The sequence below is a fragment of the Ruditapes philippinarum genome, unplaced genomic scaffold (assembly GCF_026571515.1).
Source record: "Ruditapes philippinarum isolate M1 unplaced genomic scaffold, ASM2657151v2 ctg3417_1_1_1_1, whole genome shotgun sequence".
Lineage (NCBI taxonomy): Eukaryota > Metazoa > Mollusca > Bivalvia > Venerida > Veneridae > Ruditapes > Ruditapes philippinarum.
Genome location: NW_026855256.1, coordinates 57,185 through 129,273, shown reverse-complemented (window position 1 = coordinate 129,273; position 72,089 = coordinate 57,185). Strand labels below are relative to the sequence as shown.

Below are 72,089 nucleotides of genomic sequence, written 5' to 3'. Positions count from 1 at the left end.
CAATGATAAAAAAACAACAGGTGCCCGTTTCAATTATTCAAACAATATTTTATATCACGAAAACTTTACAATTAAATAATTAAAAAATATCGTGTTCACCATTTTGGAAATTGTCGACTTGCAGTGCAAACCAATAGAAATTAAGACAAAGAGCTTGCATAAATAGTTCAACGCATTCTAAATAACTTTATGATATCCAGAAACAATGCATCTTTGTCAAATAATGTGAAAAGGGAAGAACTTTTAATAATTTAAAATAGGTTCACAAAAAATAAATTTGCAGAAAACGACATTGGCATGATGCAATAGTATCTCACAAACGAACATTTACTTTAATAGACCAGACAATATACATCTAAAGTATTCTAAACAAAAGATATGGTAGGAGTGCATGCTTTTATCTAGAATTAAGTCTTTGTATCTGGCTTGCTCTTAGTAATATTATGATGCGATACAATGACAAATACATGTAGAACAAAAATCCTTCTTAACTGTTTATTTCACTTGCATTATTTTATACGGCTTTTCTCCAAATATGAAGCCAGTTAATTCACATTGTAAATTATTCATCTGCAAATTGTGTTCTTTTATTTTGTTTTATTTCATGTGAAGCAGAATTATATCGTATATGAATGTGAAAGTTCTACTGAGACAATAAAATAATTCTACTTTACGTCATCAATGAGATATATATTTTTAGAACATCAATAAATATTATTTCTGTTAAACAAGTATTTCAAATAAAATTATTTTGTCCGTTTTTCAGATTCTTAAACACGGTGAAAATTATTTTAATAATCGGAAATCACTTTTGATGGCAAACTAAATAATTATTACTTTATTTAACATAAGGCGCACGTTAAAAGAAGTTTTATCTAGTTTAATAAAATAGTGATAAGACTATCTAAGCTTCGTTTCATCATTTATGTAACTAAAACTTTTAATGCAATAATTTATGTTCAGAACATTCGAAAAGGAAGCCAAATATCGTTTTTAGATATTTTTATAGCAACGGTTTTGATGCAAACTATTTATAAACAATGCATGTAACACAAAAAGGTAACAATTGATCATGTCTCGCATGCTGTATTATTCCATTCTTTTTAAATTATCATTTGGAAGATGAGACGTTTAATAATGCTATTGCATGGTTCTACGTTTAAAATTTTCAAATTTGTTAAATACAATTAACGCATAATTGGGTTACATATGTGTTTGTGTTTCTTTCAATATTACAGCAAATCATTTTTATTTTATTTTTCTTGAATAAAGTGCACACCTTGGATAAATATTTGTTATTTGTATATTTTAGTACATTCAAATTGAGTTGATAGATATTCTTTTGGCTTAAAACTATTCAATGTAATTATCCATGGCTATTACTGAAGCAAAGGCCAATTTCCATTTTCGTTAAAGCCGATAATTTCCAAGACGACATACATGTATTACCATCACCACTGTAAACACAAAGTAGTAAGAATGATCTTCCATGCCATAATTCAAATACTTTTTGATAACGTATGTAAAATTGAAAACACAAACGGAAGAAAACTTCATGAAAACATTTACAATGATCTAAACTGCGGATTGCAAAATATGCCAAAAAAGAAACCATCTTTATCATGTAAATTTCAAATTGAGATAACATTTCAGTTAAATCTGAGTCCAGGGACATGCAACTATCACCATTGTATACACAAAATAGCTAAAATGATATTTCATGTTATAATAGAAATATACAAGCAGGTGTTATAATAGAAATATAAAAGCAGGTGAAAACCTTAACAATTATCAAAACTGCGGTTTGCAAAACATGTTAAGAAAGAAACCTTATTTATTATGTAAAAGACGTGACATTACACGCAGATTGTTAAAGCTGATTACGGTTCTTCACGTAATTAAAATGGCACCCCTGTATATGCGAAGTGAAAGGAAAGACAGAACACTTTATCTCAAACCTACGTAGCTGATTAAAATAACGTTGCATCCTTATGTAACGTTAGGTTTATGATTTATTCATTGTTGTCGTTAGTTTTTAAAGTCTTCTTATAAAAATTAATAAACATTTAAATGCATAAATGGCACTATAATGAAAATGTGTATAAAATACATTAAATATGTCTTTCTTATTTTGTATTCCAAGCAGATAAAAAAATCTCCATCGCCTTTTTCCTTTTCTAGCTTAAAACTATACCAATAATATTGTTTCAAACTCTCCTGGGGGTAAAGAATGTTTTCTATGAACAAAATATCACAATAAAGCTTTACCATTTACAGCTTTTAATCCTATAGGGGATCTACTTAATATGACTGGAATACAAGAATAAGTATAGCTACAAAATTGTTCAGTTATGCCCTTAAAAGGAACAATGGAACTGATATCTAAAAATCATACAATAAAAGAATTTAAAAACTGACAGAAAAGTAAATGAAAACTAACAAAAAATATATATCTAAATGCAAAATGATCTGGTAATATTTGTCAATATGCATGTCTATATCCATTCCTAAATGAACTCAAATTCAAAACAGAGACTTACCATTTCCCAGGACATGATTAATGAAAATAAATCATTTAATTTTTCTGATTTTGGCTTTATTTTCCTAGCACGAGGGAATACTGTAATACTATATGTACAATTCAATAAAATTATTGTGAATTTATTTTGTTCCAATTGAATAACTTTGATTTGTAATAAGTGATTTTGGCTTTATTTTCCTAGCACGAGGGAATACTGTAATACTATATGTACAATTCAATAAAATTATTGTGAATTTATTTTGTTCAAATTGAATAACTTTGATTTGTAATAAGTGATAAAGTATATTTTGTGTCAATAACACTTGTTGTCCTTGATTTTGTAATGTCTGGTAAATGTACAAACGTATCTGCTTATGATTTATCTTAAAGAATCTCATTATAATGTTTTGTTGATAGATAAACACTATATCAAAAGAGCATTAATACAACTTTAGGTTATGTTTTGACAGTCTACCTATTTAAACGTTTTAAGAAGAACATGTTAGCAAACGTCTTAACGTAAGTATATTTAAGTACCAGTAAAGACCTTTTACGCAACGTGATTTGACAAGTGAATCGTGCTAAGAGAAATTGACATAAATGATGATAAATGATACAAACATGCCGTAAGATTTTAAATGATAGACGACTAGATAATGGTCAGAATAAGATGTGCTTATCAATTTTCCTCTCTGGTGCATAACAAACTGTCAATTCAACACAAGGCCAAAATTAAAATGAACAAATATTTATAAAATCAAGTTGTGTATCAATACTTTGATGTATAACTTGAGCATTATATTACCCAGACTTCTTTTATCTGTATTAACGCTAGTGGAAAACATACTACACATTTCAGTTGAACATAACACTTATTTTTAATTATCAAATCATAGTGTTTCATATATACTTGAACTTAAGAAAACTGCATTTACTTGTCAGTGATTTTTCTTCCTTTACTTTTGATTGAAAAAATGGAGGCAATTATTATTGTGCATATCCAATTTGAAATCTGTCAATTCCTGTTTAATATATTTAGGGTATTAAGTTCATTGTAAAATAATGTAACATTTACTGAGGTAAAGGTAGCATAACATTTGGAAATGTTGACGCATGATATCCTGTAATTCACCGATAATTTTGGTATTTGTACGTGCCTAAAAACAATAACGCATGAACTCTCCACTAGTAAAGCTGACAGGTCAATCTTTTACCAATGTTATTATATCCAGACAAATATGTCTTTGTTAGATAATGTGAAAATCAAATAAGCGTGTAAGTCCATGGTATAATGTGTGTATATCATTGTGTTCATGTATATAAAATGTCATATTCCAAATCACGACAATTTCATTCTACGGACGTCTGATAATTTCAGAAGCGATCTATTGGATATTTGCATGCAAAAAAAGAATGCTAAAGCATTAACATTTCTGGAAAAAAACTACATTTTATTTTTAGTTCTTTGATAGATAAACATGATATAAGCCGCAAACTGTCCAGTAGGTAAAATATTGAATTCACTTCGGCGTTATGGTCTCATGAAGAACTCCCATATTAATTCTGACACATCGGACAGTTTTTCATCTTATATATACTACATATATGTCTTTATCTGAAAAAAAAAGTAACGGGTCTGTCAAACATATTTAATGGTAACGCGATAGCGGCACAGCCCATAAAAACGGGACATTTGTTGGAAAATTAATGATACATCAAAATAAATGATACAAACATGGATCTTTTCTTAAATTCGCCGAAACTAGTTCTAAAACCTGAAAAACATCGAATTTAAATTCACGTCATTTGAACAATAGGAAATAAGATTGAACATAAAAACATTTCAGTTGTTTTATCAGACATTTGTAGCAAATATTTTAGTTAAAGAATATATAAAATTCCAGACCATATCGATAATATCGATAGAGCCCCATTTAGTCGGAATTTCTCATTAAAAACAAGAAGTCTTGAGCTGAAAAATAAGTCCGACAATCAACGTTAAATAACAGTGATAGTATTTATTTTGTTAAAAAAATATGAATGATCGCTTGTTTTAATAATAAAAACAAACAATTCTTGTAGGAGAAAATTCCAACCATCCATCCATATTTCTGTTACTTACTGCGAATTTATATTAGACCTGGCTTTGTTAAATGTAAGCGGCAGCCATTTTTAAAGTTGTGTATTTCACTGGAGGAAAATAATTGTGTTTGATTCAGAGGGATATCATTTGGATTAATTAGTCATATACCTTTTAAAAAGAAAGAAAACATATTTGAGGATTGAAACAGACATAAAATAAGTGTTGAAAGATGTGAAAACATGAAAAAAGCAGCTATGAAAATGGAAATCGGAACGCTGGGTGGTTTACTTGTTCTACGAGCTGATAGCTGTCTATGCTTTTCAATTTTTCATAAAGCATACGGCAGTTATTGCTCGTAGGATACTTTAATATGCCCATATGTCATCAAGAGCAGTTTGCATGTGGAAGGAATGTATTTTCAGACTGTAAAAATGAAACAAAAAAATTAGAGACGAAATTTGGTGATTGGAATTTGAATGAATAGAAGTAAGTTTTCTTCTTTTTATTACTTTTGACATTTAAGTTATTTATCAATTTCAGCTTTGAGTTTTCTTTAAACAGCCTGACATTGTCAGAATTGTTTGCAAAAATAAAATTGAGGTACCACATGGGAAAAATCTTAAAAAAGTAGTTTCGTCATTGAAAAGTGTGAAATTATATTTTGATAATTTTCACTGTGAAACTACCAAATATAATTTTCACGGATAAATCAGTAATCCACTGAAAAGCATAAAATAAATCTTTATCATGTAAATTTCAGATTGAGACAACATTTCAGTTAAAGCTGAGTCCAGGGACATGTAACCATCACCACTGTATACACAAAATAACCTAAAAGATATTTCATATTATAATAGAAATATAAAAGCAACGTTTGTAAAATAAAAAAATAAAAAAATAATAAAAAACACGAAAGAAAACACAATGAAAACCTATAACAATTATCAAAACTGCGGTTTGCCAAACATGTTAAGATAGAAACCTTATTTATTATGTAAATGATCTAAGTGATAAATGTTAAAATGAGAAGACGCGTTTTGTGACATTACACGCAGATTGTTAAAGCTGATTACGTTACTTCACTTGATTAAAATGGCATCCCTGTATATGCGAAGTGCAATGAAAGAAAGAACATTTAATCTCAAACCTACGTTGCTGGTTTAAATAACGTTGCATCCTTAAATAACGTTATGTTTATGATTTATTCATCGTTTTCTTTAGTTTTTAAATCTTCTTATTAAATTTAATAAATGACAAAATGCACAAATGGCACTATAATGAAAATGTGTATAAAATACGTTAAAAATGTCTTTCTAATTTTGTATTCTAAGCAGATAAACAAATCTTCATCGCCTTTTCCTTTTCCAGCTAAAAACTACACCAGTGACATTGTTTCATACTCTCCTGGGGGTAGAGAATGTTTTCTGCGAGCAATCTATCACAATAACTCGTTACCATTAATAGCTTTTAATCTTATAGGGGATCTTTTTAATATAGCTTGAATACAAGAACATCTAAGTATTGCCACAATATTATTTAGTAATGCTTAAAAGGAACAATGGAATTTGGAATATATAAAAACAAAATTACAATAAAAAATGTATAAATGTGTCAAAAAAGTAAATAAAAACATAAATATTAATTTGAAAAACGATAAGGTAAAATTTAACCAATATTCATGTAAATATCCATACCTAAATGAACTCAAACTCAAAGCAGAGCCTTACCATTTCCTAGAACATGATTAATGACAATAAACCATTTGATTTTGCTGATTATGACTTTATTTTCCTAGGACGAGGGAATATAGGTCTGTACTACTACTACTAGTATATGTTTATTTAATTCAATAAATGATAGGATTACTATAAATATGTTTTTGCCAATTACACAATTATTGTCCATACTGTAGTAATGTGTGGCAAATGAGGTACAATCTCTTGAAATAGCACAATTTAATGCTTCATATACTACTTCCCTAATGCGGGGACGTTGGTAACTCTGTTACAAATTCTTGATCAAAATAATCATTATCACTAAGACGTTTATTATATGATATTTAACGTTTATTGAAAATTGTCTGTTTGTTTAATAAGGTTTTACATCACACCGACACAGTATATGTCATATGGCGACGTTCCAGCTTTACTGGTGGAGGAAAACCTCAGATGCCCTTCCGTGCATTATTTCAGGCACGAACGGGCACCTGAGTAGAACCACCGACGTTCGTCCCGCAAGCAAGCTGGATAGTTTCCTCATTATTGAAAATACGTATACCAAACGTGTATTCTAAAGTAACGTTAACTAAGTTTTATTGCCGCAATATAAACAAATAACATAATAGTTAATTAACACTAAAATCATTTCACTAAACGACAATTTTAATTAAAAACTAGCATACATGTTTAACAAAAAATATCTAAAAGTAATAAGTGTTTAACAAAAATCATGTACGACTTAAGTTATTAATATAGAGGTAAACAATGCTAAAGACTTTATTACTTAATTAAATTCGGAAGATGATTTTAGAAAACAAGTCCAAGACTTATATAAATTCATTTCCTCAGATTAAGAGCATTGGTTATCAGGTGAGCGATATAAGGGCCATTATTTTTTATTTTCATCATCAAAAATTTAAGCCAAACAAGAAATGAATTTCACTTGACAGAAATATCTTTACAAAACATTGAAAATACCCCAGTGTTTCAATATCTGCATATCTGGTTACTCTAAATGACAACTTAAACGGGTGCTCCACCGGTATCGCTCCATAATATGTATGTGTTTTTAAGTGCAAAAGCATTATATATGTCCACGTTTTGATCACTCATTATATACACTGTTCTGATGTCCTCTTCAGCTTCAAATACGTCATAGAGAATTAAAGCTTGATATGTACTCCGTCTTAATCGGTGCTTTTTTGCTCCTTGTCGGTGGGCCTGTCTATGGGGGATGCGTTCATTGAGTGCCGCCTTTCCTTGTTGTTCATGTGCTTTTTTATATTTGTTACTTAATATATGAATTTGACCCGAGTTTAAAAGTCACCAAGTGTTTTGTTTATAGATTATATCTGAAATAAAAGCAAAACAAGTCTGTAGTCACCATGGAATTCTACCTGATTTTATACCAGTTATATAGATAAGGACGGACAAAAGCTTGGTAATTATAAAAACATTTTAAAACTAAACTCTCTACGGAACTTGCTACATAAAGTGCATACATCATACCTAAGATAACATGCCAATGGAAGGTCGTGTGAAAATATTCTGCATTGCAAACACACGAATCTTTATTCCAGAGATAAGTTTTAATACATCGGGATTGGCGTTCAACATTGATAGATACAGTTACTTTGGGAACGAGTTCTGAGGGGGGATTTTAAAATTAATTTAAAAAAATCATGTAAAGTAAAAAAAATCTTTTGCATATCAGAAGTTTCTGAACTTTCAATGTTCAAACTGTATCAGACGACATGATGTTAGATGTTATTCAGATACATTTCAATAAGAAAATCTGCTCCTACATAAAATACAAAAATATACAATGAAAGAAAGAAAGTAAAATGTTTAAAGATACACGTGTCATAAAGTTGATGATAATATTGTTATTTTGTAATGTTAGCAATTTACGTAAAATTTTCTTCTTTCCCGACAAATTCATCCTCTCATATTACTGTCCTGTCTAAATTATACAATGCCGTTATAGTTCGTACTAAAGGCATGGTATTTAGAAACGGTATTTCCTTACTTTTGTATTCCTTTTAACACAAGGTTTCCTTCTTTTGGTAATGTGTATGGTTCTTGAACGAAGTTTATGTTATGTTGATTATAAGATATTTATAATCAACTTTGTCTTTAATGTCATCATTAAAATCGAATGTTATAAAAGAAACTCTTTATAAAGTATACTATAAATATAAAATGATTTGCTGTTAAATTCTCTTTTTATAGTATGAGTTTATTTAAAATATCTTCCTATTTCGATTTTATATTACGTATTGAAAGAGAGAAATATATAACAGGTGATAAATCATTGACAAGAAAACATTTTTAACAAATTTAACATCTCAAAAGTAGATTTTGAAAAGTATATTATACAAATATGGACTTTTTAGCTGTTGAATATGATGTGATATGTACTGAAAAAATTAATATATCGCCTCGGTCAATATTAATTTTTCAGTACATATCACATCATATTCAACAGCTAAAAAGTACATATCTGTTTTATTATATAATCTATAAATAGCTTTTATCACATCTGCCATTGCATACGACGGAAATCATTATTTTTCAGCTCGTCTACTGTTTCCATAATTTGGCCCTTTCCATTGGCAAGCTAATCCCTATTTTTCTTAAAAATGGAAAACGGTAACTTGACTCTGATGTAACAACAAACTTGGCGTGACGTCACGTTAACGGACTCACATACGATCCTGATACCGAGGCATGGTTTGATACACGACCCCCTAAACCAAAAGAAGCCAGCATCACTCAATCATCCTGCTCGAACCCCCGTTTGCAGGCTAGGAATACAAATTTAGATACCATATCCTCCAGAAAATGGTTCCCCAAAATCGAATCCAATAAACGATAGAAAGGTTTATCGTGCTCAAAATTCTAGATCGTATACGTCTGCCAAGCAAAATTTAAACTTTGTGACTACTACCAGCAATCGTTTTGATCCTCTGCGTCAACACGAGCAGCAGAATAAACATAAAGCAAACTCGCCATTAGAAGACACGGAATTAAAACGTTTTTGCGATAATGAACCAAACTTGAGTTTTATCGCCGACAATTCCATTTCAAATAATACCAGTGAAAGTGTAGCTATAAACATGATTAGTTTGCCAGGGCCTCAATTAACCGGCGCGACAGTCAGTCACGTGACCACCAGTGGCAAAATCTAGGACAGGTCGGGAGATTTAACCGTGCAAATTGACACTTCGGTTACCGATACTTATTGTGAATGTGTATTACAAAATGATTTATGTAGTTGTGATAAGAACGTTTTGGATGAACAGTCATTACACAATAACAATATAAGCTATTTGAAAATACTTAATTTGAATGTATGCGGTTTATTATGTAAACAAAATTGTCCTGATTTTTGTGAATTTATTGATAAATATGACATTGTATGTTTTGAGGAAACCAAACTTGATTCTTTATGTAGTGTGAATTTTGAAAACTTTAAATTGCATTTTAAAAATCGCAAGGATGTAATGAAAAGACGGTCAGGCGGCCTTTGTCTAGGGATTAAAAATTACCTAACACCGTTTGTGCGCATTATTGAATCAGAAAGTAAACTTATTCTATGGTTTGTACTGTCCAAACAAGTAACAAAAAGTAATGATATTTTATATGGTGTCGTGTATGTGCCACCTGAATCGTCTGATTTTTCTACTGGCGACCCTTTTGCAGAAATTCAAGGTGAACTTGATTCATTCAGTAATAAATATTCTTCTGTCTGTCTGTTAGGAGATTGGAACTCAAGAATAAGAAATATGAAAGATTATATAGAACCAGATTTTGACCTCTTTCATGAAAATGGTTTAGAAGATTTGTATTATGAATTTCAATCAGACATGGAATGTTTTAAAGATATAAATATTAATCTTGAACGAGTCAGTCAAGATAAAAGCTGTAATAATTTTGGTTATAAATTCATAGAATTCCTGCAATTCAATAATTTTTTAATACTAAATGGCAGGACGAAAGGTGATTTAATGGGGAAAAATACCTGTAAGTCGAGTAGTACCGTGGATTATGCTGTTTGTTCCAAAAACTTACTTAAACGCGTTGAATCTTTAGAAGTTTTAGAATTTTGTCCTCTTTTGTCTGATGTCCATAACCCTATATGCCTAACGTTTAATTGGACTATTTGCCCAGTAAATGATAAAAGTAACAAAACTTCAGGTATTAAACTATGGAAACAAGAAAATCAAGGTGCGTTTATAGCAAATCTAGATACAGAAAATGTAGATTATATTTATCAGCGTCTCTGTTTGATGGAATCAAATAATAACATCGTTGAATCAGAATTGCAAAATATTGTAAATGATATATCTACTGTCTTTATTGAAAGTGCTAAAGAAAGTTTTGGCTATACAACAAGAAATAAAACATATCCCTACGAAAATAAAAAATAATACACCGAAATGGTTTAATTCAGAATGTAAAAATGCCGAAAAAATTTTCATAGATCAAAATTTACATATAAGATACATAAAACAGAAAGAAATAGACAAACTTTAAACGAAAACAGTAAATATTATAAGAAAATTCTAAACAAATCAAATAAAGCATTTAAAAGACGAAATATTGCAGAAATTAAAAATCTAAAAAATAAACATCCCAAGCAATACTGAAGGCACTATCAGAGGGTAAGAAAATAAACGTTAAAGCGGAACTAGATACGCTCTATAACCATTTTAAAAATGTAAACTCGCAAAATACTGATGAAGAATTTTTTGAAATTCCAAACGATATGACAGAAAACTTAAATAGGGATCTAAATGGAGATATCACAGCCGAAGAAATAGAATTAGCGGTAAAACATTTAAAAAATAATAAAGCTGGGGATTTGACCAAATCTTAAATGAACACATTAAAGCCTCGATGCCCATTATGAAAGATATTTACGTCAAGCTTTTTAATATTGTTTTTAAAAGTGGAATTATTCCCAATTCTTGGACAGTGGGTGTCATTCAACCAATTTTTAAAAATAAAGGGTCTCCAATGGATGCTTCAAATTACCGTCCTATTACTTTGTTAAGCTGTATAGGCAAACTTTTTACTGCTATCTTAAATTCGCGATTACAAAAGTTTTCTGACAAAAATGACTTAATCAACCAGTTTCAGGCTGGATTTAGGAAGAATTTTTCAACAGTCGATAATATGTTTGTTCTTTCTTGTCTTATCGAGTATCTTCAAAGCTGTAAAAAAAACTCTATATTGTGCTTTTGTCGATCTTAAGGCCGCCTTTGATACGGTATGGCGAAATGGCCTTTGGGCAAAGTTACTGATGAATAATATTAAAGGCAACTTTCTTAATGTCATTAAAAGAATGTATGACAATGCAAAGTCGTGCGTCTCTGTAAATGGTATGAAATCCGACTTTTTTATATGCAATATACGCGTTAGACAAGGGGAAAATTTATCTCCCTTGCTGTTCTCATTCTATTTAAATGACCTACATGATTTTTTCAACTCTAGCAACTTTGTTAATGGTGTAACCTGCAATAAACATGGTCAGGATGATTCATTTCTTAACTATTTAAAACTGTTTGTAATTTTATACGCTGATGATACTGTTATACTTGCTGAATCAGCACTGGATTTACAAAATTCTTTGCACCAATATGAGCAATATTGTGATATTTGGAAATTGCAAGTTAATATTTCAAAAACAAATATTGTTATTTTTTCTAAAGGAAGACCAAGACAATTTACATTTACTTTTAAAGGAGAAAACATTGAAGTTACAAACGATTACAAATATTTGGGTATTTTATTTAGTAGAAGTGGTTCTTTTTTAAATGCAAAGCGTGCTATAGCACAACAAGCTACACGAGCAATTTATTCCCTAATAAAGAAAGCAAGAGATTTGTTAATGCCAATAGAACTTTTCATGAAAACTGTTAAGCCAATTTTGTTATATGGATGCGAAATATGGGGATATGGAAATGTTGACATAATCGAAAAAGTACAATTAAAATTTTTGAAATTTGTTTTAAATGTTAAAGCAAGTACACCTAATAGTATTATATATGGTGAAACTGGAGTTCAACCATTGATTATTGATATTAAAACAAGAATGATTTCTTTTTGGTCAAATTTGATTTACCCCAAATCTAACAAATTGTCAACTACATTGTATTGTTTATTACTTAGTCAATTTAACAATTCAAATACTGTACAAAAGAATAAATTTTTATGGTTAACTAATATCAAAAACATTTTAATTACATGCGGCTTAAGTGGTATTTGGACGCACCACGAGTTTCCAAACACCAAATGGTTAACAACTACTGTAAAACAGAAACTTTCTGATCTTTTCTTGAATGATTGGTACTCAAATATTGAAAATTCGAGCAAATGTGCAAATTATAAACTTTTTAAAACAAAATTTGAATTTGAGAAATACTTAATAAATACACCACCTAAATACTTAAGATATATGATTAACTTCCGAACAAGAAGCCATAGACTCCCTGTAGAAACTGGATCTTGGCATAGAATCCCATTAAATCTTAGAATTTGTACGAAATGCAACAATGGTATTGGCGATGAATTCCACTATCTTTTCGAATGTTCTTTTTTGTTAGGCACTCGTAAGCGCTTGTTAAAAGCAACATATTACAACAGACCGAATATCATTATTTATAAAGAATTAATGGAAAACAAGTGTTTTAAAAAAGTGGAATATAGAAAATTTTGTGAATTGGTCAAAGAAATAATTTGTTTATATAGTAACTGAAAAAAAAATATTGGGTTAAACAATTTTGGTTATTCTCCCGTTGTTACTATTGGTGAGAAATATCCTGAGAAATATCATGTATTTTTTTTTTCTCTCTCTTCTTCTTCTTTTTTTATTTTCCTTATTTATATTGAAATTACACACAGATTTAGCAGGTTTAAAATATATCATGCTATATGTACAATTATGTATGATTGTATTTGTTTTTTTTTTTTTTTTTTGTTTGTTTTCTTTTTCATTCACTGTTTTCGAGAATGACGCTATAAATTAGTATAGACAAAATTATTTATTTCATAGAATTTCGATCTTTCCAAGTGGATTTATGATTGATCGGTGCCTCGATTTATATCTATTGTATTATTTACCTCATGTTGTCATGTATATATTGTGCATGTCTTGAGTGAAATAAAGATATTGTATTGTATTGTATTGTCACGTCAAAGTATCTTTGAGGGATTTCGAGAAAATCTATTTTTAGGAAAAAATAGTGAATATACTCTGATATTGACCTGTTATTTTTTACAAAAAGTTGCTTGTTAGCCAATCAGGGAAAGGCATTTCAAAGCTATTTATAGATTATTTAATAAAAATCTATATGCTTTATCAAAACCAAATTTCAAGAGTTTCGGTTATATTCTATATATCAACTCAGCATACTTAAGACCAAAATTATGGTTATTCTTGCTGATGGCCTGTGCATTATTTTCCTAATCATCTTATAAAACAAGGAATTCTCTGTGAATAAACATTCGTGAAATACGTGTTGTCATGCTCTGAGACTCTGTTAATCCTGACTGAAGAGAATACAGATTATTGATAAGGAAATCACGTGATTGTGCATCTGCAGGTGATATTTTTAAGTCATATTGTAATAAAGATTATAAAGAATAAACAAACTATCAAAACATGTTATTTCTACCGATAACACTAGAACTCAATAATTAATAATTAAAGAGTATGCTGTAAAAAATATATTCAAGTTTTATTGTTGTTTTTAATTACTCTTGAATATTTGAATAAAATTGTCAAGGGGTTCCGAAAATATTTCGATTATTAAATAGTTACTTCCTTTAATTAGTTACTACACGGGGAACAATAAAATATCTTGTCAACTGGTATTTATCTAGCCTTTAAATTGTGAAGTATGTGTTTTCAAAACGGGGTTGTTCCAGTATGATATATTAATGAGGTTGTAACGAATTCAACGCAATGAGATTCACATTAATTCAGTTTCAGATATCATAGCTGTTTTTTTCTTTTCCGTCAACGTCGTTTTAGCGGGACGGACAAAAACCAACCTGTAAAAACTCCACAACTATAAATTGTATAGAGTGGAGATATGATATTTATTTCCCAGTTTTGTACAATTATTTAAATCCATGCATGCATGTGCATAAATATATATAATAAAGCAATATGGTAAACAAAGGTCGTTGTCCATCAAGATATACATGTATCTGTGTTGCATCAGCGTAGGCTGTTATACCACAAGGTGTGTATCCCGTCGTCTTGCGAGAGTAAAAAAAGTTAAAATGGCCACGCCCTAGTACTTACTCCCGTATAATAAAAGTTGACTTAAAACTTCTCTGTTATACGACTGATTTCCACAGGAAAACTGTCATGGCACATATCATAGAAGGACAAATATTATAATAAACTGGACATCAAAATAAATATGTTTCCTTTAAAGGCACATTATGTCTCAGTAACGAATTTTTTTCTTTCTTTCAAAAAGGCAAAAATGACTTTTATAATATTTAAAAGATGGGTTTAGAGGATGTCAAATGTTTATTACTTGCGGAAATTAGCGCAGGAAGTGAATTAATTTGAGCCGCGTCACGACAAAACCAACATATTGGGTTTGCGACCAGCATGGATCCAGACCAGCCTGCGCAGACGCGTAGTCTGATCAAGATCCATGCTGTTCTTTATCAGTTTCTCTACGTGTTATAGGGTTTGTAAGCGAACAGCATGGATCCTGATCAGACTGCGCGGATGAGCAGGCTGGTCTTGATCCATGCTGGTCGCCAATTCATTATGTTGGTTATGTCATGACGCGGCTCATTTGTCATAAAAGTAGCAAAATATAAATATAGTGGTATTTTGACTTCCAATCACAGTTATTGACAACGGCAAAACATAGTTCAGGTAAATGGCCAATTAGTAATGTTGCGGAAACCATCAACAAAAAAAAAATAAACACAACAAAACACTAAAAGTAAAGGGCTTATGAGAAATAAACATAAAATAATTTCTTAGTCATAATGGGCCTTTAAGTTACAAAGTACTTTTGCAAAATGACACAGACTGTTTTGCAATAATGTTAAATGACGGGATAAGAGAATTTATACCGATAAAATTATATCTTATACACTTTAAATAAGAAGATATCCTAGCCACGCTTATCTTAAATTTACGTAAATTCCAAGCTGTCAATGATATAGACTGTTTTGAATCCCTTCCAATATTGTAAAATTCTGCGAAATGCACTTCAGTCAATAAACAAAAAAAACATTTAACACTTCCTTCTTCCGTGTGTACATGTATAAAACAGAAATGTTAGTCATACATAACTAGAAGCAATATCACCATAAATTCATGTAAAAGTATTATGTATCAATTCGAATGCTTACTGTATTTGCAGGATATTAAAGCAAATATATTCCACATATTGGAAAATGTATAACATGTATAATTAAGAGTAATTCATCTTGGTAATTGTATAAGATTGCTGTATGAACGAATAATCTGATATTTCTGATTTTAAATTCCCCGCCTAAAAACATTCTAAAGTTTATTATTAAACATCTTTACGACATTATACGAATATATTAGCATACCAATAGCTGAAACGAAAGACTAAAAATGCGTCATATTGCATACACGAAAATTAATAATAGTGAAAAAATAAGTAAGGCATGCGTTGACTAGAAGAGATAAAAAGTAAAAATATATCATATTGCATTCACACAAACCTATAGAAGTGTAAAAGAAATGAGAAAGAGAAACACGTTTGCGCCGAAGGTATAGAACACATATGTTTTCGAAATAAAAGACAATTCTTTTTTAAAAATAACTGGAGTGAATTCAGTACACAGAATTGCTCTATACATGTCTATTCAGAACATCATGATAGCCAATTAATAGATAAATCATTTATAAATGGAAATGACTGGAATATGCTTCGATGTTACTTAAATATACACATCTATAAAGATCACGTTTTTCTCTAAATTTGCCGCTGATAAATTCAGATTAATGATATGGAAACCAGCGTGATAGGCTGCGAGTATTGCATGTCAATTTGACCTTTTTTGTAGATTGCATTGATTGGGATCAAAAGACTTACTTTGGAGTTATGAATAATTGTGTTTTTTTTTAACTTATTCGGAGGGTATAGACATACTTTTACAATTACAATATCGAAATTGAGCACAACTTATCAATCAATAGTTGTAATCCGTAAGCTATATAAGCTATAAATATTAAAATTTTTTAGAGGGTAATCTTATAAATGTCCTCCAGTGTCATATAAAAAAGGCGAAAGGTTTATGAAGAACATATCAATTGATATAAACTGTTGTCATATAAATATTAATTTTGTGATGACCGGAGATAAAGACGTGTCTTTTACAAATAAGTACTATCAGAAGACTTACAAATCTATGAATTGTTTGTTTATAAGGTCTTGTGTTCCAGACTTCTACATCACAATGACTTTTGATATTGAAATAATTACCAAGAATATCACTATCATGGTTTTTATAATGCCATTTGTTTGGTACCATTTTGTAAACTAATCACAAATATAAATTAGAGATAAGGGGTATCCCCTTCTTCCAAAAAAAAAAAAAAAAAAAAAAAAAAACACGCCTAAAACGGAAAAATTAAAAATAAATACCAAAATAAGATTATTTAAGGAAATCTTCTCTATAGATAAATTAGTCTTCCCACAAAAAATGCCGAAACGTTTCCTGATATTATCAGACAACAATTATGATCAATGGCCACTTTAACATTTTATATAATATGTTGTTCATTTTGCACAAGAAATGTTTTTTTTTGTTTTTTTTTTTTTGCTGTACCGATATATCTGTTTGATATATACTATTATTACTCAAGTAAATTCAAAGGAATGATATTAATGCTGTTTGACAAAAGACAAACCAAGTTTTCAAACAACCTTCGGAGATTAAAATATGTCGCATGACACACACGCATATTAATTAATTGTATTAGAGGACAAATACCTATATCTATGACTTAATAACTGATACGATGATGCATTGACATCGGTTGCACTAACGTCCACTGTGTAGCTACACAATAAAGGAGATACTTATAATTAAAATATTCCCTAATAAGTCAAACAAATTGAAAGTCCATTTATTAATAAGACATTTTGGTTGTGGTTAATGTATTTTACTAGTGTGCTCAATTCTAAACTCTGGCTTGAAATCACTTTAATATACATGTCTCTGTATTATACTTCATTGACAACCTTGCACTGTATTGCATTCTCTGAATAGTACCGTTATCCACTCTACCTCTCTTACCCACTTTAACAGTTGATAGAGTGTTAATAATATTGAACATTTGTAAGGTCACTTTTCATTGGATAATCGTGACGTTTATAAAGTTTTTATAATACTGCACGTTTGTAGCATCGTTTTTCATTAGATATCGTGACAATTATATAGTTTTATATACGCGGTTGCTGTCGATTTATAAAGAAATCTCGCTTTATTCCTCTAAAAAAGATGCTTGTTGTATTATAAATTCGTTATACATATTTCTGACAGGTTATATGGCCGTATATAAAATGTCGTTTGCAATATCACACTCGCCTAGCGGCTCGGGTTATATTTACAAACAACCGAATATATAGGGCCATTAAACCTGTCAAAAATCTTTATAACTAATAATAAACACGGCTGTTGTCAATTAACGAATTAATCCCATTTTCTTTCACTGACTAGGGAGTTTGTTGCATTATAAATTTGTTATAAAGATTCCTGACAGATCATATGGCCGGTTGAGTGAAATATAGCCCAAGCCGTTTATATAGGGTCAAATAATCTGTCAAAAACAAAACTTATAACATGTAGACATTGAACGTTTCTTTATCAGTCTCAAAATTTATGATGATTTACATTACATTCAGTAGAACCCCTTTTTACAAATGTATTTTGTTAGATATGTGCTCTAAATCATTAGCAAAGGTGTTAAAGTAATAATATATTCAGTACATTCTTTTCAAAGTTTTGTCGTTATAAATGTAGTAATAGTCGATAGCAGACATAAAACAAACACCTTGACTGATTTTGCAATTTTGGAAATTTTTGATTTTAATTGTATCGCATCTGGCACAACATCTGATACAAAATTACTAATGTTTGTTTGTTTGTTTGTTTGTTTTATTGGGTTTTACGTCACACCGACACAGTATAGGCTCAAGCTTTACTGGTGGAGGAAGACCTCAGGTGCCCTACTGTGCATTATTTCAGGCACGAAAGGTCACCTGAGTAGAACCATTTAAACGTTCCGTAAGCTAGTTTGGTTTAGCTTCCCCTCACATAAAAAACCCCAAAAGTCCCTTCGGGACCCCAAAAACCCAAAAGCGGTGGGGTCAAGGGGTTTTTGAACCCAACGACCTTAACCACTGGGCCACGAACCCCCCAAATTACTATTTTAAGGGACAAATGTCAAACCCAAGGGTTCCCAATTGGCCCCCCCGTTTTAAAAGGCCCATTGACCAAATAAAAACATATCAAATTGTTTTTGGTTTCCCTTTTTGACAACACCTTTTGGAGTTTTGTATTATTTTTTCCCTTTTGATTATTTTTTGTTTTGGACTTTGATCTTAAATTTGTATATTAATATTTTACATTGTAGGATTATGGGAAGTTTTTTTTTCATGTAAAAGTTTATTAAAGGGACAAAACCTTGTTTTACAGGGGAAGGCCCCTTTTCCCAAACCCACTTTATTCAATTAAAGTGTTGTAAAAAACTGAAGTATGTTCTTATTGAAGATGAAGGATATATTTATTGTTTCGCATTAGGTAACATTATCATGTGAGTGTTAATCAATGTATAGAGGAAAAATTTTGTTCACACGAATTATCAAATAAACTGAACAAATCTTATGCATTTGTCATTTAAATAACATTAAGTTTAATTTCTCTATTCTTTATCTCTAACACGATTTGATGTTGTTAATTGGGTGTTCACTTACTTGGTTTAAGGCACGCGTAAGGAAATGCACAGTGCACGGTCAATGTCTCTTTCAACTGACTTTATAACGTGTATCCTACTTAAAATAGAAAGCTTAGTGTTCTTTAAAGGATTATGTTAAGTTTTCTGTCTGTTACCTAACAGCTAGGTATTGCATTATTCTTCTGAACTGTCTATACTATTATAAAGTATGCATTAGAACATCACTTTTCTACTAGACACGAAAATTTCTATGTCAGCGTTATAGATATATGTACAATGTTAGTTTCAGGAACGGGGAAACTATAAATTACTTCATTTTATTCATACCACTTTACCACTTCTACCTTTTCCATCAGAACATGTTAAAGATCCTGTAACACAACTTTATCATGGTTTTATCTAAAAAAATATGATGCTCAAGTGAAGATTTGTCAATTTTGTAAGTTCCAATAAGCATTATTTATAAAAATATTACCCAATTTAACATTTCATGTAAATAAAGGGATGTGATGAGAAATTTATTTTCTATGAATTCTAAGTCAAATTTTCCAATAAGAAATGAACGCATGTAATTTATTGATTAAATATAATGTCAACAAATATTTGCAGTACACATTTTACATATTTTTGGATGTTTGAAAATTGTTTTATTTGCATAATGATATACATTTATAATATTTGCAAGTGTGGTATACACACAGTAACAATATCAATCACAAATCAAACAGGATCTTTAAGGAACGCATTGGCACAAAGTATTGATTTAAATGAAATATTTTTTTGCAATTGAGTACTTGTTGTGTTTAGTAGATTTCTTTTATATCCATTTATCCTTACAAGATCATTTTTGCAGCAAATTATATCGTTAATATAGTCTAATTTAATGTTTTAGGATTTTTCTGATTAAATTTTTAATTATTAGGACTACAGAGATACACTTTGATCTAATATTGTGTCTTTTTTTGTTGTTCGTTTTCCTGCTAGGTGCCTTACCGGTTTTGTTAGGTTGGATACTGTTGTTGGGTCGAATGGGGGAAATACATTGTATGTGTTAAAGTAATATCACTCTCACTTATAAATATTTCCTTTCATATCTTTTTATTTATTCAAAAATGAATTTGATAAAGTAGTTGTTCGTAAATTAATTCTGTTGTAAGTATGCTACACATTCAAGGTGATATAATGTTTCCATGATTAGTTTAAATATATTACATCCCCACTACTTTCTTAAATATTGGGATTGGACTGATGTGGTCTTATGAAAGTTTGCAGAGTGTCATTTTGCATGTTTCAAATGCGTTAATATAAATAAGGTATACTTTGACATAGAAGACAGTAGCTGCTCAATTAAAGTTTCTGTCTACAACAACAACATAGTAAAAGACGATCGCAGTAGTTAGTTGAAAAATGAAATCGGAGCGTAAACTCTTATTAAAGTTTTTAGAATTAAGCTAGAAAAAAAACGAACAAGAACAAGACTGTAACCTTGTGATGATGCACGAATTATAGAAGTCAAAGAGATATTAAGACATACATGTCTTAATGAAATGTTGGCAATTAAGGCGGGTGATAAATGATAAGAATGTAGCCTTGATATTAATTTTGTTGACTTCTTACCGAAGTGCAATAAAAAACAGGTCTCTGGAAATTTTTCGTAAATGTGAATTTCGATTTTAGTAAAAGGTGTATAATAAAGAAAGAAAAACAATAAACTATATATACATTTTACAAAGGAATGCATGCTAATGTGATAATGGAGATTGTGGAGATAAAACAATTTATGTAATAACATGTATATTAAAGAAATATATTTTGTTAGTTAAAATGACTTGATAAGAAATTTGCAATACAAGTCCTTGTACTGAACCTGTCCTTTTTAGTATAATACCGTTAAGTATTCGTATGTAAGGAAACACATTTTATTATGAGATTGATAATGGAGATCATTCATTTCGCTTGAGAAAATAGCTTAGTTTCAAAATTGTTTAAGTTCTTGTATAAACATTTTTCATTTTGCTTTTAAATCTCATGCTTTTTCATATAAAATCGTTAAGAATGTGTATAAAGAACATCTTTATATCCGAATGTAGACACAACAAATTTTAAATGAGGCAGTATTTGTACTAAAAAAAACATATGATACAGTCACCAGATTATATATTTTGGTAGGTGCAAATTAAGGCCTAGTAAGAAAGGCACAGATGTATGATCACAATCGTACGTTTTATCTTAAAATGGACTGATATTAAATAACAAAATGAAAATGCCTTTATATAAGCACTTGTAGAATACGCTGTCATTAGTTATATTGTACAATATTATTCTTTATTTAAGAGTCCATGTTCTGTCAAATAAATATTTTGTATTTGGAGACAACATATAAACATTCTCCTAATTTGACTTAAATATGCAACGCGTTATAGATAATCCAAACACTAGAGATTTAAAATGACAAATATATCCGACCGTCACACGGTTGAAAATCAATTTATATTTTATATCCATTTTCTTTCATGTAGATTAAAGGGACTTTTTTTAAATGACGGGACTGGAAATATTTTTTCAAAATGTACATGGCATTTGATGTAGATCTGGAGCAATAACATTTATGCAAAATTCCAAATCATTAGCTCATCCCGTTTATCTAGAATCATTATTTTAATCGTGAGAAATAAACCAAACTTGTGTTCCTTCACGTGTGTTTCATGTCTGTGTTGTTTTGGATGTTTACATGTTTTGTGATGTCTGTCTTGTTGGATTGTCGTTGACGGTAGGTATTTTCTCAATCCCCCCCCCCTCACCCATTTTTAACCCCCTCCCCACCTTTTCACCCTTACAGCCCTTATCCCTTTTATTCCCGTTTAACTTGATATTATTTCACATTACTTGTCCCACTCCTTTCGCCCTTGTGTCCACTCCGGGTTTTGGTTTGGTGCCTTCTGGGTGCCATGCTTGGGTGTGTCAGGGGCCGCGTCCTGTGAACGTTACCTTTGCCTTGTTGATCTTTATTCTTGTTTTTTTAGAAGCGTTGCAACGCTTTTCACTCAAATCGGATTAAGATAACCTTCAGTTTATTTCAACATATATTTCTTAATTATCTTTTGCATATCGTTCTGTTATAGTGTCTCAACTGATCTATGTCAGAAATTTAAATAATTTTTTTAGGCTTTTTTTTGACTACAGTGGAGTCCTTTAAATTTCAAATCCAATAATTGAGATAATATATCGTACAAACGCAAACTGAAATGTACATACTTTATATTTGTGTACATATTATGATTTAACAATGACGGCGTTACATACTTTCGTCAGCGGTGCACTTAGTCGATCAAGATTAATAGAGAGTTTATAGAGTATTACGATATTTCTCGTGTAATACATGTATATTATACACGCTTTATTTCTAAATAAACGTATCTCCATAAACAACAACAACAACACCGACAAAAAGATGAAAGGCTGTATTCAATGAACGCAGCCCAAACAAAGTCACGCTACACCTAACCAACGACTCTTATATGTTTTATATATACAGTATATATATTTATAAAATATATTATTTCCATAAATGCACTTCTAATGAATTATCAAATTTAGTTACAACACACACGTATTTTAGTTTGAAACAATACACATGGAGCATTTACACCATTTGATATTTCATAGACGGATTGGTTTTTAAAGTTACATTAAATAAAAATGTAAAAATATTTTGCCGTCGGCCTAAAAAACAAGCATTATACAGTTTCATAAACCTTTTTAACAGTTATGTTGTAAATCTCATCAAATATTGTTCATAAATTAGGATTTTAAACGGAAAACCCCACGGTAACACTAAAGTTCGTATACGAAATTTAACATGCAAATGAAGACAATAATCAGCTCGTGTATGCGCTTCGTCACTGTTAAAGTTGCTGTCCGGAACACAGTAAATATGAGATTTTCTTGTGCAAACACACTTATACCGTTTTAGCCTGTGGTTCAGAAAAAAAGTAATCATCTCATAAAAAGGATTAAATTTGTATGAAAACATCCGTTACAATGCGGAAATATACCGTTAGATTAGAACTGCTGCACATATTCATGTTTGTTGTTTTAATATTGATGTACGGATGAACCGAGGGCGGAGTTTCTCATGCAAACAGAAATAATTATTATTGTACTTCCGATTTCGCCACAATGAGGTTGCCCATTTTTTATGCTTATAAAACTTATTTTGGTTGTCTTGACACCAAAATAAAATCTGGAGTCGATATGAAACCAAATTTATTTATAAAATGTCGCCATTTCTGTTTTTATGAAATTTATTTAATGTAGCTTTAAGTATACTTCACTGCCAGGACTAACATGTGATAACACTCTGTAGCAGATTGTTTACGCTACTTAAATACAACTCAGATCTACTACATAATATAAATACACATATCTTGTCCTTTCATTTACAAGTCGCTGAGTGTAAGAGTACGCTTTTAATCCTCAATCTTTAGAATTTTTATGGTCTTATTTCCTTACCTTTTCTGAAAATAAAACAAACAAAAAAAAATAAACAAACAAACAAAAAATACTTAATGTGTAGCATGCGAATTGTTTAATGTCCAATCGCATTCTGTCGATGTCTAACAGCTTAACATTAGCTTGTTATCAGACATTTGATCGGTATTTTCAGATAATATACAAGGCAAACGAAAAATAAATTGATTTCTTGACTTATGATGAGGTCAATATAAAACATTTCGAACCTGTGAAAAGATATATTGACCGAGAACGATAATCGGTCGTTTTTCGTAAACTCATGACATTGTCGATAATCAGCCAATTAAAACGGCGGTAAAAAGGACTGGTATAAAATATAACAGACTGAAGAATATAAGCTATAAGTTTTGGAAGGAAATCAAAAAATAAAAATCAAAAACGCCTAAAGGTTGTAATATTAGTACAGATGAATTTTTCAATCATTTCAAAAATGTTTTTTTTTTCTGATGATAACGAATTTATAAATGTTGATGCTGAAAATTTATTAAAGAGTGATGTTAACATCAATGTGGAACAACTTATTTTGTTTAGCCTTGATGAAATATTGGAAGCTCTAAATATGTTAAAGCGTGGTAAAAGCGGTGGAATAGATTGTTAAGCCCAGAGATTTTTGTTGAGTGTTAAGATATTATTGCAGCGTTATTATTTTATGTTAACTCATTATATTTATCAAGATAGTTGGACTTAAGGTGTTATTGTTCCTGTTCACAAAAAAGTGACCTGAATAAAGTCAATAATTATAGAGGTATAACATTAAGTAATTTTTTTTTTCAAAATATTTTCTTTTTTAGTAGATTCAAGACTCCGAAAATGGGCCGAGGACAATAATATGTTAAGTGACTTTCAATTTGGATTTCGAAAGGATAAACGTACTATTGACTTCATATTTGTTTTAACTTCAATTATAGATAAAGTTATTTCGCATAATAAAAAAAGCTATATTTAGCATTTGTCGACTTCAGAAAAGCGTTTGATGTTATTTACAGAAACGGAATTTGGTATAAATTATTATCTTATGGAGCTTCCACAAAGTTTGTTAATATGTTACAGAAAATATATGAAAGTGTTAAATCATGTGTACATATGTGTATATGTGTGATATGTGTAAGTGGACAGTTAAGTGATAATTTTGAGAGCTTGAAGGGCGTTAAAACAAGGCGAACCATTACCCTCTATGTTGTTTTTATTCTTTATAAATTTTATGTATCGACTCTATTGACTCGTTCACTGTGGACGAATTACATCTCTTTTTACTTTTTTTGCGAATGATACGGTGTTAAAATCTTATTCCAAAGAAGGGTTACAAAAACATTCTAAATATTTTACATTCTTATTGTTGCAAGTTGGGTATCAGTGTTAATATTGATAAAACCGTAGAACTAGTATGTAAGAAAGGTATTAGACCTGAAACTATTGATATATTTTATGATAATCATAGACTTAAAATTATTACTAATTTTACATATTTAGGTGTTACTTTGTCTGGCAATGGATTTTTTTTCAGGCACCAAAGTCATTGTCCAGACAGGCTATGATAGCTCTGTTTTCGATTACTTCACTATTTGAAACCGTATCAATAGACATTAAAGACAAATTTAAGTTATTTGATTCCATAATCACTTCGACTTTGAATTATGGATATGAAATTTTGGGCTTCCATAAGGCAACCGATATAGACAAAAAATATTTGAAATTTTTAAAAAAAGTTTTAAAAGTTCGTTAATAGACTGTCAGTTCTGCGGTGAAATTGGACGATTTCCGATGATTATAAGTCGTATATCAGAATGATAAACTATTGCTCCAGAATTATCAAACCCCGAATTTTTTAAATTTTGAAGTATTTAATTTATGTGATGATCACGGAATATTAGTGAATAATTGTTCTTTAAGTGTTAAACAATTACTTGATAATTTAGGACAGTACTCTTATTTATGGGATAATACGGATAATCACTATGTAAACTTACAAATTCAAACAGTAATAAGAACTATCTATGATCAATATCTACAGCAATGGTTCTCAGACTTCAAAGAATCTCGAAAACTTGTTTATTTAAATCCAATTATGAATTAGAAGAAAATTTAAGTTGCATAAAATATGATAGCTATAGAATTGGTTGGTATAGATATCGGTGTTCTGCTCATAATTTAGCTATTGAAGAAGGGACATATAGACACATTAATAGAAGTCAAATAATATGAATAGTTTAGAAAATGAGTATCGTTTCTTCCTTTTTAGCTCACCTGAGCATGCTCAGGGTGAGCTTTTAGGATCGATGATTGTCCGTCGTCCGTCCGTCGTCCGTCCGTCGTCCGTCGTCCGTTCACATTTAGTTGTTAACACTCTAGCGATCGCATTTTTGCCTCAATCATCATCAAACTTGGCCAGGATGCTTATCTAGTTGATAGCTCTGATGAGTTCGAACATGGGTCATCTCGGATGAGAAACTAGGTCACAAGAGCTAAAAATAGAAAAACCTTGTTAACACTCTAGTGGTCAAATTTTTGCATCAATCATCATCAAACTTGGTCAGGATGTTTGTCTAGGTGATAGCTCGGATGAGTTCGAACATGGGTCATCTCGGATGTAAAAGTAGGTCACCGGAGCTAGAAATAGAAAAACCTTGTTAACACTCTAGCGGTCACATTTTTGCATCAATCATCATCAAACTTGGTCAAGATGCTTGTCTAGGTGATAGCTCGGATGAGTTCGAACATGGGTCACCTCGGATGAAAAAGTAGGTCACCGGAGCTAAAAATAGAAAAACCTTGTTAACACTCTAGCGGTCACATTTTTGCATCAATCATCATCAAACTTGGTCAGGATGCTTCTCTAGTTGATAGCTCGGATGAGTTCGAACATGGGTCATATTGGATGAAAAAGTAGGTCACCGGAGCTAAAAATAGAAAAACCTTGTTAACACTCTAGCAGTCACATTTTTGCATCAATCATCATCAAACTTGGTCAAGATGCTTGTCTAGGTGATAGCTCGGATGAGTTCGAACATGGGTCATCTCAGATGAAAAAGTAGGTCACCGTAGTTAAAAATAGAAAAACCTTGTTAACACTCTAGCGGTCACATTTTTGCATCAATCATCATCAAACTTGGTCAAGATGCTTGTCTTGGTGATAGCTCGGATGAGTTCGAACATGGGTCATCTCGGATGAAAAACTAGGTCACAGGAGCTAAAAATAGAAAAACCTTGTTAACACTCTAGATGTCACAATTTTGCCTCAATCATCATCAAACTTGGTCAGGATGCTTGTCTAGGTGAAAGCTCGGATGCGTTCGAACATGGGTCATCTCGGATGAAAAAGTAGGTCACCGGAGCTAAAAAATAGAAAAACCTTGTTAACACTCTAGCGGTCACATTTTTTCATCAATCATCATCAAACTTGATCAAGATGCTTGTCTTGGTGATAGCTCGGATGAGTTCGAACATGGGTCATCTCGGATGAAAAACTAGGTCACAGGAGCTAAAAATAGAAAAACCTTGTTAATACTCTAGTGGTCACAATTTTGACTCAATTGTCATCAAACTTGGTCAGGAAACTTGTCTGGGTCATTGCTGGGAATAAACCGAACATGGGTCATCTCGGATGAAAAAGTAGGTCACCGGAGCTAAAAATAGAAAAATCTTGTTAACACTCTAGTGGCTACTGTTGTGATCCAAATATTCTGTTAATTGGTCTGAAAGTTTGTTTTGATGATTTCTAAGTCAAGTTCGAACATTGGTCATCTTGTATGAAAAACTAGGTCACACCGCCCAAATATGGAAAAACCTTGATAACATTCTAGTGGTCACATTTTCGACTCAATTATCATCAAACTTGGTCAGGATGCTTGTCTAGGTAATTGCTTGGATGAGTTCGAAATCGCATGTGGAACTAGGTCACCGGAGCTAAAAATAGAAAAATCTTGTTAACACTCTAGTTGCTACTGTTTTGATCCAAGTATCCTGGAAATTGATCTGAAAGTTTGTTTTGATGATTTCTAGGTCAAGTTTGAATATGTGTCACCTGGGTAAAAAACTAGGTCGCACTGCTCAAATATGGATAATCCTTGTTAACACTGTAGTGGTCACATTTTTGACTCACCTGTCATGAGACTTGGTCAGAATGCTTGTCTAGGTAATTGTTTGGCTGAGTTTGATAAGTCAGGAGAGCGATCTAGGGCCATCATGGCCCTCTTGTTTACAGACAGCTTAGACTAAATAGTTTACCTAACTATTATTGTCATTTGCCAAATTTATTTAATTCCAAAACTCGTTTAAATTGTCAAGAAAGTAATGTTAATAATAAACTTGCAAAATATGTTTACTAAGCTAAATTTTGGCGCGTAAACTATCAAGCGTGATTTGTGAAATATGAATTTATTTTATGTATGTTAAGGATCATCTATTATATTAGTATCTTTTTGTTTTGTTATTGTCGACAGAATTTGATTAAATTGATAAATATGACACTGACTTCATGCTTTTCTCTTTGTATTTGTACCGCCATTGTATATATGTTAGATTGGCGATGAACATGTATATGTTTTTGCCGAATAAAATATTGAATGGAAATTGAATTGAATTATACTTGATAAATCAGTCTTGTATAACACGCAGTAATGAAAATTTCTGTATAATTCAATTGTGAGTGATAAAAAGTAACAGCTCTATTTGTATGATCTTTCGTCTTAAGAGTTTATCAAACACCAAAAAACATTTCCAGCAATTTCTTAAATATCCAAAGTAAACAAGATCACCGTAATTCAATTCGACTTGCTTAGCAAATCATTTTGAATAGCTCTGCTAATGTATACATGCATATGTTTTCTGCTTATTTCATTAAAAAAACATAAAATGATAAACGCAGTGAAGAGCTCAAAATAATATATTGCTTTATTTTATGCTTTTCAGTGGATTACTGATTTATCCGTGAAAATTATATTTGATAATTCAGTGAAAATTATCAAAATATAATTTCACACTTTTCAATGACGAAACTACTTTTTTAAGATTTTCCCCATGTGGTACCTCAATTTTATTTTTGCTGACTATTCAGTCAATATCAGGCTGTTTAAAGAAAATCAAAGCTGAAATTGATAAATAACTTGTATGTCAAAAGTAATAAAAAGAAGAAAACTTACAGTTAGTTACTTCTATTCATTCAAATTACCAATCACCAAATATCGTCTCTTTAATTATTTGTTTCATTTTTACAGTCTGAAAAATACATTCCTTCCACATGCCAAACTGCTCTTGATGACATTTGGGAATATTTAAGTATCCGACGAGCAAAAACTGCCGTATGCTTTATGAAAACATGAAAAGCAATGGCAGCTTTCAGTCGAAGAATATGTAAAACAACCCAGCGTTCGTAAGGCTTCCAAGTTTTCCAATTTCCTATCCACTTTTTTGAATGTTTACACATCTGTCAACACTTATTTATTGTCTGTTACAATCCTCATATAAGTTTTCTTTCTTTTAAAAAGGTGTATGACTATCAAATTCAAATGATATCCCTCTGAATCAAACACAATTATTTTCCTCCAGTGAAATACACAACTTTAAAAATGGCGGCCGCTTACATTTAACATAGCCAGGTCTAATATAAAATCGCAGTCAGTAACAGAAATATGGATGGATGGTTGGACTTTTTCTCCTACTAGAATTGTTTGTTTTTATTATTTAAACATGCGATCAGACATATTTTTTAATATAATGAATACTATTACCACCATTTAACGTTGATTGTGGAACTTATTTTTCAGCCCATGACTTCTTGTATTTAATGAGAAATTCGACTTTTTTGAGGCTCTAAATGGGGAAACAGACTTTAATATTAACAAAAAAATTAAGGAAATTTCGTTTTAACTTGTTTTTAAGCATAAATAAAAAGAAAATGTGTTTGTTTGTTGTGTAAGATGTAATTTTATTTCATCTCGTGAACTTTAAAAACAGTATTCTCACTCGTGGCTACGCCACTCGTGAGAATACTGTTTTTAAAGCCCACTCGATGAAATAAAATTTCATCTTACACACAAACAAACAAATTTCCTCTATTTACATAATCCAATTAGCTGAGTTTTATTCAACCTAACGCATGCTTATCTCTTTAACAATGCAAACATCTCTTCAAATCATATCCGAAAAAGAGAAGCAAACAAAGCTTCTAATAAATTAAGACATTAAAGGAGCTCCACTCAGAAAGGAATAAAGACGAAAAATATATACATTAAGTTAAGCACTTAAAATTGAAAAATATGTATATGATGATAAGAAGAATACTTAAAATTAATTGTAAATCAACACTGCCATTCTCAGCCTGACGTGTGTGAAATAGAACTCCACCCATAAAGCCAAAACAAATAAAACAAATGTTTTATATATATAAAGAAAAACACTTAAACTGGAAAAATCTTATTACGATGATAAGAAGGATACTTAAAATTAACTGTTAGTCGATACTAAGTGCAATTTTTAGTCTGACGTGAGCGAAAAGCATTTTGCACTAGGTAAACGAGGTAAAGGGGTGATCTGAACATTTGCACAAAGAATTTGGTCCATACCTTCATCAGGTGGTACACAAATCTCGGAGAAACATTTCCAGTCCAATCATGCCAAAAAACCTCAGTTGAGTCCCTATAATGAACTACAACTTAGATTACATGGATATGTGATCTATTCACAACGTAACATTATAATGATAAGCATATTAAGACGTACTCTTACTCGTATTTTTATATCCTGTCTGGACATCACAGAATATTCATTATAATAATGCAGTATACAGTTGGAGCGCACGCGTGAGGTCGTGTTCTTTGTAAGAGATAACTTGGGACAAATAAATGTCGTCTGATGCCAGATAATAAGCTATATACATTTCATATAAAAATAAAGTGATATAATCAGTCATTATATAAATATTAATGTTGTGATGGCTGATGATAAAGACATGTTTTTAAGTATAAAATAGACTTTTCACGTAAAAGTACTGTCTAGGGACTATCATGCTATAGCAAAACTATGCAATGATGGTAAATCTGACGATGCCTTGAGACGTTTTGAGATGATTAACTTATCTTTGGGAAATATTTACGGTCTATATTTCCTTGTGGTTTTAGTAAAGAGTTTCCCAGTCAAGCTGACACTATGAAAAAGATATGGTTATGTCCAAGTTTTACCGGTAGATGATGACATTAAGTTCCCCTTTGTGCCATGTGTATCAGGCTATTAGATACAAACTGTAATCGACAAAAATTATGATATATCTGTTCACTCAGGCTAGTGTACAATTGTACATCGCCAGACTATGTTCGTTAAAAAGAGAATTTAATACCAATAATGACTTATATAAAGAGGCCATATAAAACATGAAACCAAATGTCAAGTATGGTGAAAGCGAACTTGCCATAGTTATATAGTAGCTTTTTTTTTAAATTTGAACAACATAAAGCTACATTATAACTTATCCTATAAAGTTCAAATATTATAATTAAATGAGTACATCAAATACAACGCAACATTAAATATCTTACAGGATTTAATTCATTTTGTTGTATGAAACCAATATATTTCACTCGTGGCTATTGTGACAACTTAAAGTATCTAACTGCTTGTTTGACATGATTCCTTCATAATATAACATTACAATCAATGTCATACCGTCTTCTATAAATGTTTGCTGCAGTAGAACAAGCTACATAACTGAACTGTTAAGGAGAATAAGCATATAAATAACAGTTTCTCGTCTACCTGTATTCCTGTTACTCTGCAGGATATAATCTTGTAGTGATATAATATATGATAAACAAGATCAACAAGGAAAGGCGGCGTTCAATGAACGCAACCCCCACATGACCCAGCACCAAGAACCAGTGGCGCGGACCCCAGGCGGACCCCAAACAAAAACAGGACAGGACACAAGGCAGAGCACGGACAGGCTAATCACTAAAATGATAAATAATTGGTAACTGATAAGGAAACCAAAAAAATCAAATAAATGATTGAATAATAGGCCCACAAAGTCAAAGAGCACAGGAGAAGGGGACAGGAGACACGGGGAAGGTGGGGATAAATTAATGAAATAAGACTAGAGGAAAAGGGGAAGATACTTACAGTAGACGAGAAAACAACAAGGGACACAAGCACAATTGTCACCAAAACTGTATGAAACAACAAAGACATACATTTGAGGAACATAGAGGGGCGCCGCCTTGGAACGGTCAGCAGCAAAAGTACTGCTAGGGAGTTTAAACCGGTAAATGGTGCATCAAACCTCACTCTTAGCCCCACCATGTTCCTATAAACTAGACAGTGTAAATAAAACGAATCCCCGCCGGATCTCAAAGTGAAATTCTAACAGTTGATATGGTTACAAAAGGTTAAATAAGTAAAACACCAAAATGATCATGTAGAAACATATAAAAGTAAACCCAATAACCCTAACAAAAGTATTAATGTCCTAAAAGAAGACAGGGCAACAAGAAAATCACCTACAAGGTCTCAAGTTGTCTTGTTGTCGTAATCTTTAAATCGGTCTAAAGATTCTTAAAAATACGAGCACACAATAAAAATTAAATAGCAAGTGTTTTTAGTATGTGTACATTGCTCTGGAATATAAATAAAAAATATATTAAAATGGGCATTATAACACTTTCTTTGTGTTGATTTCGGACAATTACATTTATAAGAGGACAGATATTGGTGTATCAAACCTTTTCTACTACGGTTTGGTGCTTTTCTTTAGTTCAGTGCATATTATATTACATTGATCAATATTTCATCTAGGCGTGGTAAAACATAAACTTTACGATCATTGTTTACCGTAACAATTGGACAGTGAGCAAAATTCAAATCTATATATAGAATAGACGTAAGTTTATTTGTATGTGCCAAACAATGCATTATAAATAGTATAACTACTAACTGATTGATACAAATAATAGTAATACCTTATTTTAACTTTTTAACTGTAAATATTTTAATTTTTGAATTGCTTTTAACAGCATAACAACTTAACATGTCATAACACAATTAATACATTACATCAATTCCGCAACAAGTAAGTAAGACATTTTATTCATAGTAATTGCTGAATGATGGAAACTATGTAATGTATCCAACAGGAACACAAAGATAGAAGAGTGTTATAGACAGAAAAAAGGAACACAAAGATCGTTTTTAGGTTTTTTTAGAGAATTATCAAGGACATTATTATTTCCAAAATTCAAGAACATTATTATTCCAAAATAACATCTTGCAATTGTATTCTTTAGAAAGATAAATCATGCATAATGTGGAAATCTTATTTATAAATTAGAATAAAATTAACTTTCTAGAAAACTGACCCAATGTACAGAATCTTTGACAATGTATTCATGGTAAAATATATTATTATAAAAAAGGTAGTTAGCAGCGTATTTATTAAAAAAGTTGTATTTTCTTGAATGTTATCGATGAAGCGAATTACTGAATTCTTTATCTACATTAGATCAATTTAAATAAAAACATATTTTCAATTACTTTGAACAAAGTATGAGACAGACATTTTACAAAGAATAAGCACGTCATAGCATCCCACACTTTGAATCACAGGACTTTAATTGTGATATCTGAAATTGGGCTTCCATTACTGCTGTACATGTTTATAATTTGGTAAGGAGTTATTTATGATATCCCTATGAACATCAGATTTGGATACTATGAAATTATCATCCCCCCACCTCTTGACAAGAAATAATGATATTTTATGAAAAGCTATGAGGAGACTGTCAACAACCTACAAATTTATTTGAAACTTTGACGGAAATATACTACAAAAATGAGACAAAGGTCATCGATTTAGTTGTTTGTCACATTATTCATTACTGAATCCTTTGTGAAATGTCAGCTATCAACTTTAATTAAAATGCGCCCCACTTTGTTAATGTACTTACGTACAAATACAGTATTCACATTAAAAGACTGATGTCAGCCTTTCTACGAATTCTACAGATTATTATATTTCTATTTCAATTAAAAACTCGATTATTTCGAATATTTTGTAACCATAAAATTAACGTACAAATTCAAAATTACGCTTATTTACGTTTGCAGATTTGCATATGTCTATGTAGGCATAATTTTCTGTTTATAAAACACAAATTTAAGAAATGTAAATGACTTAATGAAGTATCAAGCAACTTACGGTTAATTAAAAAAGTGAACATATGTGAAAACTACATCATACGTATTACTTTTACTACTAACAATTGTTCTTTTCAGTGTCATTTACTACAGATAACAAAAATCTATGATTGTACAATGATCCAAAAAATACCATGTGCCGTTTTAGTATTCAAACAATATATTTATGTCACAAAAACATTTCAATATTTGAAACATACTGTGTTCACCATTTTATTATTTGGCGACTTCTTGTGCAAACAAACAAAAATTAAGACAAATAGCTTGCATAAATAGTGTAACACATTTTTACAAATTTTATTATATCCAGAACCAATTGCATAATGACATATATGTTTTTGTCAATGTGAAAAAGGAGGAACATTAAAGTAATAGGTTCACAAAAACATACATTCTGCAAAGACTGACATTTGCATGATACAATGCATCATGAAATATATCACCAAGAAACATTTACTTGAACGGGATAGACAAATATGCATCGCAATTATTCTAAACAAAATATATGTTAAGAGTGCATGCCTTTATCTAGAATCGATTGTTTGTTTCTGGCTTGGACTAAATAATATTATTATGCAATATAAAGACAAATAGATAACAATTGTATTTCTGTTTATTTTTTTACAGTAGAGTTATCTGCAAATTGTATTCTTTTATTTTGTGTTATTTCATGTGAAGCAGTAAATATACTGTTTGAATGTCAAAGTTTTAAAACCTATAATAATGAAACAACAAACTGATATAATCCTATTTTAAGTCATCAAACGTAATGTGATATATTTTCCAGAGCATCATATATTGATCCACCATATTTGTCAAGATACCCACAGTAACTTAGTAATGCGATGCCACGAAAATTGTTAAGATTACCATTATCGCCCTTTTTATGAAGAGGTATAATAAACCCTTTAGGTCAAATTTCTGGAAAAAAACCTGTTTCACAAAACTCAGTGATATGGCCTACTAATATATCAAAAGAAAATATCAAGTGTTCGTTAAACGACCAGACGATTTGTTTTGTCATCTATCATGTATTCTACTTTAAATTATTAAAATTATTTTTAAAAGAGCTTCAATTTCTACAAACAAATTCGAACAATATTCAATTAAAATGAACAATACAGTATGTAAATATGACCATTATCTACATACATAGAGTATCATTTTTTATAAATCTTGAAATCAACAGGTCAGATTGTTTATTCTCTGAAATAAGTGGAACTTTTAAATAACTCAATATATGGCAACCAAACAATAATAAAAAATATTACAACGTGATTTTAACACTGAAATTATTTGACAACATCTTCAAACATTACAGGTCGTACCAGTTAATATCTTGTTATCCAATTCTGTTTTAAACAATTTCTAACGTTTTACATTAATAACATCATATGTCTCCTTGTTTTCCCTCAACTTGTCATCCAGTGACATATACTCGTTCGTATCAATGTTTGGACTCGGAAATACGGCGTTTGACATTTCTGTATACTCGTGTTCATTATTGTCCGTTGCTGGATATGATAAATTAGCATACGCTGGGACACCTGTCCCTGTCCTAGATAAGAAAATAATGTTTGTAAGGTATAAATATATGCATTTCAACAATACAATTTAAGTAATTAATGCAAGTGTTTTTATACAATTGATGCTTATGTTCCCTTACGAATCGCTAATGTAAATTTAATTTAACCATACATGATCATCTTAGGTGTCAACAAATAAGTATTTACAATAATATATAGATGTGTATAAATCTAAACTTACGAGGAGGTCACGTGCATTTCATTTTTATCTGAAATATACAATTCTTTAACAGATATTAAAGAGCCATTTACTCAAATAATAGAAACTGCTTAACTTACGATTCTAAATGATGCGTATTTAAAATGCGTAGATATCAATATTATCGTATTATGTAAACGATATAATTCATTTGTAACATAATTTAAGAATTTGTCTAGAACAAAGATATATATATGTGTTCGCTTACTTCTTTGCCTGATAAGCTTATGATACTTAAGACTCAAATGTAAATGTTAAATCAATATTTTAAATATGAAATTTTGCAAAAAGAAATCAAACACATTCTTACGTATTTCACCCTTTGTTCGCTTCAAGAGTAAAGTGATGTATCCAGCATAACATGCCAGTAAGATTATGACTATTCCTAGCACACATCCAACTATTATTGCTGTTGTTTTTTCATTATGGCAACTATCAGTTTCAAAATCTGATGATCGTTCTGAAAGAAATGAAGTCAGTTTCATTTGCATAGAATTCTGTTGTTGTTGTTTTTTTCGTTGAAGTGAAAAGCTATGTCATACTTTCAGATATAATTGATGTAATTTACTTAATATGTATAGGATCAAAAACTGTATCCCTTATGACATTACTTTAGGCATTGACAGGTTAAACAAATGATTCTATCTATCAAACATTAATAAAATCGATACATTAAAGATATACTATGTTCATTTTTGATTTAAATATCTTTATTGCAGAATGTTTTTGAAATCTATGAAATTCTTCCTGAATGTGTCTTAAGTGAATAAAAGAATGAAAATATATATGGGAAGCCGTGTTCTTTACTACAGGTCAAGTAAAATTGATTCTTGTTTAGAAAACAACCAGTGTTTTAATGACACTATATATTCAAAGTGTGTCCACCTATAGTGTGTAAAGTTTAAAACATCACACATCTACTTTGTGTGAAGTTAAAGTTTGTTGATGTTATATTTATAAAGATACTGTGTAGCAATTATCAATATTTTCAAATATCAAAGTTGAGCATAGTATATCTTTTATAAATCAAAAATGAAATTAAAGCGAGTGAATCAAAGTGGACCTATCTCAACGTACCGCATATAACCTTATCAAAGGGTCAGTGTGAGGATTTCGAATTATTTATTACTCAAAATATATATCTTCCAAAATAAAAACTCGTTTTTATTCCACGCTTAGAAATACGTATGAATTTCAATTTTCGATGATAGAAATTCTTCTTGAATACCCAAAAACCTACAAGTTAAGTACTACATGTGCATGTAAAATAAGCATATTATATCAAGGTCAGACTTATACATGTTTTGATTTAATGATATGTATGACAAATACATGTGCTGGAATTGACAAATTTTCATTTTATTTGGATTTTAAGACGTTTGGAGCTCCGCACCTGAAATGTGTTGGTAGTTGGCCGTGGCCTACATTTAATTCCCTCTGCGTTTCTACAAGATTTGATTTAAAATATTCTAAGTGAATGTAAAATGCGTTTAATGCCTTTTGATGCAAGCAAGTTAAATGATTTCAGTGTAAAAATAGCATTAGAAACAAAATGTAGTTGTTCTTATAAATGATACACTTTTTTCCTAGAAGCCAGCTCAAACGTTCACATGTATATTTTCTTTAAAAAAAAAAGGATTGCAAAAAGAATTGTATATGCATAACGTCAACTTTGCATAACTGATTTTCATTTGTAAAAATGATGATTAAGTAAATAAATTTATATTCATATTAGTGCTTAATTACCAGTCCTAATGCCCAACACATCAGTTTGGCTTGAATTTCCAATTTTGTTTCTTGCATATAAAACAAAATTATACAGTGTTCCACTGGTAAGGGATGTGACAGTATAGATCATGATTTCCTCTCCATTATCAGGAATGTTAATATCTGTCCAAAATCTGTCTGAATTTTTCTTGTATCCTAGAACAAATGTCTGACGTGGACCATTATCAAAACCTGGTATCCACTGCACGGTTATAGATGATTCTGTCAATTCTTTGTATAAATGCTGAAATCCCCGTGGATTCTCTGGTATACCTTTTAACCAAAAATATTCATTTATTTAATTTTACTCATGAAAAATGTGCTTTATCAGCCAAATATATATCATATTTGTAAACTGAATAGATATGAAAAATAAATATGAAAGTGGGCGGAGCAATAAAATATTTTTAGACTACTTTCTCAGATGTTTCACCAATGAAAATTAATGTATAACTGCGCGCTACACAATTGCAAATGCGTAAAAAATAGGTGTATCCATAGGCGACAGTTTACGTGAAGGTAATGTTAAATAATAAGGTGATTTGTTTTCATTCTTTGTGACATTTTGACTTAACATAGTAAAATTCTGTAGTAAATAGTTGCCTAACAATGTTGCAGTTGAATAATCGCTTATATAGAGACTAATCTGATTTAATATCAATTATTTCTATAATTATGTTTATTTCATTAAATTTTAATTAATTTTTCCATGCATTATTCCTTATTTCTGAATATTTTATAATTAAACGTAATAAAGGCTTTTTGTTTAAATGTTCAGATATGGAACATTTTATTACGAAAAAGGTAAAAAAATGTTCCTTTTTATTCACACTGGCAGTTGGTCATTTACATGAAGGCAATTACGTAAAAATTAGCAAAGTAAAAATGATATTTGTACAATATTACTATAGATATGATCAAAACTTGACCAATGTTGTTGGTTAAATTTCTTGCAAAAATGAAATCGATTAGCTTATATTATCTTAGTAAGGTGAAGTAATTGATAACAAATAGCTTATTTTAACACATGCATAAACATTAAAAACAAAAAAGAAAGGTTAGACATAAAATGTTTTATAAAGCCGATTGTATTACCTTCTGGAATAAGAGTATAATGTTGTATAAAGATATCAATTTCATTTTCAATCTTCAGCTGATATTCTCCATAATCAGACTGTGATACATTTTTGATAGTAAGATTTGTATCTACTCCTGTTATTGATATGGACACATGACTATTGCTTGACAGTTCCTTCCATGTTGTTCCTTGTTTACTGAACCATGTAAATGTAGGTGTTGGGTATGCGAGTCCCGAGAAGATAAAGGAAGATTGAACTCTAAGGGCACTGGTTACATTTTCTTTTACTGGCGTCAAAGGCCGTGGATAACCTGATAAGAAAATTATAGCATTTATACCCTTTGGTATAACATGACGCTATATAGGAATAAAACTTTTAATAGTGTAATATATTAAATCCATATATTTCAATAACAAGAGGGCCAAGATGACCCTAGATCGCTCACCTGACCCATCGAACTCATCTGAGCAATTACCTACACAGGCATTCTAACCAAGTTTTATGACTGGAGAGTCATAAATGTGACCACTAGAGTGTTAACAAGGATTTTCCATATTTGACCTAGTTTTTGACCCCAGGTTACACATTTTCAAACTTGACCTAGAAATCATGCAAACAAACTTTCAGACCAATTTCCAGGATATTTAGATCAAAACAGTAGCCACTAGAGTGTTAATAAGATTTTGCCATTTTTAGCTCCTGTGACCTAGTTTTTCATCCGAGATGACCCATGTTTGAACTTATCCGAGAAATTACCTAGGCAAGCATCCTGACAAAGTTTGTCCGCTAGAAAAATGTGACCGCTAGAGTGTTAACGAACAAATGTGGACGGATGACGGACATTCATCGATCCTAAAAGCTCACCTTGAGCTAGCTCAGGTGAGCAAAAATAGGGAGAAATAAATTAAGGCCACTCTTTTGTTTACGAACGGATGGCATAAAAGGACATATACATTGCGCATAAAAGATTGTGTGATTTTAGTAGAGATTTAAATGTTACAAATTATCTTGTTGGAGTAACTAGTTTTAAATTGACTGAAACATTTATCAAAGTATTTCAATATCAATTATAAACGACCAATAAACATGAACCATGGTTGAAAATTGGAATTACTTGAATACTCACATCTTACAAACAGAGTTAGATTTTTCTCAGATACTTTTCCAAAATTATACGCATTACTAGCAGAGCATGTATATACACCGGTATCAACACATGTCGCCTCAGTGTGATTGTAAATCAAAGTTCTGGTACTTTCCTTTCTATAAAATGTTTTGTCTGGAAGTTGAATTTTAATACTGGAGCCAGGGTTACTGTCTACCGTGCAAATGAATTGTACATCTGCTTTTTCATCCACTGTGACAGAAAGTTGTGAACTTTGACTTCCTTTGATAATAAATGATGTTACTGATGCCATATCTGAAATAAGTAATAAATAAAGCTAGTAAAATCTGTAAACACATACTTTACCACAAAATCTTAAGTATAACTAGTATATGACAATTTTACGTTGTAGCATATTTTTGTGTTCATCGGGAAAAACGAAATCAACGGTTACACAATAAAAGCGACAGTCGAGCAGGGGCAACGCGCCACTTTTTCTAATATCCATCTAGGGAAGAACATTGTAGTGAATGTGCATGTTTAAACATATATTTCTGTGAACAGAATGAAATTAAAATGTCATATTTTACCTAAATAGTAACGGTCATTTACAAATAATATTCGTACTTTTTAATATGTCTATGTTTACAGTAATCCGAGTTGGTTTTTAAAGTATGAATCATATCTGTCAAAGCCACTTTAATTGCAAGGTCAAACTTGAATAAGTCAACATGTTGGTATGGTAATTAGTAAAAAAATATGAATCAAATCCAAGTAAAAAGGTAACACAACTCAGGTGAAATTTAATAATTTGGTTTTAAAGGTCGTTGTCATTATAAGGTAAAGGAAATGTGTGAATTATTCAACAGATCAATTTTTGACATGCGTGTCATTTCATCAAATTATTGATGTTATCTTTAAATAAATAGCACGTTACCACACATTTAGGTAAAATTATATTATTCCACCCTTATGGCCAAGGTCTTTAAAAGGTTTAAGTCAAGATAAAGCTTGAACGATTCAATACATCTGTATTCACCAAGTTTAGGCTAATTTTTTAATGAATAAGAAAGTTTACATAAGTTAAGCAAAATTTAATAACGAAAATAGAGAAAATAGAATCCCTATAGAAAGACGGCAAAATTGAAAAGAATGCAGGCTCGGTTTGATTGAGCCTGTTCATGAACGGTACTGTCAAGTGCAAACTACCACCACGCCCCCTAGTCCAAGCTTAAGCATGGTCAATGCCATTAAAAGGTTTTATTTGTTAATTTATTTGTTTATTTATTTTGTCATGATAGTTAAGGCATAAGTGCTGTTGATGGAATCCCTAAATAAATTTGAAAGTTACAGCTAATTTTAGCAGTACAAGTATTTAATAATTTGACCTTCAATGTCAACAGTTAAGGATTGTAAGTGACAAAAATCTGAAAAATCTCTCACATAAGCAAATAAGTGAGTCAACTGTTTAACATGTTTTTTAGTAAACGGTTCAGAAGTGAACTGAAAATTTTAACAACTTTTGTAAAATACTACAAAATGATCATTCGTCTTCGTTTTATCAAAATCTATAGAGATTCACGACATGCCTTTTTGAATTTATATTTAAAAAAATACACAGATTTAAAATTTTTAAAAAATTTTAAATTTTCTATTTTTTTTTTCTTAAGATAAAATCTTTTATTAAAAATTATAGGAAAAAAAGGAGGGAAAACCCTTTAAAATTATAAAAAGAAATAAAAAAAAACCCGACTGGTAAACCTGCAAAAATTTTTGGGCCCCTATTTTTTTAAATTTATAATAAAAAAAAAATAATACCCCAAAAAGTAAAAAAATTCTTAAAAAAGAAAAATTTGAGGGGGGGGAAAGGAAGGGCCCCCGTCTGTTTCCCCATTTCCGTGGGAAACCCAGTTGGTCTGAATATGTTTTGTACGGTACACGTATACATCATGTCATCATACTTAGTAACATTCTGTATGTACAGTGTTTGTGTCTTCCATGTTCTGCTATCACCATTCCTTGTCCACCTAAATGTTGTAAATTCAGGGTTTCCTTTTATTACAGGACATTGAACACTTACATTTGAACCTGCCAAAATGTCTTGATTATCCAATGTTGTTATCACTGGAGCATCTGTTAAGATAAAATCAATAACTGCAAAAGTGTGTGAACAGCAAGCAAAACCGTTTTATTTACAGGCAAACATTTGGTCTTATAGTTTGTATTGAGAAAGACCCGGCTATAAATAGTTATCACTGGAACCCATTTTATAACTTTAGATAGAACGCTAAACAAAAAGATTTATTTCCCTGAAAACAAAACCTGTCAGCACTTTTCTCAGCACTGAAAATTTAAAAAAAGGTGACAAAATGGAGCATTATTCTGCAAATATTAATTTCCAAAATTCCAATATTTTTGTTAGTTAGTTCCTCTTATTGTAGGCAACATGTATTCTATCATCTGGGGACCATATGCCGCTTTTCATGGATTGAAACTAACGCGTTGCATTAAATGTTTTTATGATATCAGACATTATCAGGAATAAAAACGGTATGCTCAATCTCATAAAAATCTTTATAAATGTCTGCAGGGTTCACACTGCAATCGGCATGATTGCTTTTACATTTAAATAGGTTACTAAAATGATCAAATCAACAATTTAGAGTAATGTTTGCATCCTTCTTTATTAACTTAAAAGAAATGTTGAAAACTTACATAGAACAGTTATTTTTACAGTAGAACTATTACTTCCTATTTGTGTATCTCCGCTTGATGGTACCATTGTGTTTTGTGCTGTACATGTATACTGACCATCATCTTGTTTCTGGACAGGGTTAAATGTGAGTGTATCCCCAGCTGTAGTAGAACTACCTGCCTGACTCCAACTGTAGCTGTCTGGGTTAGGTTTACCATTACTTTCACAAACAACAGAGCTTAACTTTCCATCAATAAAGTTAATAGGCCCTGAAACTGTAGTACTTTTGACTTTGAATCTTGGACTGTCCGGCGTATCTAAAAACAGACAATATATTCACTATAGATATTCAAAACTTAATAAAGACATCCAATTTAAGTCTATAGTAGGTATCGCTTCGATAAATCTTTCTCTATTTCAACAGTAATGCATACCTAATCTTTAATATTATGAATTAAAAAGCACAATGTTAATAAACAAATATTTCATTTTAGTGTAGAATTGTACCATGTACATTTCTAACGAACCAACCAGCTCTTTTAGATATCCATTCAGTATCAATCTTCGAACATTTTAATGAGACATTTAAATGATGCATAATAAAATGTTACATGATCACTTAACTTGAGAGATAAATGCATATAAAATGTGTAAAGGAAGTAATGTGAATACAATCGATATTTGAAGTTCAAAGCTGTGGATTTACTGTAGACAATTAAACGCTTGCTGATCCTTTTGTTTAATGATCCTGTAACACATTTTGTTCATGCTTTTATTTCATAAATACGAGGGGTGTCCCAGAATTACGTGGACTTTTGCTATAACTTTTTTATTTTTTAATGCATTTTTTAGCAAATTTGTACACAATACCTTTAACATATCCTTAATGAATATGTCCATTATTTTTAAATTTCCAACATTTCTTCTCTATATTTTACGTCGCTATAGTAACGCAGTATGCACAGAGCGGGGCAGTCCAATATTTTGTATTAATAAGTTGTCTTTACTTTCGTATATCTTGCGTATTTATACGTAAAAAATGGCGCGACGTCGTGAGCATATGCAGTGACATCATATGAACGTTCGTTTGAAATTTTGACGGCATAGCTGTTTTCGTTATTGTTTACCAGCGGACAACTGACAACCGTTGCTCTTGGATATTTAACAAAAAATGACGTCCACGGATTACGCGGAACATCGGACTATCATCAAGTTTTGTGTTAATCTTGGGAAGACGCCAACACAGACGCAGGAAATGTTGGAGACTGCAAAAGTGATACCTCCTGTTTGTCGAACACTCGTTTTCAAGTGGCATAAGCGTTTTCGAGACGGCCGAGAGGACATTGAAGACGACAAGGGTCGTGGGAGAAAATCAACTTTGACTGCGGCGTCAATTTAGGAAGTCAAGGACGTCATAGATCGGGACAGGCGTTACACCAAGGTCAATGCTGAGTACTATTCAAGGTTAAGCAATAATTTTGTGTTTAAGAAAAATGATTTTTAATAATTAAGCTAATCACAATTTATTATTTTAAACGCAATTTATCCGCTTCAGCTTTTAAGAAAGTGAACTCAAACTGCTATAGTAAGCAGTGCGCATGATAGGTTATTTCCCTTGTTAACGCACATTGTCTTTGCGTACAAAATAAAACTCCACAATAATAATAATAATAATAATAATAAAAAGAATAATAATAATAATAAAAAAAATAATAATGATAAATAATAATAATAATAATAAAAATAATAGTAATAATACGGCGTCAGCATTATCACCGTCGTCTTTAACACTATTATCGTAACAAAAATTAATAGTATGCTTTATTATTATTATACAGGGCGGTGTACGACCAGTGGATATATCGACACCGTAGGTGTATTGAGTTAGGCGGCGACTATGTTGAGAAAAACTGACATTCGACGCCACGCATTTATTAACAACTAGCGACGCCACCGGAATGACGTCGGAATGGACTGCCCCGCCCCCGCTACCCCTTGTCTCATTACCCTGCCGACAGACACTGATGCAGTTGCCGGACAACTTTGAAATTTTTTGTACTAATGCAATAAAGTTGCATTTTGTTCATGTTAATTTTGTTTGTTTTTATTTTCAGTAGTTTTTGAGTTACAGCAAAAGTCCACGTAATTCTGGGACACCCAACGTATGATGCTCAAATTAAGATTTGTCAATATTGAAAGTTCCAATAAGCATTATTTATAAAGTATAACCGAATTTTACATTTCATGTAAATAAAGGGAGGTAGTTAGAAATTTATTTTCTATTAAATCTAAGTCAACTTTTCCAATAAGAAATGAATGCATATAATTTATTTATTAAATATGATGTGCACAAATATTTGCAGAACACATTTTACATAGTCTTCGATGTTTGAAAATTGTTATATTTGCATTATTATATACATATATAATATTTTGCACGTGTGGTATACACACAGTAACAATATCAATCACAAAACATACAGGATCTTTAACTTTATACACTATGTTGACTGAACTCTTCATTCATTCTCTAATTACTTAAGAAAGGGTAGCTGAGTTTGTATAAATCCCGGATTTGCAAACTTATTCCGGAAGCTGTTTAGAGTTTTAATCATATAAGTTTTAAGCTAAAATTACGTAAATAGATAACATGACAACTTACACAAAACCTGCACACTGACAGAGACAGACTGTGTCCCAGCTATTGGATGTGAAGATTGACAAGTACAGGATCTGTCGGGACCACGTGTGGCAGACCATGTTACTGTCTTAGTAACTGTTGTTCCACTTGTTTTTGTAGACAATCCATTGTTAAAACAATTCCATGTCAATGTTGATAGTGGATTACCTCCCTTAATAATACATGACAGTTTACCTTGGTTATTTTCAATGACTTTGTAAGTATTTCCATTAGAATAGTTTTGTATATAAGGTGCACTTTCTGGGGTATCTGTAAATAACCGGTATCAGGACAACGGTAAGAATTATGATCAAATGTGAAATAATGACTTATATTATTTCATAACAAATCGCTCATAATCAACTCAACTCGTATCAATATTTCAGTTTTGTAGGATTAATAAAAACTTGTAATATTTGCATATAAGACACTGACATTGAAAGAAATGCATGTACGAGCAAATATTTTAATAAATGGATAATTATTCAAGACGCCCGTCAGTCAGTGGTTATATCGTTATATATACGAGTATACACGTATTGTGAAAATGTTTTTCATGGAATTAATTGAGTGTGTTATCAAAATATAATTATGTGTACGAATAAAAGAATGAAGTTTTATTGTTATGCAAACTTAATTAAGAAAAATAGTTGTTACTATGGAGTAAATTTCACTATAAACTTTTGTTTGCATATATTACTTTTCAAAACAAGAATATAATTCACATTTAGTCTAGTACTAAATTATTATCTTGATACTGTCTGCATCAACGGCTAGTGTTAATTCAATAGAAAAAAACTTAAAAGCTGCAACATTTTTAATTTGAAATAGTGACTTTTGACATGTTTTATTGCTGTGTAGTGGATCATTACATGCTCCAAATAAACCTTTATACATGTTTTGTATAACATTAACTTGACTATTGTGTGCTTGATAGTAAAGCTTACATTGAACATCCATTTGAAACTTCGTTGATATCACCGGGGTTCTTCCTGGAATGTTTAAAGCTTGACAGTATATCTTATATGTGTTGTCACTTCTCGATGGCGTATACTTGAGCTCACTCGTTGATTTTTCTAAATCACCAACACTTTCTATTGTAGAAAAGTATTTACTTGTTACCACCAGTTTTTGACCAGTTGTAGACTCTTTATACCATGTTATATTTGCTGCAGGTCGTGAAGTAGATGTCTCACAGGTTAAAGTTGACTCAATATTTTCTCTTATAGATCCAGTAGGTGGTGTTAAACTAACACTTCTTACAAAAACTGTAAAATAAAAAAGATTGATTGTAAAGTACAGTCTTATGTTTTTACAAAGGCAAGTCAGTCGATTGAAACTGTGTCACTATATAATTATATATGGTCAACACCTAAACTTGATCTTGAATTAACTTTTCCTAAGATAGTACCAAAAAAACTTAAGTTGTATTCAACTTCGACAGAACAAAATGCCAGGGAAATTTTAAATCATATCGGACTAGTCTAATTTAAAATATTATAAATGTCAATTGCTCGACATATATTTTATAACATTTTCAATTTCTTTGGTTTGATTTATAATATATTCTATAATTTAAAAGTGATGACTGCTAATAGACATTGAAATTCCTTTCATTCTTCAAAGAAAATCCATAAAAAATGCAGAATAACAATAATCACATATAATTAAAATAGAGATAAACAGAAATAAAACAAACATATACAATATACCGCAATTTGGTATTTATTAAATATCCCCATTTCAAGCAAGTTAAATACAGTACGTGTATTGTAATAAGTGCATTTATTATATTCAGTAACTTATAAAAGAAATATTGAGAAATATTGATAAAATAAAATGCGTATTTTCATTTTCCGCATTTTCACTGTAAAAATTTTAACTGCAATGAAACATTCTTTTTTTGTATTTTCACTGGTGTCATGCCGGACTGCTTTCTTTTAAATTCTGCCAGGACACACAATTTAAGGGGAAGTCTTTCAATTGTAATGTCAAAAATTCTTTCTCGCCAAAGGATAACACTTAGAGAACAGAGAGTTTAGTTCATTGATATTTCATTCTTCTATTGCAAAATCTTTAAGTTAGCTTCTCGGTACAAATGGCGAAGAAAATGCCGCTGGAACTTTAATAACATTAAAAACATTTTAGTGCTAAGCGAATCTCTATTTTCAAATAGTTTGCCCAGTGTTTTCTCCGATATGTCCTTAAAACGAATCGAAAATGTTTACTTTACTTTCAACTGTCAACACCAAGACGAATCCCGCAGACGTTTGATTATTTAGAAACCAGTATCGTACGTTGAGCTGATCGGCATTCGATTACCGAATAGTGATGTGCAGCGTTTACAGAAGTACCTGATGACATGCGAGTAAACATTAAAAATGTTGACCGATTAACAGTATATTTCATCATTAATAATGCATATGATTTCAGCGGTTCAAATAAACAGTTGAAAATAAGGAATTCTTATCTATCTAAAAAAGGCATTAAGAAATAAAATTAATTAAAGTATTGCCTAAACTGTCATAGTATTACAATACACATTAACTCTATTATAAACCGATAAATGATTGTTAAGCTATAATCGGTACAGATGTATCAATTACTTGAACAAGTTTCTGACGTATTAAAAACTGCACTTATTTAAGATTTGGTTATCTATACTCTGTGTATAAAATATTGTTATAACTGTCGCATTATAATAGTCACTCTGCATCGATAAGAGTAAAATATTACCCAGTCAAATTCAGGAAGAAACGCTAGTGTATGCATGAATAATATATAACATACATCAATTTGTTATTATTTATAAAGTACATTTAACTGTAATGTAACTGTTGACATAAATGACATAACCATTACCTTAATTGTTTTGTTCCACAATGATTGTATATAAAAATGATGGACAATTACCTTGAACTGTCACAGTAACTTTATTTCTGTATATATATCCTAGAACTGAGGCTACAGTAAGATTTCATACATGATATATAGAGTAATTACCTTGAACTGTTACAGTAACATTATTACTGTATATATATCCTAGAACTGAGGCTACAGTAAGATTTCATACATAATATATAGAGTAATTACCTTGAACTGTCACAGTAACATTATTACTGTATATATATCCTAGAACTGAGGCTACAGTAAGATTTCATACATGATATATAGAGTAATTACCTTGAACTGTTACAGTAACATTATTACTGTGTATATATATCCTAGAACTGAGGCTACAGTAAGATTTCATACATGATATATAGAGTAATTACCTTGAACTGTCACAGTAACTTTACTACTGTATATATATCCTAGAACTGAGGCTACAGTAAGATTTCATACATGATATATAGAGTAATTACCTTGAACTGTTACAGTAACTTTATTTCTGTATATATATCCTAGAACTGAGGCTACAGTAAGATTTCATACATAATATATAGAGTAATTACCTTGAACTGTTACAGTAACATTATTACTGTATATATATCCTAGAACTGAGGCTACAGTAAGATTTCATACATGATATATAGAGTAATTACCTTGAACTGTTACAGTAACTTTATTTCTGTATATATATCCCAGAACTGAGGCTACAGTAAGATTTCATACATAATATATAGAGTAATTACCTTGAACTGTCACAGTAACATTACTACTGTATATATATCCTAGAACTGAGGCTACAGTAAGATTTCATACATGATATATAGAGTAATTACCTTGAACTGTTACAGTAACTTTATTTCTGTATATATATCCTAGAACTGAGGCTACAGTAAGATTTCATACATAATATATAGAGTAATTTCTTTCGAAATATGCAACTATTGGTAAACCGGTAATAATTGTCGGGGACTTCAACCTTCATGTAGACAAACTTTTAGATCGTGATGCGTTAAAATTCATCAGTTGTCTTGAAACATTTGGATTAAAACAACAATTTTAATAGTTTTAACGTTTCCTTATTTTATTTTCAAGTCTTAGATAATTCTTCATATACATTTTTTTATTTGATCGACTGAGTTTTAGACTTTTAGATTTATCATGGTATATTTTATACTTTGTAAATGTATACATAAATGTGTGTAATTATTTTTATTACTTTTTTGTTTGTTTATAAAGTGATTGTAAATGTATATAATTCCATTGTAAAGCGCCTTTGAACATTTTATTTTTTGAGAAGGGCGCTATAGAAATGTGGTAATTATTATTATTATTATTATTATTATTATAGTAATTACCTTGAACTGTCACAGTAACATTACTACTGTATATATATCCTGGAGCAGCAACTGCACATCGCCAAATGTTACCATTATTCATGTTAGAAATCTGTTTAACTGTAAATGTTGCTTGACTTGAAGATAGACAGGCATATTGATAAAGTGAGGAATCTGGTGGTCCGGGACTTGCAAATGGTGTACATGCTGGTGATATGATTACTGCAAGTGTATTTCCATTCAGTGACCATATAAAACCTGACACTGTCTCACTTCCACTGTATGTACATGTCCATGTAAAGGATTCTCCTTCAGCTGCGAGAGCAGGAGATGGGGATAAGATTACACTGCCTTTGACCACAAACAAACCTGTCATTTGAATATCAAATAAATAATAACTAAACGTACATAAACATTTTAGAACGTTTACATTCATTTTAAACAGCCATCAAAGAATTATAATTTTTAATGGATAATCGAATAGTTAAAACAATTCAATAGAATGCAAAATTAATACAATATGAATGCAAGAATTTATTTATAATTGTTATAGAATTAGCAAAATTATTTTTATGGTTTTAGTTTCAGAGATAAGATGTAGCATTTACTAAATTTTAACACACAAGTCAAACATTTCATTGCATGTAACGTAGCCGAGAATAATTTGAGATGGTTTATTTTGCTGAACTGTTTATATTTTTTTGTCTCCTATGAAGTTTGAACACTGTGGGACGAATGGAACTTAAGTTATGTTCTGGAAACTGTTTTCAGCTTTTACGTGATTATGACCTTGACCTTTGACCTTATGACCCCAAAATTAATTGGGGTCTTCTATCTAATATATACAATCATCCTTTGAAGTATGACTATTGTGAGCAAAATAGACCTTAACTTATGCTCCGGAAACTGTTTTCAGTTTTAAAGTAATAGTGACATTGACCTTTGACCTTATGACCCCAAAATCAATAGGGGTCTTTTACCCAATATGGACAATCATCCTATGAAGTTTGAAACCTGTGGGCTAAATAGAACTTAAGTTATGCTCCGGAATATGTAAAGATGACCTTGACCTCGGACCTTGTGAACACAAAATCAATAGGGGTCTTCTTTCGAGCATATAAAAATATAAAGGAAAGAAACACTAGAAGTCGTGTTGAACACAAGTTTTAATTTTATATAGGTATAAGAAGTAAGATTTATTTTAAAATTCTCTAAATCCAGCTCCTAGTATTGTTTAATTGACATATGTTGCCCTAAAATATGATCACGTTGAATATATGTTTGTCTCCATGTTCTTATTTGAAAAGTGAAAGTGATTGATTTTATTCTCCGAAATTAAGATTTATTAAGGTTTAAATACGAGAACAGCGAAACCCGGGTTTCCACTAAACCTGACTCCTCAGTATATCAGAGATGAGAAGTTGTTTGTGCTTTTCAAATGTGCAAATAAAAGTTCGGAACTTTTATCTAATTTTATTCAAACAGAGACCAATTTACATATTCACTCATGTTTTATCTTTTCAAAAGAGTGTGCAAAAACTCTGTAAATGCATTTCATCCTTTATAATTCCAGGCACTCAAAACATACACAGTTTTCTTTAAAATCTTAACAAAGCATAGAATACATAATAAACGCGTACGTTATTAATATTATTTATCTAATTTTGTTATAGAATTTGTTGACAAGATATACGGGAGAAAATTGCCGGAAGAAGATAAATATGTACCAGCCTGGCAAGCCCTCACAGCTCAATCGATTCAAAGTCGTCCCGTACATTCAATCAGAGATGTTATATTTTCGGTCCTTAAAGGTCGTTCAGAACGACATTATTGTTGTGTTTGTGGTACATTTTAGTTTTCACTATTTGGCATTTTCTTGTTGGGTTGTTCCAATATTCCTACTTGAATAATGTGGAATCACCCTTAGGATATGTTGCCTGCATTTTAATTTTGTCTTTTAAAGTCTTATCTGTGATATGCAGGCTTCATAACCTGTTATCCCCTTTCAACATTCCATTTTATTTAGTTCCACCCATTGTTTTCTCATTTAGGGCACTCATTTTTTTAATTGGGGACCATACGCCGCTTTTCATGGAAAGGCACTAACGTGTCACATTGAAAGTTTCGCCGTATGAACACATCTGTGGATGCTTCTAAATTAAGAATTACACGATTTGAACGCCGCCTTTCCTTGTTGATCTAGTTTGTCATGTTTTAATGTTGAATTCTGCTTAAGCCGGTGTTAGGGGCGCGAACGGTAGTTTGTACTTTACAGATCCGTCCATGAACAGGCTCAATCAAACTGAGCCTTCAACATTTTCAAGTATGTCGTTGTTGGACTTTCTTTAGGGATTCTTATTTTCTTTAATTGTAATCTCGACAATGTGGGCAGGTCTCGACGTTTTCAGCAGGTGGTATGCCGGACCTCTGGATCCAAAATTCAGGTGGTCCTTTCTGAACACAGGTGGTCCATCTTTTTTTTACTCATTTGTTTTTAAGGAAACTTCAGATTTAGAAGAACTACACTTAAAATTGGTGACAGAGACATATTTATTATAAGATTTATAACAACTGAAGAAAACATGCATTTTTTTTCTATTTCAATCTTAGATCATATAGTAAGTCATTGTAATCCTATTTAGTATTTATTATCTCATTGAAAAATACATGACAGTACTCATACTTCGGTTAAGTGACTTCTTCCGCAACTCAAGTTAGGGAATAGTGAAACTATTTGTGAATGACTTATTTCCTTGCTGTTATTCAAATACTCATTGCTGTTTCCTTGTACATCTTATAAGAATAATAAATGCTTTTTATAGATTAACATTTTTAATTAAACTATTAAGTTATTATATTCTTGTCTTTGAAACAATGAAATATTAATGATAAACAGAAAAATTCCTACATAATAATTGAGCTTATCGTCCTCACAGATTTATTATACATGCTTGTTTGTTGAAATTTATTTATTTTTGACAAAGTATTTATAACCCTTTAAAGTGCTTTAAATAAGAAAAAAATGGATCTCTGATCGTTTAAAAAAGTAGCCAAAGATTACTAGATATTTAATTTTTCCTTTGCCTTTAGTTGCACCATTATTCATGTGCTTATCCGATATCCCATAGTGATACAATGTTATAAATTCAATGCAGTACTAGAGACATTTGAATGAATTTTATACTTAAATTATTAAAATAATTTTCTACTTTTTTTACTACACTGTTAGCGAGTTAATAAAACGTTATGGATGTCTTAAGATCTTTTTGAACTATTGAGATGAATGAACATATACCTGTACATCGGAGAAATGGTTTTAAACAACAATTATAGAACACGTTTTTCGACCAAATAACCATTCTCCCAGATGAGCCCTGCACCATTTGGAAAATTCAAGTGGTCTAACGGACCAGTTGCCTGTAAAATCAGGTGGTCCTTGCCAAAATCAGGTGGTCTCGGACCAATGGACCACCGCTAATGTGGGTTTGTTTTCCGGATGGCTAACTAAATTACTAGACACACGGCATAACCAAGAGAATTGGGACATTTTTCTATCCTTTAAAATCTAAAATGACTTACACTTATATGGTTAACTCGCCTATATGGGCAACTGTTGGCAAGTATAAACACACACACACACGCATGCTCGTACGCACTCCCGTATATACAGTCAGTTCTTGTATAACGACGTCCTTTGTCTTGTTGTCGTTTTTTATAATATCTCGAAAAGTTATTGACGACACGTTCATTAGACTGTTGATACATTTGACCCTTTACCTCATAGATAGGCGAAACAAACGCACTTTCAAACCCCCGTCTTTTAGGCTTCAAATAGTGAAAAATGTCTTGTTTGGGCCCCAAACACATGTTGTTATTTCAGACATGTTGATAAAAAAGTGAGCACTTTTTCGGCGCCGCCCCCCATCCAAAAGGTTCATCAGGGGGTTGCCAGAAGGGGGATGTGCCCCCTTCTGTTTGGGGGGTTTGAAGAAGGGGCGGTTGTCCCCCTCATCGCCAAGAATATTTTGGACTTGTAAGAGGCTACAAATGACCCCAGGTCAATCATAAGGTAACGTGTAACCAACGCTGAAAAGCCTTTGACTCTATCTGAATCCATTCAGAAGTTGCAGTAGTTTGAAATCAATTTTGATGGAAAAAATCAACGCAAAATAGTGATTTTTGGCAATTTTGAGATGTCCCCTCGTTGCCATGGTAACAGGAAATTTAAGACTGGCATGTTGTTACAAAGGCAATGGTCCAGTCAACATTTGTGCCAAGTTTGATGGTAGTTACATCTAATCATCTTTGATGCAGAAATACACTCAATTTCATTTTTTTGCGAGTTTTGGTTCTTCATTGTATATATGGCAGATTATACAAAGATTTTAGGCCAATCAGAACTCAAGTTTATGCATTATAATTTGTTAAAATTGAAATACAGGCAGTTCTTATCTCTTAAATTAAACAAAATGTTAACTTGCTATGAAATAACTTTAAACAAAATTATTGAATATAATTTATTTCGAATCTTTTTGCAATATCTGTTTATTTGAGCAGTCTCAATTAGTTATGCACTTGTTCAAGTTGTCTGTATGGAACATTCTCAACTTTTAGTCAAAAGTTGCTTTGTGGTATCACCAGTTTTGTCGTTATAATGTTCTTATATGTATTATAACAGCATTACTCTTCATTGTGCAGTCCCTCAAATATTTCTCAAAATATACACATTTTAATAGCATTTTTGTCGCCAAGACTGTAGTACATATTATCAAAAGTTTGTTAGGAAAAAATATAATAATAACAATATATAAACAAACTGAATGTAAGAGTCAATATTATTAAAATAATTAAAACATTGAAAGACTAGTAATATTACAGTAACGAATAACTGAGGAGAGAGATAACTATATTCCAATAGACTATTGCATTGTTTTAATTTGATTACGTATAATCAATGTGTTTTCAGATTCACCTTTACACTTCTTAATATAACAAGTACATATATGCATAAAAGTTATACAAGATAACATATATACATTTATATATATTTACAACTTCAAACTGTTCAATATATTAAACGTATTTTTTAACACAAATTCATTCATGATCTGTTTAACAATCAAAGAGTTACATATATGTAAAACAAATTAGTTATCTTCTTACGATTTAAATGTATACTCACATGTTTGCAATATCAAAATTCCAAAGAGCATTTTTAACTATTTATGTTCCCTCTTAAGTCAATAACCTGTTTATAAAGGATAAATCAGGAAGTAAAATATGTTAAACGCATGATCTTATGTATAAAGTAGGTTGTAAACATTTAGTCAAATAAAAAGGCAGGTTTAAATTTCATATTATGTTTATCTAAATAAATAGATTATTTACTGAACAAAAAAAACTTTCTCTGTGTTTAAGTGCAGATATACGTATATATGGAAAGATTGGTTAAACAACAGTATTTTCATTTGTATTTCAAGAGTGTTTCTATGTGATTTTTTCGTACAAATTTATTGCGTTTACGGAAACTGATAAAATGGTAATAAAATAGTGTTGGTGGACCAAAACCACAGATTAATACCGCATCCCAGCATTTCCTTATCACAGCCTCATGATATTTTGTATATGGTTCCGTACCGTGGGGCGATTACAGGTCTGTCGCCCATCCACTTCTTGTTTACCGACTTTTCGACATTATTGGTCAATGGTAGAAAATTTTCGTAACATCACAGCCTCATGATAATAGGTACTAGTATACAGAATGCTCTCTTTGACCCATGTTTTATCGTAAGATTGAACACAATAAGGTAGGATCATGATACTTAAAAACTGAAGTCTCGTTATTAACTGATGCCTTTGAAAATTTTAAATGATTTATACAGAATTGTTTCACAAATAATATATTGAAAATGTGTCTAAAATATGATAAAAATGTCTTTCTAATTGTGTATTCCAAGCGCAAAAAGAAAGCTTTATCGCCTTTTTCCTTTTCTACCGACAAAAACTGTACCAATGATATTGTTTCATACTCTCCTGGGACATAGAATGTTTTCTACGGGCAGAATATCACAATATCTCGTTACTATTAACAGCATTTAATTCTATAGGGGTTCTACTTAATATCACTGGAATACAAGAATATCTAAGTTTTGTTCAGTTATGCTAAAAAGGAATAATTAAATTGAAATCTAAAAAAAACATACAATAAAAGAATTTAAAAATGTGACAAGGAAGTAAATGAACACCACATCTTATTATTTTGATAACAATCAATGATCATTTTATTTTGCTGATTATGGCTTTATTTCGCTGGTACGAAGGGAAATAAGTCTGATATAATTTATGCAATGGTGTTATACACTTATATGATTTAACAAAAACCCTATCTTGAAAATGCTTTAAAAATAAATTTAATTTCATTTTATTTATAATAAATATCTTTGATTTGTGATATTGGATAAAGTCTATTGTTTGTCAATTACACTATTGTTGTCCTTGCTTTTGTAATGTTTGGCATATGAGTTACAAACGTAACTGCTAATAAATTATCTTGAAGAATCTTATTATAATGTATTGTTGATAATAAAACACTGTATCAAAAGAGCATAAATACAACTTTAGGTAATATATTGACTGAAATGGACAGTCTGCCTACTTTAACGCTTTAAGAATGTCATGTCAGCAAACGTCTTAACGTAAGTATATAAAAGTACCAGTTAAGACCTTTTAAGCAAGGTAATGATTGGACAAGTGAATCGTTCTAACAGAAATTGACATAAATGATGATAAATGATAAAAACATGCCGTAAGATTTTAAATGATAGACGACGAGATAATGGTCAGAATAAGATGTGCCTATCAATTTTCATCTCTGGTGCATATACAAATTTTTTTCCAATGTCAAGTTGCGTGTCGATATTTTAGTGTACCTTCTAGGTACCCTGCTGTGGTAGCTTGGGTGTGTCGGGCTGCGTCCTTTAAACGTTGCCCTTGCCTCGTTGATCTTTATTCTCCTTTTTTTCTTTTTTTCAGTATCATGTTTCCAACTCTTCTTTTTAACAGTATTAAATCTCGCTGAAAACATGTATCACTTTGCAGTTAAACAAGACACTTAATATTTAATGACCAACAGCATGCCGGTGATTTAACTTCTTTTTTGTGCGGCTTAAGAAAAATGGTGGCAAGAATTATTGTGTTTTGTACATTTTGACATCTGTCGTTACCTATTTAATTTCTTTGTAAAATGATGTAACATTTACTTAGGTATAGGTAGAAGAACATTTGGAAATGCTGTCGCATGGAATATTGTATTTCACCGACAATTTTGGTGCTTGCACGTGAAGGAAATAACACTCGAAGGGGCACAACTAGTAAAGCTGGAACAGCGTGGCTTATAATCCAGTTCAACATTTTGAAAAACAATGAACACAACATAGAGTGATGAAACAATCATATAAAATCTATACATTTGTGTAGCCTTGCAGTCGAAAGGAATAAAATCAATTAAAAAAGATGTGCATAGCGAGAAATATTTTACGTATTTAATTACATCTATAGCAACGCGTCTTTGCTGAATAATGTGAGAATTACACGCAATCTTTTTCATATAGAGTTTGTTCTTATTACCGGTATACTAGTATATCTTTATCTGAAAAGGTAACGGATCCGTCAAAAATATTTAATGGCAAGGCGACAGAGACACAGGTCATAAAACAGGACAATTGTTGGAATATACACCAAAATACACTATCATGTGTAATCATGGATCTTGTCTTAAATTCCTTGAAGCTTGATGTAAAACCTGAAAATGTTATACTTAAATTTAGTTCATTTGAACAAAAGGAAATAAAATTGTTTCGTCAGACATTTGGAAAGGTACTGCTTCCTGATTCTAGAGCTTATGATTAGTCACACGTCAGAATATTTGTAGCAAATATATTGCTTACGAAACTACTTACATAACATATGAAATTCCAGACCGTATCGATAAGTAAGGTAAATTAAAATAAATGTCTTACTTGAGGTTATCTCCCTTTGTTAAGATGACTTAATTTCCCTGTATTAAGATGTAACAATTGCAATAACAGTAAACGAGCAAAAACCCATTGCAATAACATATTAAAAGAGGATAAACAAAAATAATAATATGTATCATGAATTTTAGGCAAATTGTTACACCTACTTGCCATACATACATATAATTTATCATATAGATTCACAATTTAATATAAACATAGGGGTTTTGATTAAGGACACATGTTTAATTTAACTGTTAAATACAATTTCAAACAAGATTGTAAGCAAAGAAATATACGTTACTTATGAAGTGGTGAAATTGGAAAAAAGAAGTGCACATATTATTTATTCCATATGATGTTGACAGAATCTGAATTTTTTTTTTAATTTTAAAGATAAAATCGTATTCATTTTGATCATAATTATATACTATTCTTGGGGGAGTTACGGTGCTTTCGGTGACACTATCTTCCCACGACGTGTTGTACATTAACAGCATTTTATCCAATAGGGAATCGCCTTACTGAAATCATCTGCGCTTATATCTCGCTTTTCTTAGATAGAAGGGATTTAGTTGAATTTTCTGCCTACGAATGTATTATAGTTAAAAGCCAACACTCAATCTGAATAACAATTTCTGATCCATGTTATTATTGAAAACACAAAAAAGTATCTTCGTAACTAAAGTAACTAAATCACAGAGGATTTTGTCAATTTCATAAGATTTTTTTTAAATTTCTTTATAGAGTGTATAAAAGAGCTATCAGTAGGACAGCGTGCCCGACTTTTTAATGAAACAATAGCATGGATAATGTAAAATTTGTTAAATTTAAAAACGCATTTTGTTTGCTCCGAAAGCCATGTAAGAGTTATGAGCATTTGCCAGTGCACTATTATGCTCGCAAATTAGTGCTATAATTTCAATCCACTTCCCTGAGTAGTTCTGAGGATACAGCTTCAAAATAACCGACGCCTAGGTGAGTACAATTGCTCTCATTTTTCTTTTCAAGATAACAAAATGTGAAATAAGTCACTACAGAAGGTGAATTAAGAATAATATGTCAGTATGAATAAAAAACAAACTTGTACTTAAAAACTTGGCATCTGAAAAACAACACAGTCTCTCCCTTTTATACTAATTGTCAGCGGATTTTCTGCCTGACATACATTTTATACAAATAAGCTTAGTTTTTCAAATATTTTACTTTTCATATTTGTTTTCGTTTCCTTCAAAAGTAAATTTTCAAAATGCTGACATCTTAAACATAAAAAAAATCGTGTTTAGTGCCGTATATGTATTTATATGAACGACCGAATAATTGTAACTTTGTTTGAAGAATTTTTCATGCGTGATAAATGATACAAACATGCCGTAAGATTATAAATGATAGACGCCAAGATAATGGTCGGAATAAGATGTGCTTATCAATTATCCTCTCTGTTGCATATACAAACTTTTAACTCATCAGAAGGGCAAACATGATTTTTTTTCCAAAGTCAAGTTGCGTGTCGATATTTTAGTGTGCCTTCTAGGTACCCTGCTGTGGTAGCTTGGGTGTGTCGGGGGCTGCGTCCTGTGAACGTTGCCCTTGCCTCGTTGATCTATATTCTCCTTTTTTTCTTTTTTTTTTCTTTTTTTACAGCATCATGTTTCCCACTCTTCTTTTAAGCAGTATTAAATCTCGCTGAAAACATGTATCACATTGCAGTTAAACAAGACACTTAATATTAAATGATTAACAGCATGCCAGTGATTAAACTTCTTTTTTGTGTGGCTTAAACAAAATGGTGGCAAGCATTATTGTGTTTTGTGCATTTTTGTAAAGTATTTGGTTGCATTATGTAAGGTCCTTGTAACATACTGTTTACCATTTGTTTTTAATTTAAAATAAAGTGATATGCATATTAAAGCTACTATCCCACTAATTATAGTATGGATGTCTTTTTTTAAATATCATAACCCCAAAAGATAAAAAAAATCACCATAGACTCGTGCATTTATATGGAAATAAAAAGTAATACAGTCTGAACAGGTTCAATTAAACCGAGCCTGCAACATTTTTATAACGTTGTCGTGTTGGGCTTTCTTTAGGGATTTTATATTTCTCTATTTTATCCGAAGAAAATACAACACAAAAGTTAAGTGTTTGCTACGTGCCCATGATGCTGTAATTTTAACCCGTTGTAACGTCTTATTTTGTAACTATTGACTTGAATTTTACACCCCCCCCCGTTAACTGGTTGCAAGCAGATTTGTTGGCTGTGCGCTTGGGTTTTTTAACCTGCAATCGATTGCTGCTCAATATATCATAGAAAATTATGTCTATAAAAAAGACTCAAAAAACATATATCGGTAATCCGGTTTAAAACTGATATTTACAAAGTAAGTTCTACCTGCAGCACAATGTCCTACTCGCAACATGTTCAGGTGTGGTATTTTGGTATTGGTAGTTTTCATTACGGCAGTAAGCCACAATGAGCTTACCAGATCACAGTTCAGCCACCACATCTTTCCTGGGCAGACTGTCAAGCAGTTCATCAGTACTAGTTGCCTTCACTTTCGCAAGGAACTCAAACTTCTGTGAATGACCGTAGAAAAGATTCCATAATCAACCAAAACGAAAATGACTCTGCATTGTCCGGGAATCAAACAGGGTCGTCCGTTTCACAGCTCTAGCTACTGAGCTAACTGGACGGACTATAGTTCACGGGTCTGATAAAAGGGTTCAATCTCGCACGCAGTGATCTCCCCTTACAGGATTAGATCTCTGCCATCACAACATTTTCGTCAAGATTTTTGACGATATGATTTTTTTCAATTTTGATATTTATTTTAAAAAATTAACAAGGTTTGCTTATGTTTCAAGGATGTGAACTAAAATAAAAATTAATTTGGGAAACATAAATATGAAAATAATTTTTAATATCGCACCGTTTATTTCCCTCTCGAACGGGATCATTCAAGTAATAATTAATTTCGATTTTACACTTAACAATTCTTTTTTCAATCATTACCAAAGCTCAAATTATAATACCGATGTTTATTACAGATAAAACAATTGTTCAACGATTTCATTGGCGTATCAGCCATCTTTATATAATCATGTGATAATACCATCATCACGTGATTTGTATGAAGTGCAGTGTTTACTGGCCGTAGTGGAACCTGTGCGCGGTCTAAATATCTGTTTCAAGTAAAACATAACAGCCGTTAGGTCAAATGTATCTCGGGGAAAGGGCAAATTTTACTTCTATGCATAATTTATAACTGTACTAAAATATGTAAATGTTTATTAAACAAATTTTGTGTGGGAGAGTAGCTTTAAATACATACAATTTGAACAGTATCATCAATATATACCCTTCATACTTTTATTAATCATAAATTTAAAACACAAGTTGATTAACACATTATAAATATGATTACTGAATTTGTTAAGTAACGAGTTTTACCTAGTTTATTAATAGGTAAGTATGTTTGTCAGTAAGGTTCCTGGTATTTCATGAACAATATTTTGTTTTATTTGTAGGGGAATTATGCTTAAATTAACCAGATAAATGTGAGTTAATTATGCCATAATTAACTTTTAGTAGGTGTGAAGTAGAACAATGGGTTCCCCTTCGTATCTAGTTTAATCCGAAGTTCTAACATTATAGACTACAAAATATATTCTGATTTTTGTTTCAATATTGTTACTATTTTCAGTTTGTAATCAGTTCGCGACGTTAAGGAACGTATTATTAAAACCTGGCTATATTATGCAGATTGGGTACCAGGTAAAACAATGTAAGACTGTGTTGATTTTCAAACATTAATCATGTCTGTTAATTTTAAAGCTAACGTTTGTTGACTTTGTTGTATTTTTTCACAATTTATCCTTATATTATTATCTGATATGTATTCTTGTGTTATTAAAAATTATGCTGTTCTAATGTTTCTTGGACTTAAAATGCGTTATATATCATTCTCCGTTGCTTGCTGTGTACTAAAAATATATAGGAATCACGCCACGGCGGTGTCTCGAGTGACAAAAGCTTCGAAATACTTATCTAAACATTCTTAGTAGAAATTGTGCATTTCTTTAAATTTTACACTTACAGCTTCAAAATTGTGGATTAGAGGTAGAGCTTCAAAAGGGTTTATAGGCTTATAGCTTCCACATAATCGAATTATAATATATATTGAATGAAAAACCATACATAAATATATGTTCACTATTACATATACTGACAGGAAATCTTTTAATTATATCATGTGTTTATCTATTTATAATATTTGATATGTGTAACGTAACAAGATACTGTATTGTATACGTTACGAAATAAAATTTCTTTTCTATTCTGTCCTATACTGTAAACTGAAGATGTCGTATGCCACAACGCAATCTGTTTCTAGACAATATAACTGAGTATAAGAGTATATATAATTATGTAATATATTGGTATATTACATGCATAAATTATGTATTATGTATACATTTGTTCCGAATGTTTTGAGAAAGACTTAAAGATCATGTAAAGAATATTTATGGATTTATATCATAAATCTGATGCTCAAATGAAGATTTATCAATATTGTAACTTTCAAAAAGCATTAATTGTAAAGATATTACCAAATTTAACATTTCATGTAAATAAAAGGAGGTTATTAGAAATATATTTTCGTTTAAGTCTAAGCCAAAGAATGAATGCATTAATTTTAACGTTTAATTATAATGTATATAATAAACATTTGCTGTACATAATAAACATATTATTGGATGTTTGGAAATTGTTTTAGAATAATAATTATGCACATATATAAACTTCACTTCAGTGTTTGTTACATTCTTAATTACAACACACCTTTAACTATATGGAAGGAACAACAATCATGCCTTTGTAAAATAACATGCCATGTGATAGTCCAAACTAATATAACATTCAAGACAGGAAAATAATCGTAATTGTAGCTTTTTCCTAGCTAAAATCCGTTCCTTCGTCATTGTTAGATACTCTCTATGGACTTTTGGTGTGTTTTTGTTCCGAGAAAATGTCACGATAAGTCGTTACCATTTACAGCTATCTAAACTATAGGGAATCCATGGAATGAAACTATTCTGTTTGGTTATCCTCTGAAGTTTATACTATACGTGTTCTGTTTGATAGATGATCAATGACTTCATTATCTAAGAATCCATATGTCACAAAACAAATCTTTTATTTCGATATCAGATTACTTATGTTTTTTCTTCTTAACAAAAATTTGGTTCAAGGACATAATTATGTATATAACTGTAGTTTTGCCGTATAACTTAGATAGGGGTTTTTTTTTAAAAGAGGAAAAACATATTTATAAATATGTTTCTAGATATTATGTATTTAGTGCAAAAGTAAATCGACTGTCAATGATTTTATTAGAAACTGAATCAAAATCAGCCAAGCCGATGGATATTTAAGGTTTTAGGGCCATAACAAAAATGGAAATTTAAATTCAAACGCGAACAATAGGAGAATGAGTGCATTCATTTCTTTTCTTTTTTCTGACCCATAAGAAAAGAATATATTATACCGTATATATTAAAATACTATTATTCGTTACAGCGGTTGACCGTTCAACCAGACTTAATAAGGAAAAAGAATATAGAAGTGAAGCTTAAACTAAAAAGGAAAACGGAAATACTTATGTTATGAATCGAACTTAAACATATGAGCTGATCTTTCTTTGTTGTTCTTTTTCTTCGCAAAAGATTCACGTATTTCTGTTTCTATTTTCATACAGAAAAATGCTTTTTAATAAGACATTTTTTGTCAATTTGAATATTCAATTTATATACATCAAAAACAATTCTTTCCATTCTACATAAAAGAGCTATTGAAGATTTCAAAGCACATTACAGTTTTTCTAAAATCCATTAAACTTAATATTTCCTTTTTTTATTTTACTGATAACTAGATCCTTTCATTCAAAGAATAAAGCATTTATTTGATCAGATTCGAGCCAGTGATAGATATGAGTTCATTCAGTCAAGTGAATATTACACTTTATAATTGGAAGAAGAAATTGAAATCATGGCAGCAATCCAGTTTTGTTTTTTTCTTGCTCGTTATTGTCATTATCGTATTTGATTATATCGTACATTCAATACAATAAATACATAACATTCATCAAGAAAATTAATTGCACATAAATATTCTTTAAAGATTATCAAAATATTGGACGATGAATATTGCCAAAACTAATTTATATCCCTTGAGGTCTAGATGAAAGCACCCGTTAAAATTAAAGGAAATTTAAACCAGCAGTAAAAGAAGTTTGTAGTTTACACTTTTATATAATAGTTATAACACCGATGCTACATCAAGACAGTCATTAAACATTGCCTTACATTCTCTGCATGATTTATTTTCAGTCATGTTATATTTACTGGTGTTTTGTAATATATTTGATCCTCCTTATGTAAGTACATATATCTCATTGCATATTCCTACAAACTGAACTCTAACCCCCTTTTCTTCTTCTTTCTCCTTGTACATGTGTCATTAAGATTTCCCAAAACTGCCCTATTATCATTCAATTTTTATTTGTATTGTATTACGATCATTCTATATATCATGGACGAACCGTTTGCTGATGTTGTAAGAACTCGTACTTTTACCATTTTTCTACTTTCGTGTAAGTATTATGATGTATACTGTAAAAATAGCAATGAAATATGTTTTATCAAATCAGTACACATTTCTGAATTTGGATGGTTTGCAAGCCTTTATCGACAACTTGATTTCCATCTTTGAACGGCATTTTGTTTGTTTAAATATTAATCATGAGCGAGAATTGTGTTATTTAATTAATTGTAAAACAACATCAACAACATCAACAACATCAACAAAATATACTTTTTTATTCCGTCCATAAACCTTAAGACAATTTATGCCTATGGTCAATTGACGAAAATGCTGATAAATGAATCATTGATGTCATTTTATGATAACCTCAAATACTACTTGATATTATGATAAGAATAAAAGAAGCTTATCATCTTTTACAGCAAATCATGGCACTTTATATTATGTAGCATAATGTTACATATTGTCTGGCCGAATGATTTGTTCTCGAATGATTTACATAAAAGATTTATAATAAAAAAAGTTCCCGAACTAATGCGATAGATCCACAAATGCGTTGGTTAATTAACTAAAAATGACAATTTACTGTATCTCAAATGCATCTAAACTATTGAAACACATTTCGATTCCCAGGACGCCTATTATTATAAAGGCAATATAGGGTACACGAGGAACTTTAGAACTTAACGGCAATAAAGAACAAAGTAATAACGTCATTAAAACAAAAGTTAAGATAACACATTATTGTTTAAATACATTACAAATTGCATTTCTGTAAAATGTTCTTTATACTATACAATAAACTTTAGAAAATCAAGGCAATAAAGAATGAAGTAATAACGTCATTAGATTACTAATTATTGTTCAAATACATTACAAATTGCATTTCTGTAAAATGTTCTTTATACTATACAATAAATAAATTATTTATCTTCGAACGATATATTTTCTAAATGTAAATATAGCACTATCATATGACACGACCATATTCTTTACTGAAAAGAGAAGATTCCCAGAGAGGAATGAAAAAAATAAAAAGTGAAATTTACAGAATCAGCTTAATTTAATTTGTGAAAGTTAAAGATATACAATGCTCAAATTAATTTTTGAAATTATTGAAAACTGCTACACGGTCTTTTTGTAAATATCGATTGTGAAAGTTAAGTGTATAAAAAGAATAAAAAAACATGTCAAACATAATCAACTATTCTTTCATTGATACATAGACAGAAAAAATACCCCTTTTAAAATCGAAAGATAAAATAACCATCCTTTTATGTATCTGACAAAGAACATATGTCAATGAATCCTTTGAATATTTCACAGCTATCACTTTTAATAAACGTACCTGCCATAAAGGCTAGACGTACGCTTAGGTGCTTGTCAACACTGATTAACAACAATACATTTACTTGAAATACTACCGTATATATCGTTACACCTACATTTTATGAAATGCTTCATCGATATACGTTTAAATCCCAACTCCATGACATGCAATAACAGCATCTGAAACAACAACAACAACAATGATAAGAGGTAAGAAGTAAATAATTTATTAAACTCAGGTTTTAGTCTCATCATATAAGCATTGAGTTTTACGTCTGTGTAAAGCATACATAACAAGTATTTCTTCATAGTAACAAGATTTCGGGTAATATAATTATGATGTTTAGAAAACTCCCAATAATCTATAGAATATGTTTGTCAAATTGTCTGTTTACAGATAACCAATTAAAAAATTGTTGTTCTAGACATTCCATGTTTTAATGCTGAAAGATGAAAATATTCATAGAATACAAAATGATCCATTATTTTAGATAAAGGCAAACTTCAGCAAGCATGCTTTTATAACCCCTAAAAACACGATTTTCCACAAGTAATAAAATAGTTAGAATGCTTTCCATGTTTAGATAGGCAACATTATCAACGGTGAATATGGGCATATCAATTATTTTCAAATAGTTTCATTATCTGAACGGAGATGTTAAAATGCATTTTGTATCAATGACAAGACCCTACAATCGTATCATTTAAAAAAAACGCTTTCATAAATAATGTACTAAAAGCTTTGCATCAGACCTTTTAACTTTTTTGTTTCACTTAACAATTCAAAACCCGCTCGTGTTTACTATTTTCTAAAACGTGAGCGTCATTGCACACGTTTCTTTTTGGTGGAGCGATGCGTGTCATTAAACCATCAAGTTAAGTGTTATTCATTTTTAAGTCTACATTATTGAGTTGTATCAAAGAACAATGATACATAACGCTCTATATAATGAAATCATTATACATTGGTAGAAATAATGTAATAACATATTGACAGGGTATCGAGTGGAACACTTTTGTATTATTAGATAAATAAGTTAATAACTATTTTTATAGACCTTATAAATCGGTGCGGTGACTAAATTGTGCTCTGGAGAATTCAATGTGAAACGCTACCGTGCTCCGGAGTATAAGCTACAAACACCCAACCTATATAATGTACTAATAGCATTATATACCTTATTTTCAATTGGTTCTTACATTTTTATTAGTTGAGTTAGAATACATAAAGATCAGAAACATTGATGACGTTTGATTTAATTAAAATCTAATTAATGATTTATGAAGGAATGTTTATGTAACGTGTGTACGTATTTTGAACACTCAGATGTAAACGGATTTTGAACGTTTCTCCGAACGACTTGATCTGTATTTATAGTGTATATCACATTTAGTTTTCTGTGTTTGATTGTTCTGTTTAATAATAACTCTCACCACATTTCTTTTAGACTAATCATGCATTTCATATTTCATATTTCATTCAACGGATGTCAAGTAGAAAGACACGAATATGCAAACTGGTATATGGTACCCTTACTTAATATCATATTTCAAGTAAGACAAAACTCCTAAATTCTTGTTATTCCACTTACGATTTGTTCATTGCTCATTGTAAGATTCCCTCAAAGGAGACTGAATGCTTTCTTTCAGGAAAAATATCACACAAGGTCGATAACATTCACAGTTTTCTATACTTTAGAGGGATGCTTTGATTGAAACAATACAGCTTGGGTAACCTTTGATGGCTACGTCCTATACGTGCCCTTTTGTAATATATAATGAACATCTTGATTATAAACGTCTAAAAATCCATATGTTATACCATTATAAATTTATCATTGTAAACCACCAGTTGAGTAGTTTGTGTATTCAGATAGGGTTTTTTGGCGCAAATATTTTTTTTTAAAATTTGTTTAATGTAGTTCTATTATTGTGTTTATTAATATATCCGTGCACAAAAATAGTTTTCTGTTCTAAAGATACCTTTCATAAGATAAAATGAAAGATGGTTGAAGACACATTAAGAAAGTAAAGTAACAAACATGATAGTTTATATTTGTATGCAAAACTTAACGAAAATTTGATGTTCTTTTTTTTCTTTAACAGTGTGATAACTAACATTAGAAACTGTATATTTTGAGGAATAATCATTCAAATATAACACTTTAGTTTTTCAATTTTCATTTACATTCACTTTTCATTGATGTATAGTCCCCCTGCACCGGAAAACGTAGAACATAACATTGAATGACATTTCATGCAAAGTTTAAAATGGATACTTCAATTTGACTATTTCGAACTATTCTACATGAATCACAATAACTGTGAAAACCATAACAGATTATGAAGCCTGTATTTCACGTGAACATTAAGACAAATTTTAAAAAAGACACAAGATACATTAAGGGTGGTAAAATTTTAAATATGCCTTTTGAACAATCTATCAAAAATGATTTTAACTAATTATTTTTGGTAAGTCATTGATAACTTTTCGGAGATTAAGCAGTTATTGTTCTGTCAAAGGCATATCTTGCTCGAAGGAAACAGGACTGTTAAAGGCAGACAAGAGACATATTATCTTAATTGGTATGGTGTTGACAGAATCTGCATGTTTTTTTTTTAGATTTAAATGTTAAAATTAATTTTGTTCATTATTATATATATTCTTGGGGGGGATATTCTGTGCTTTGGGTGAACACTATCTTCCCACGATTTGTTTTACAGTAACAGCATTTCGTCCAATTGGGAATCGTCTTACTGAAATCATCTGCGCTCATATCTCGCTTTTCTTAGAAAGTAAGAATTAAGTTGTATTTCCGCCTAAGAATTTATAGTTAAAAGCCAACACCCAATCTGAATTATTTTTGATCCCTGTTATTGTGGTATACATAACTCGTGACAAAAAATGTATCTTCATAAGTAAAGAAACTAATGTAATTAAATCACACAGGAGTTCCTTTTTATATTTCTTTATTTAGTGTATAAACGAGCTCTCAGTAGGAGAGCGTGCCTGATTTTTTATCAGCGTTTGATAGTGAAACAAAATCTAGACAATTAAAACTTTGTTAAGTTCAAAGGGACAAGTTTTTTCAAAATCCGTATTAGGGTTATGAGCATTGGCCAGTGCACTATTATGCTCTCAAATGAGTGTCTATATTATACGTGTTATGTTTAAAACATGATGAATGACTTCATTATCTAAGAATCCATATTTCACAAAATAAATCTTTTATTTCAAAATCACACTGTTTCTGTTTTTGTCTTCTTGTCAAAGATATATGTATATAATTGTAATTTTGCAATATAACTTTGATAAGTTTTTGTTATGAAGAAAAATATATTTTATTAATATGTATGTATATATGTCATGATGTATTTAGTGCTAAAGTGAAATGATACACAATTGTTATGCTTATTTTATTATAAGAGAATATAAACCGACGAAAGACGGCAATTTAGGTGTCAAATAATTAAATCAACTGTCAATGAATTCTATGATTTCATAAATATAATTTATCAAATTTCCATCCATGATATAAATGTATTTTTGTTTTAATTTAATTTCTTTTATAATTTTCTACATTCACTGTTCTTTTAAAATGTCAGTAATAAAGCCGGCCGTTTAAAAAAAAAACAAATAAAAAAAAAAATATATATATGAATCATGAAAACATAATGTACTGACATTTTTTACAGAAACAAGTTCCGTCTATAGTCACACAAATAAAATACAAGAATTTTGCTACAATTTATATTTGTTTGCTATTAAGCTATTATAAGATTTGTTTACTCTATGAATGACAAAACAGAACACAAAGCCTGCTTCCCGAAACACATTTACGAATAAAATAAATGAAGAAATGATCACAAAACTGGCGTCAAGCACAATGATTCCATATGGTATAATTTAATATATATTTGATTGATTAAACAAATTCTATTGTCTTATATATATATGAAGAATTTGATCCTAGAACAAACCAGTTTCTAGCAACGAGTGAAAATGTCCTTGCCAAAGCAATCAACAGCTTGCCTCTGATTGGGTTTAAACCCACGCGGCTAGTTATACTTATATAACTTGTACAACTCATTTGCAATTAACAACGCGGCCACTAAGTTTTGATTCTGGTCTCTTTTTCCTTTTTGTTTCTTTGCAGTAGAAACTGAATCAAAATCAGCCAAGCCGATGGGAATTTAAGATTTGATACCTTTATAATAATTATAACACAAATTAGAATTTTCTAAATTAAATCCCATTACATTGTATCTATATGTAAGACCTATCATGTGAAATGAAAGGCATGAAACATATTGGCATAATTAGTTCATTACAGAGAAAGACGCGTATATGATATCAATGACATTTATGTCCTGTTTTGTATTCACAGCAGAAGAGGAATTGGACATTGTAAATCCAGTTTATTACGGCAATATTTTTTAACATCACACAATATCCAGTGCTTTCTGCCTGCAACTGAATAGAGAAAGTAGCAAACTAAATTGATTAAAGACGGACGGCAAACCACATTCGTATCACCCTTAAACAGGCTTAATTTAACCGGGCCTGCTTCCGAGCGATCACTTTGTTTCAAGATGTTTTTGCAACATTTTTAATTTTGCAATTGCTGGCAGTCTTTAGGGATTCCGTTTTTTCGCCAGTATTGTAGTAAAAGGAATGAAATTTTCTTATTGATTGTGATTGATTTTGTGGTTGATTTTGTGGTTGATATATATCAGATGATTCCTTTGTGTTGCAATTACTGTTTCATATATTTTCTAGGGTTCTCTGTTAATTGACGGCTCTTGTATCAACTACTTAGGAATATATTATGTAATTTGATACAAAGGAGTGATATTGGAGTTTTATAGCTTTACCATCAATCATTAATGTTTTTTTCCTATTTCCTATTTTTACTGACATGTAGTTTCGATGATCTGATGAACTAATTTGTTTGATCGAAAGTAGTCAAGGATAGAACAGTATGTATAGTTTTGGTCATTATTATTATCATTATTATATGAAAAAGATTCAATATGGTTATTTTCTGTCCCTTTATTTGACAATAATTATGTTTTACTTTGCCTTAAAATGATTAAAATGTTATTTATAAATACTTCAATTTGCATGCATATTATTTTAGGGCCATAATAAATGATTAAAAAATTTAAACTAAAACGCGAACATGAGTGTATTCATTTTGTTTTTCTTTTTCTGACCCATAAGAAAAAGAATAAAAAAGGAATATATTATAGAATATGTATTTCATTACTATTCGTTACAGAAGTTGACCGTTCAACCAAACTAATATGTTACAAGAATATAGTAATGAGGCTAAAATTATAAGGAAAATGAAAATATTTATGATATTAATCGAACTAAAACATATGTGTTTTTTGTTTCTTTGTTTTTCTTGTTTCTTGTTTCTTTTTTTTTTCGCAAATGATTGACGTATTTCCGTTTCTTTTTTCATGCAGAAAAAATTCTTAAGATATGTTCTTGTCATTTGAATATTCGATTATATACATCAAAAACAATATTTTTTCATTCTTCATAGAAGAAATAATTAAAAATATCAAAGCACATTACAGTTTTTCTACAATCCATTAAACTCAACATTTCCTTTTCTAATCTTGCTGACAACTATTTCCTTTCATTCAAAGAATAAAACATATGATCGGATTCAAGCTATTGATAGAAGATCTGAGTTCACTCAGTCTAGGGAATATAAAATTATATAATTGGAAGAAGAAATTGAAATCATGGTAGCAATACAGTTTTGTTTGATCTCGTTTCGCTCGTTACTATCATTATCTTATTTGAATATAACGTGCATTCAATACAATAATAACATCCTGTTTCAAAAAGAGAATTTATTGACACATAAATATTTTTTTAAGAAAATCAAAATATTAAGCGATGAATAATGACGGCAATTATATCGCTTGAGGTCTAAAATAAGGCAAAAGGAAATCGTAGCCAGACGTCAAAACCTTGATATCAGATGTTTTTAGTTTACACCTTTTAATAAATGTATATAATAGTTATAACACCGATGTTACACAAAGACACCCAATAAACATTGTCCTTCATTCCCTTGATTTATTGTCAGTCATGTAATATTTACTGGTGTTCTGATATATGTTTTATCCTCGTTATGTAAGTAAACACGATAATTAATATCATTTCATATTCCTACAAACTGAACTCTATCACCCTTTTCTTCTTCTTTCTCCTTGAACATGTGTCATTAAGATTTCCTCAAACTGCTCTACTATCATTCAATTATTTGTTTGTATCTGCCTTATTATTATTACGATAATTCTATATCTCATGGACGAACCGTTTGCTGATGTTGTAAGAACTCGTACTTTAACCCTTTTGCTACTTTTGTGGAAGTATTATCATAACTGTAAAAATAGCAATAAATATGTTTTATCAAAACAGTACACATTTTTGAATTTGGACATTGGTTTGCCAGCCTTTATCGACAACTTGATTTCCATATTTGAACGGCATTTTTTGTTTTTAAATGTTAATCACGAGCAAGAAAAGTGTTATTTAAGTGATTATAAAACCGTAACAAAAACTACACCAACAAAATAAATTTTTTATTCCGTCCATAAGCCTTAAGACAATTTACTCCTATAGTCAATTGACACAAATGCTGATAAATGAATCATAGATGTCATTATATGATAACGTCAAATACTACTTGATATGATGATCAGAATAAAAGTAGCTTGTCATCTTTAACAGCAAATCATGGTACTTTATATTATGTAGCATA

At 30.7% G+C, this 72,089-nt stretch overlaps 1 protein-coding gene across 1 annotated transcript; it reads right to left on the bottom strand.

Annotated features, from left to right (window-relative positions):
- Window positions 1-32,715: 32,715 nt before the first annotated feature.
- LOC132742656 (nephrin-like) lies at window positions 32,716-54,680 on the bottom strand. Its single transcript, XM_060731124.1, has 13 exons — window positions 54,533-54,680; window positions 49,372-49,719; window positions 46,072-46,392; window positions 45,107-45,394; window positions 42,465-42,761; window positions 41,626-41,882; window positions 40,399-40,465; window positions 39,771-40,064; window positions 38,661-38,954; window positions 37,545-37,838; window positions 36,109-36,258; window positions 35,781-35,808; window positions 32,716-35,571 (listed from the first exon to the last, which is right to left on the bottom strand). The coding sequence occupies exons 1-13, from the start codon at window positions 54,561-54,563 to the stop codon at window positions 35,382-35,384; spliced, it is 2,859 nt and encodes a 952-aa protein (XP_060587107.1). The 5' UTR covers window positions 54,564-54,680; the 3' UTR covers window positions 32,716-35,381.
- Window positions 54,681-72,089: the final 17,409 nt, after the last annotated feature.

Excerpts from the sequence above, each read along its gene's own strand:
- LOC132742656 (XM_060731124.1), bottom strand. The coding sequence starts at position 54,563 with ATGCTCTTTGGAATTTTGATATTGCAAACAT. Across the intron at positions 49,720-54,532 it reads AATTTTGATATTGCAAACAT|GTTTGTTTGTGGTCAAAGGC; the intron begins GTGAGTATACAT and ends TTCAAATGACAG. Across the intron at positions 35,572-35,780 it reads GAAATGCACGTGACCTCCTC|GACAGGGACAGGTGTCCCAG; the intron begins GTAAGTTTAGAT and ends TTTCTTATCTAG.